This window comes from Amphiprion ocellaris, chromosome 16, assembly GCF_022539595.1.
Source record: "Amphiprion ocellaris isolate individual 3 ecotype Okinawa chromosome 16, ASM2253959v1, whole genome shotgun sequence".
Classification (NCBI taxonomy): domain Eukaryota; kingdom Metazoa; phylum Chordata; class Actinopteri; family Pomacentridae; genus Amphiprion; species Amphiprion ocellaris.
In genome coordinates this window covers 25,142,355-25,214,443 of record NC_072781.1, presented here as the reverse complement: position 1 = coordinate 25,214,443, position 72,089 = coordinate 25,142,355, and the positions used below count along the sequence as shown (strand labels likewise).

General features: G+C 41.4%; 1 long non-coding RNA gene across 3 annotated transcripts; it reads left to right on the top strand.

Moving 5' to 3' along the window:
• Positions 1-14,884: 14,884 nt before the first annotated feature.
• On the top strand, positions 14,885-65,337 carry LOC111574690 (uncharacterized). 3 transcript variants are annotated; one of them, XR_008604276.1, is made up of 4 exons: positions 14,885-15,184; positions 15,256-15,344; positions 16,470-16,609; positions 64,127-65,337. It is a non-coding gene; the product is annotated as an uncharacterized LOC111574690 (long non-coding RNA). The 3 variants fall into 3 exon arrangements; XR_004848132.2 differs by lacking the exon at positions 64,127-65,337 and adding an exon at positions 60,767-62,532; XR_008604277.1 differs by lacking the exon at positions 64,127-65,337 and adding an exon at positions 42,362-43,198.
• The last annotated feature ends 6,752 nt before the right edge of the window (positions 65,338-72,089 follow it).

Here is a 72,089-nt window from a genome sequence, read left to right as displayed (position 1 = left end):
TTAGAATCAAGAAGCAGAGAGAGGAAAACAGAAAGAGAATGGCAGACAGGAAAAATCAGAAAAACATGTCCATGTGCAGCTGTCTGGCATTATCTATTACGGACTTAAGTACTTATTTCTCATGAAACTATACAAATGCTAACAGGAATGACCTAATTCTATTTGTTGTCAATAAATTTTTGGTAAATAACTTGACTCACGGGTATGTACTCATGCCTCTACTTTGCTAAATAATGAAAAACACACTTCTTTGATGGAGGATTGTGTAACAGGTTTAAAGAAAGTGGACATGAGTCACATAAAGATGACTGCTGGGATTAGCTGCCTCTGCTATTGTGCCATGATCATCTGTCACTCATAGCAAGAGGTAGTTTATATGATGTGTATATGACTGACCTGTCCCAGGATGGGGTCCTGAGGAAAAAGACCAGAAGGGCCTCCTGATGACCCGAGGTCTACAGATCAACCCTGACCTCTGACCTCCTACACTGGACAAAGTGCCCATCGATGGACTCCTCTGATGAAACACTGAGCCTGCGTTTCTGTTTATCTAGCAGCTATCTGTCAAGTAATAATACATGAAATTACTAACACTGGGGATCTTATTTCAATACTTACAATATTTGAGAATAGTCTCAATTTTTGTCAAAAACAAACTCTTCAATCTCCTCTTGCTTCCACATTTTCCACACTTCAAAATAAATGTATGCATCAAAACCTTAACACACCACTTCTTTATCACACAATATGTCACATTTAAGCTGCATGAAATTTGGCCTTCAGAACACAGAAGAGTCATTCACTTGCACACTTTAACCAACACTTCAACAGCTTTCACAATGCAACTGCTTTCAGTGATTACTTACCACTTGACATCTTCTGCACCTCCAGTGAAATTTGGAACTTCTTTCACTCCCTAAGGCCAATTCATGGGTTGCACGTCTCAAATGTGCTGACCAATGAGGACCTGAACACAGATAATGGTAACACATGCATCAATTAATGCTACAGTTTTTTGCTATGCAGATGGTCGCATTGCCCTTCATACTAAAACACAGAAAAACATACAGGGCTCCTGTACAGTGGCTGTTTGAGAAAGGCTTTGACTTTGCACGTTTTCACTTTGCATCAGTGAATATTCCCAAGGTGTGCCAACCATGTTGGGAGGACACAACATATGATTTCTGGAGAATTTAAAACTTCCCACTGTGTTTTGGCTCAGTCTCAATCATGTACATTACACCTAAGTCCTGCAGCAACTACTTTCATCACAACTTTTTAATGATGAATTACAAAGGTGTGGATGATGGAGAATCTTCTCATAACAAACATTTGTTTAAAGAACCATTTGTCCTACTGGTGCATGTGCTCTCAGGCTGCTTGCAGTGTGTGGTCACAAATTTTAGACCACACGTGGATATCTGCAGAGGAGTTGATGTAGTCCCTTGAGCACTGGAGTGAATGTCGAAATGTATGTCACTAGTGCCCTTACAGACCCTTGCAGACATGCAGACACAGACAGCATGAACTGGCCTTTAAACTTACACAAATTCCTCAACTGCTTTCAGTGCTTATATTTAAGCTGCCACTTCAACTGACATCTATTATCTTAGTTTGTATACTATAATATAAACAATATATTTGTTCATGACTTTAACTCAACCTGACCCTTCCAAGTCAATTTATCTGGAAGTTGTCACACTTCAACTGATATTCTGAATCATTTCAGTGTTGAATATCAGTTCATTTTTCTTTCACTTGAAATGATTCTTCAAACGTTTTCAGTTGTAGGTATCTGTGCATGTATACAGACATACAGTATGTGTCTCCACGTGTCTTACACATAATTCTGGGTGATTCAGGGACATTCAGAGGGATGATTAAAGTGTCTGGTGTGGAATAACTTCACTCATCCTTTGTTTTTGTGCTCCTTTTTATGATTATACATGGACAAGAAAGAATTTCAAAATCACCATCAGGAGTTTTACTACTACAATTCTTTGGTCTTGAAACATCTGCTGCAATACTTTGTCATGAATACTTCACTGACAATATTTTGTCATCTGAAATCTCTATGGCAACAGTGTAATCATCATCCCAGCTCTTAAGTCATGGGAATAGTCTGATCCAAGTCTTGGTTTGGCTTTAAAAAGGGCCAGAGTGGCTGTGTTGTCTCTGTTATTTGAGCTGCAAGAGATCTAGTGTGTGTGAATGTGAGTGAGTGTGTGTGTCTGTGAGTGTGTGGTGATCATTGTCCAGTATATCTTTCCATCCTGCACCTGTACCAAGGACTTCTCCTAACCTTGAAAGGACCACACAATCCACACAGTGTAGTCATATCTCTGCATATACATTCTACAAATTCAAACATACTAAACATACACAAGAAATAAGCACATAGATCTTCACTCCACTCGGACATTCGAGGAGCTGGAATCCCCTGAAGGCTGTGAGGGTGAGGTCAGGCTCAGTCATATAGGAGGTCACAGCTGCTGAAACACAGCAAACAAAATTAGTCCTGTTTGTTTTTGAAGGAAGCCTATATTACCCACAGTCAAACAAACCTCATTCAATCCTCACAGCCCCCCTGGACTCTCAATCAACCCACAGCCTTGGTCAGCACATTTCTGCCCCATGCTGAGGCAATCTAAAGCCTGGCCTGTGTCAGTTCTGCTTGGCCTAACACTTGCCTTGCATAAGCCTTGATGCCCCCCTCCCCACTCAGCCTGCCCTTTGGCTCCCCCATCGCTTTAATCAGAAGATGCATTGCTAAACTCAGCTCTTGGTGACTGACAGGCAGCATGGGTAAATGATAAAATAGTTAGCTGAAAGTTTTTTTTTTTGTCATTTAGCAGTTTGGCTAGCTAGAGTTATCTAACTAAACTAGTAGGTGGCAATGCAAGAAACGTAGCCATAGCTAACTGCTTGAGCTCAGCCACATGTATACTTTATGAAGACTATGCTGGGCTAAATTTAGATCTTGGCTGGTTGAATGACGGTTTGTGATACTGGTGAACAATTGTTTCACTGAACACTTAACAGTTGTACTGGTCCTAGTTAATGAGCTGAACTCCCAAGTAACTAAAAGATCGACCGGTTGGCTGACTGGTTTCCCCCTGCTGTTTGGCTGAGCAGCTAACTGGTTGACCAACGGAACATTTTGTTAAAGTGGTTGTCATCTACTCAAATCAATATTGTAACCAGCTGCTTGACTGATTGTTTGACAGGCTGTGACCTCTTCACAGAGAGGCTCCAGCTTCATTTAGTCTCATTAGTACCAAGTCTCTGCCTCCCAGACAGGGACAGCACCACAGTTCCCTGGGGAGAGAGTGTGTATCAGTGTGTGTGAGTATATGTGTGGGTATGAGTGTGAGGACTCCTGGAGCCGGAATATGGCGTGTCTTGTCTGTCATCAAAGCACAGATGTCCAGCGGATTACATCACACTGACCGCACCCTGATCTCCCTCACATCCCTTGACCCCCTCCTCCCACCACCCTATTCTGAACCCTCACCACCCCTTCACATCCACCCAGTCACAACCCCTTCACACACACATTCTCTGACATAGACAATGAGTTCTGATTTATGGCTCCCACCGCTGCTTTCCCATCGCCTTCTCTCTCCTGATGACTTCATCTTCCATCACACCTCACCTCATCTTCATTAAGCCATGAGGCTATGTGGCCCATGATGCACTGGAATGTGAGCTGCTGGGGCTAACTGGGGCAGGTGTCGAGATGGAAGTCTTCAAGCCTTATTTAAGCAGGCAGGTTCACTAAATACACATTCTTGTTCACAGTAGCAGCCAGGAGGGTGAAGGAAAGTTTACAGACATGGAGACACTTCTGTTGGGTATGATCCCCAGTGGAAAGTTGATGGCAAAACTGCTTTAACACCTCTAGTCCCAATCAGACAAAAGTCTGTGAAGTTTGTTATACATTTTTCACTCTTCTTTGGGACTGCCAAAGTCTGGAATGGCAAAGTCCAGCACCTCTTCAGTAGACTACAAAGAAGGCTTTCATTTATCCTTCTCTGTCAGTTTTTTTATGAGCCAGAATGTCAATCTGTAAGGCTCCAGTCACAAATCCATTACACTAACTATGAGTGCACTTCTTCCTTCCCTCTTCATCTGTGACTTGGAGGTCCCAGGAGAACTGAGGGGAAAGAGGAGTAGGTCTTGAAGGAGCTGGATGAGGAAGCAAAGAAAGAGGCCAAGAGCCTTGCTGATGGTCCCTAAGCTGAAGGGTCATTTGGTTACATCGTGCTCTGTTTGTTGTTATGTAGCGAGGTGATGTCATGATTAAAAGTGTCAGGCTGCTGAAATGAGTGCTGAAGGAAACATTGGGATTCCCCACCGGTATTTGAAGGATACAGGAAAATAGTCTGATGTTTCAGTCCTTATGCAGGGTTCCAGTCCTTGCTGTGCATGACCCCAGTTTTCTTTTTTTTTCTGCATGCTTGCACAGAACTGAGCGTCTGTATCCAGGAAGAATTTCAGCAAGTACAACAAATAAGGTAATTTAATTAGTGTAAGCACACAGACAGACTGAAACTTCATCCTGTAGGACAGTGCTGTCTTGTTGAAGCTAGCTGCAGCTTACATCCTGACAACAACAGTTATTGTATTGTAATCTAGTGAATCCTGCTCTGTGGCTCCCTTCTTCAAAAGACCCCTGGAAGGCTTCTCATGTGACATATTCCACAAGTATAAAGGGTGATGTCCCACATCTCCCAAAGGCCTTCTCGTCATATATAAAATACTTGTTTCTGTTGCTTAGCTAATGTTTGAGTAATGGATGTCAGTTTAAAGAGAAGACCTTTTCCCAGGACATGTGCATGATATTTGTTCCAGCTTACAGTGGATGACTAATTGGTGTTAAACCAGCGTGGAGTTCTTTTGCACAACAACACCAATCGCCTGAAAGGTCCAAATGTCTGGCAGCGGACAAAATGTTCTAAAGTTGGTTGGATGTTGAGCTCATTGACCCCCATCCTCTCTCCTCCATGCTGACCTCAGGACCACTCTCGGCCTTTCAGTGTCTCTCCCTCTTTTCTCCCTTTCTCATCCTTGCATTCTAACACAATACAGTCATGTCCGGCCAATGAATCGATGGCTCTGTTCGGGCCATGAATGGATGGGAGCGACAGAGAGTGAATAGAGTGCAGAGGAGAAAAAGAGCAGTTTATGTGCACAGAGTTGTTGCAGCGATGAAATAAATGGACGTAATGGACTTGTGCAGATGGAAGACAGAGGAGGTCAGCGAGAGTTAGGCAGAAAGATGAAGACAATAACCGCAATGCACCCCTCAGGGGCTTCTGGGACAAGGTCAGAGGTTGTCGTGCTTGGGCGAGATTCATATCCGAAGCCCTGTTGGCCCTTAAACTCTGAATGCTGGTACCAGCCTTTATTGCTCCAGACGTGCTCTCTCATAACCCCCTGCATTCTGTCCCTTTCATTCTCCCTCCGTGTAAAGCTCTCCTGCTCTCTGGAGTGTATGCCTGGATGTTGGTGGTATGATAATGTTTATACCTTTTCTTAGCCCAGTGAAGTCCCACTGAGATTACACATTGCGTTACAAGAAAGACGTAGCCATTATGTATGTGTGTACAGTATATGCTTTCTGTGCACGTATGTGACTGCTCTGTTATATCTCCCCATCTGCAACAGGTTTATATTGTCGGTGCAACCAGAGCCCAGCAGACAGAGGGCCCATGTCTACGCCATGCCAGTCAGGCGGAACAGGGAAGTAAACTGGAAGCACTGGGGGGGACGGGGAGACTCTCGGTTGTGGGGATAGCCTATAACTAACACACAGGGGGGCTTTTGAATTACAGCCTTAGTTTTTTGGTGAGGGTCTGTGTTGCGTTAAGTGGCCGTTTGCAGTCTGGCCTGGAAAGGACCATAAAATGAGAGGATGGTTACCTAAAAACCCTAAATTTTCTTTTCAAAAAATCATAAATTGCTTAAATCATGAGTTTGGAGAAGATGAAATTAAATTTTAATAATCTCAGGGGGTAAAACTGAATCCATGCAGTAAATTTTATAAACACAGAGGAAAAATATAATAGCGAAATAAAGAGCAAATTATGGTGCCGTTTCACACAACCATCAATTACAAAAGGAGAACAGAGCAAAGTTATATTTTGTTTAATCTGCAGACTATATCAAATAAAAATGAGTGAAAATTGTGCATGACATGAAAAACTGCCTCAGATGATTTGCTGTTTGCACTGTGGTATTGTTGTGCTGCTCTCCTGAGAGATAACCACTTACTGGTGACTGATCGCAACAATTAACATTTACTGTGTTTTATCTAAATACTTTTATAAGGAACTTGTATTGAATTTGGTAATTGTCATTCTCCAAATGAATATTCTCTGGGCAAAATATGATGAGCTTGTGAAATATTATACGTTGTTTTAAATTAAGATGCAAAAGGTAAAACAAGTCATATGTAGACCAATGACCACAGTTGAATGCTAGATGAAGATTATTATCATGTAAAAGTATGTATGTCTAGTAATATTATGTAAGTATTATGTATAAGAAACCACTGCTTTTATTGTTTTTAAAATTTTTGACATAGTATAATATCAAAACTACTTAAGTAACACATTCAATGCAAAAATTTTACTTGTAATGGAGTATTAATATTCTGTTCTTTAATACTACTGATTGAAGGAAGTACTTAATCTACTGAAATCCCTAAAGATCACTTCTGTCATTTCTTTTCTTTCTTTGTTTTCCTGAGGTTTGGGTTCTGCTTACTTCTAACCACCTAGTTTTTCTTCTCTTTCTTCCTCATATAATGAAAATGTAAAACACTTTCTTATGTACAAACACAAATTTGTCCGGGGAGGACTCAGTATACAGCCTGGACAGATCAGCAGGCCAAACATAAAGAGACAGGCATAATCTTACTCACACCTACGACCACTTAACTCACAAATCACCTATTAACAATTAAACTTCCAGGCATGTCTTTGGACTGTTTGGGGTACCAGAGTCACCCAGAGAAACCCAGTGACTGAGAAACATGCAGCCTTCACACAGAAAGGCCTCAGCCAATCAACAGGTTCAAATCAAGAGTGTTCTTGCTGTTAGCAACAGTGATCTAATCATTGCATTGACACATTTAATGCATTGGTTTGGAATTACAGACATCTCATTTTCTGATATATTGATATTGTGCCATAAAACCAACTCTGGAACTTTGGAACATGATGCTGCCTAAAACAAGTTTTTCAAATCAACATAATGAAAAAACATGTTCATAGAAAACATGCAGTATCTGTTTTCCTTACAGTATCAGCTAGTAGCACAGCATATTTCATGCATACATTAAATACATTTAGGTTGGAGAAAGACTATGACAAAAGTAACAAAAATCACCTTTAAACTTCAAACTAAAATCAAGGTCTTCTCAAAGACCGACTGTGACTTTAATCTAACCAGTCAGACAGTTTCAATGTATTTGTTGTTTCTGTGTGACTCTTCGGCAGAACTAATTTGCTCTGCATGTTTCAAACAAAAACATGGCTGACTGATCAATCGCATCCAACAATCCTTTCAGAAAACATGGGCCTCCTTGGAGACTTTAACAGTTCCAAGAAACACATAAAATTAATCCAGATGGTAACAACACACAAATATGATTTGGAACAAGAAATTGTGAACACAGCCAATTTCCAAAATAACTTTCCTTTCTACTTGCTCCTCAGAAAAACGCAAATTATGAGCTATATTTTCATCCTTGTTTCCAGTTAGTGCCTCTGAGTGTTTCCATAAAAACATGCATAAGGTTTAAGTAAGAAAGAATCTTTGGATTAAATGACTAATGCTTTAAGCTTAAAATAGTGTTCATATTTATTTTTGTGAAACTGCCTACCTTGCATTAGACTGATCTAAGAGAAAGTTTTAGACTGGTCTGACACTAGAGATCCATGAAATGTCTTTAAAATGTCTAAAACAGGACCATAACCACCAGCACCAAACAGATAATTCATGAATGCGATTTGTGTGTAATACAAAAAAATACTTCTTTTCACTCAGAAATCATGATCTGTAATCTAATGATTACGTTTCCCCAAAAATGCATTTGGGAATACAAATTAATAGTATACAAAAATTAAGTGCGTTTGAAACACTTTGCACATGTATCTAGACCACATTCCATCTAACAGAATGACCAGATGAAAATATAGCTGGGTGTGAGGAGGGCAGGCTGGAGTTAAAGGCCACGGTGAACTCTAGAGCTGTGTGACCCAGACATGGACCTCTGGGTATTGCTGAGGTGTATCAGTGCTGGTGGTGTTTGGCTGTAACTGAGCCAGACTGACAGCTGCTGTCTGCCTGCTCGCTTTCTGTCATCAGCTCCAGTCATGTACCAACACTTTATGTATGCCCCACCTACAGCCAGGTGGCTGGTCCTCAGTAGACACAAAGAAATATATATGCATATATATAAATAGCCTGGTCTCAACAACGTCTGGAATGTGTGTGTCTGGGTGTAAAGAGTATAAAAATGCACCCTTCAAAGGAAGTTGTGTAGTTGCTGGAATTCAATGATTGTTTGAATAATCGATTGCTTCACCACCTGGTATCCAGAAGTTCCTGCAGCAGCCATTAATGTGTCTCAATAATCACAATGTATTAACCCGTTCTAAAGTATGTTGCAGCTTTGTCTTCGTGTTTGCCAATGACCACTGACACGGTGTGTGTGTGTGTTTGTGTTGCCATTTGCTGAAAAGACGTTACAATAGAAGGTCATTTACAGTGGTATTAACATGTCTAATCATGTGCCACACATGTCCAGTCTATATTTAAGCATACCATGGGTGTTTTGGGTGGTGCAAAGGTCAGCTTGACATACAGTATGTACTGTACATGTGCCCATGTGGCGAAAGACCCCACTGACCGTTTTGGGCTAAAAATAATGGGGTCACATCTGTGACCAGCACTGTCTGTCCCGCTGTGCTCACTGTAGTAGGGAGTGAAATATTATTGGAATAAGGTTTGTCACATAAGGTATTGAAGCTTGGGACAGACCTTAAGACTGAACCCAAAAACTAGACAAACCACAAGTGAAGATTATTTCCGCCAATTTCCACAGCTTGATTTTGTCTGACTGTCAGGAAGGAGCATCAGTCTTACAACTGATTAGATACACTAGGCACCGCATTAAGTATTGGTCACTAACAACTGGAGTACCACCGGTGGAATGTGTACTTATACTAAAGGAAACGTAGAAGGGAACCAGCAGCTGTCACTGCAGGGCAGTGTGTTAAGAAGGTCAAGACCAGAGAAAAATGGCACAGAGTTTTGGTGGGGTGAGATGACGATCAAAAAGTGAGCTTGTGTTCAGACCAACTTCAACTCTGCATGATAAATGGATAGTAGGAGGTTTGACTAAAACACTATAGAGTTCTCTGCAAAAACATGGCTCAACTTTTGCTGTAATGCAACACAACAAATCTGGCAAGCCAGTCATACACGTAAGTGCACTTCCTTGGTGGATCAGTTTGTAATGTGAACATTGTCCCTCCTTTTCCACTAAAGCAACCTGAGAACAGGTACAGAGAAATTGTGTAATGTTGAACTAGTTCTTTATATTTAAACAGCAAATGAACCAGCTATCAGCCAGGAATAATGGTTCAAGAGTGGCAAGGTTTTATTGAGCTAGAACTGAGAATGTCAGGGGCTGGGGGAAGATTTGATGACCAACAAGAAACAAGAACAAAAATTTATAAAAAATTTGAAGAATCAGAGCTTCATCTTGGATGTGAATTCGCTAGTGTTGCAAGGAAAGCTGAGACATACATAGCTGTATACAGTTACACAATGACATTGCCCTGTGTTGATTGTCTAGCCTGTGAAAAGTCAAAGAAACTACAGAAGAAGGTTCGAAGGTTCCCAAAAGGAGCCAACCCCATGCCTGGCACTAACCCCAACCCTAAACTAATGCGTGCTGTTACTGGTGGAATGTTCAGTGTGACAAATTATTAAATATAATAATACAGTTGATCTTCCAACATCCAAGTACTCTCCCTGGCCATTTTTTAGGAACACTTATACAGTCTAATGTAATGCAGTACAACAGTACTGTCCAATAGTTCATGTTTACAAAGCCTAATGGCCAGTTTTTGCTTAAACATTTTTAAAACTTTTTGCCAACTACATTTTTGTAACCAATGTTGTAGTTGGTGGTGATGCTGCATCCTGCTGATTTCTGTTAATCTTCCCTCTTCATTCCAGTAAATGTGGTGGGCAAAGCAGTAGAGGCAGCTCTCAGTATAATACAGTCCACTTCAATACCACTGCAATCTGCAACCTCAATAATAAACAGTTTGTTAAATTAATACTTTTCTAACACTGTCCATCACAATAGAACATTATTATCTTTTAAAAGATTTAATTTATGACTGAGCTGTTAATTGCATTACATTATGCAAATGTATCTAATAACATGGCCACTGAGTCTGTTTCATATTGCAGAAAGTCTATTGTCACTCAGTTGTATAATCATTTGAAAATGATTAATAATATTATGGATCACATCATATGTGAACATCAGTGATTGCTAATCCCCTTCACTGCCACCTCTCCAGCACTCTTTAGATGCATGTAAATCAGTGCTGGTTGGGAGTTGGTGAGGTCAAGGGCTCTGGGGTTGTGGGAGTATCCATTTCCACACACAAACCACTCAGTCTGGTCTAATCCCCATGTCGCCTCTCCCCTCAGCAACAACTCCAGCCCTGTCCTCTGGTTAGGGTGCAGGGCCGACCCCAGGGTCAGGGGCCAAGGGTCAGGGCAGCTCCTTGAGCTGGACAATAGCCAAAGCGCCACCTGGAGTAAATCAGTGGCTGGCTCAGGCGATTGGCTGTGACAGCCACCATTACCGAGGCCAAATAAACAGAGAGGAGGCAAAGAATTGTGGGTAAATCTTCAGGGATGTGTACATGCGCACACACACACATGCACACACGCACACACACACTCAACAGCTCTGTCTCTGTGACTGTCTGAAGGACCACAACTCACTGTTGCTCCAGTGTCACCTCGAACTCACCTTCCCCCAAACCCCATGCGCGTGATTAACTGTTGGAAGTGGAGAAGGTGAAGGGTCTACTGAGTGTATCATCAGGGAATTAACACTGAGGTGTGTATGTGTGTGTTTGTGCCGAGATTGGGGGGTTTCGCTGAAGGGAGAGCTTTGTTTTTGGATTCCTATTTCATAAAGCAGAGTCTTGTTTGTTGGTTCCAACCCATTCCACGTGTTGATATGAGAGAAGGATGGAGCGTGAGCTGGAAATAGCCTCTCTGTCCTTCTGTTTAAATGTTTGGACAAACCAATGGATGGATGGATGGATGGACAAATGTGGCTGTTTGTGTAGTGGATGCGTTCAATCTACAGACAGTACCTTTTCATATTCATTTGTTTTTATTACCCTTTTTACCTGGAGATAAAACACAAACCAACAGACTCTTACCATTCAGAATGGTTGTTGTATTCTACTTTTCATTTTGGATAGATGAAATAAATGACCCTAAAGTAGTATCATTTAAGAGAGAACTGAGAATGAAATGAACAGTAGATAATGTGAAAAATCAACATATCACTGGTTTTACATGTTATGAGAAAATTTATTTGAATGCTGAGGTATAACTCATCCTTGCATGTTAATGTGGGGACGGATTCAACATGAACATCACATGTGGTTTTTGCCTTTCTGTTCTGAAAGTATAATTCCGGATTATTTTAACCTGGCATAATTCCAAATACAACCAGTTTGGGATTTGTCGTCCATAAGGGTCCATGTAACATTTTGTCACGTATGAGGGTCTGCGAGGGTCTGTGTAAACTGCTATGCAGAGGTCTGCATGTTGTCCAAAATTTGCAACTGCACAGACTACACCGAATGTGCATCCATCCATCCATTACCTACACACTGCTTAATCCTCACAAAGGTCACGGGGAACTGGACTCTATCCCAGCTGACTTAGGGTGAAGGCAGGGGACATCTGGACAGGTGACCAGTCTATCGCAGGGCTACACATAGAGAAAAACAATCACACTCACATTCACACGTATGGCCAATTTAGAATCACCGATTAACCTCAGCATGTTTTTGGACTGTGGGAGGAAGCCGGAGAACCCAGAGAAAACCCACACATGCACAGGGAGAACATGCAAACTCCATGTAGAAAGATCCCAGGCCCAGGCCGGGATGCACACCAGGGATCTTCTAGCTGCAAGGCAACAGTGCTAACCACCGAGTCACTGTGCAGTCCCGAATGCACATGTGGCAAGAAAATAATTGGTGCTTAAAACAAATACTTGCTATGAGGAGAGGCTGTGCGAGGGGAGTCTCCGTCATTCACACTTTAAGAATTCATTATTGTTACGTTACACAACCTACCTTATCTACTCAACACAGAATGTAACAATTATGAAAAGAGTTGTAACTGAAATAGTTGCTGCAGGACTTTGGAGGTGCACGTGTTTTCTATCAAACAATCCCAAAGACAGTGCGATAAGTTCTATATTCTCCAAAAATCCTGTGCTTCATCAACCGAATGTATTCTGCACACCTCAGTGCTGTAGTCCAATCTATAACCAGCTGATACATCTTGTGAAAAGCATAAAATCACTGTGAGCCTTTCAGAAGCAAAAGGAGCCCTGTGTATTTTTCTGTGTGTGAGAGGCAATGCTACTGTCTGCATAGCATACCTACTGAAGTGTGAATAGAACTATGTGTGTGACCACTGCCCCCTTTTCAAGTCCACATTGGTTGGTGTCCAGAGATGCAGAAACCATGAACTGGCCTAATGGATCTATGGGTCATTATAAGTTCTAAGTTCAGACCTTTGAACTAGTGCACACACCCTGCAAATTTCCAAAAATAGACTGAAAAATTATTTTTACATAAATCATTTGGCTTAGAGACCATGACCGGCAATACAAATTCTAGATGTTTACCCTTACATAAAGGGGAGGCATAAAGCTGAGTAAGAGAAAAGAAGAATCTGACATGTGCTTATTGGCTTTTGAATGAATGTATAAATACATGTTGTGAATGCTGGAAGTCCTTCCATATTATTATTGTAAGGAGATGCTGGTAGAAATAAAATGAGATGATGTTAAGGATTGTGTGGTCGAGTGTTCTGAGCAAAGCAGTACTCATGCGGAAAAAACAGATCTGAGACACTTTAGAAATGCATTCATTCAAGATTTTTATTTTATTTTATAGGACTTTACCATTATTTGATACAGATAGGAAATATTTTAATTTTGTATGTATTAGAGGTCCAATTATGGAGGAATTCCATTTGTTTTCTTATTGCAATATATTTAATGTAAAAGTGGTTGTTTGAACCTAACAGGGTAAAAGTGCAATTTTAACTGAAGGTAGTAGAGCAGCCATATTGGGAAATGTACATAACATAATTAAATATTTCATGTCCACCTTTACCTTACAGGAGGTCAGAAACACAAGTGAATGGTAATTTGCTTAAAATATTTTGAAATCAGCTTGAATGGTGATGGTATAGACACATTTTGTGGCCAAAAAGTTATCGAAGGTTTAAAAAATAAGTATAGGCTACTTATCATAATGTAGAAGCCACATTTTATTGTTGTAGCTACTTGGATCAGGTCACATACACACAAATATTTCATGTTTCTAACACTGATGTTTGCAGATCCTGTCATTGAAATTTCAACTGTATTTCATTCCCATAAATACAACATTTTTTCAAGGACCAAATTTCATCCTTAAATGTTTATTGCAACTTTGTTTGTCTCAGTACACTTTGTAGTCTCTATTCATGTATGGTGGTCTTTGTATTTCGAACTTCATGTTTGTGTTTTCACTTGGACACAGAAAAAGATTATTTCTGGTCATGCTGCAGTTGTTTATTCATCTATAAACATATGTTTATTTGTATGAGAATTAGCCATATATGTGCGTACTGGTGAATCCATATGTCTGTATTTATTTGCACTAAAGGGTCTGTACTTGTTTTCCTATCTGTCTGTGTGTGTCTGTGGCTTTGTATGTGCAGCCACAGTTTTATTTGTCTCATGCGGCCGGGGATCCAGAGAGTTCTGAGCACTGGGGGAGAAAAGGGGGTGGTTGGTGGTGGGTGGATGGATGTCGGTGGTGGGGAATCCACTGGGACTGTTTGGTGGATGATGGTCAGAGGTTTCAGCAGCCCACCTCCCCTCCTTTTCCCCAGCCCTCAGCCACCCTGTCATTAGGGTGACAGTCAGGTCCTGTTTAGCCCCAATTGGCCATGCTAATAACAGTTTTAATAACCCGGGCCCATGTAATATTTCACTGCTGTTTGAACCGCCATGTCACGCTAAGAGCCAAGCAATGGAAAAACAGCTTCACCACCACAAGGATGGAATGACTGGGTGAACTCTGTCCGGGGATGTTTGTGTATGCGTGTGCGTGTCTCTGTGTGTGTATAGGTTTTTGTATATGACAGACTGAACATAGTATAAATTCTACTCTGCGTTTCGGCTTAGATTTGTTTGTCCTTGTGTGTCCTTTTTTTTATGTGTACATGTATGTTTGCATGTATGTACCTTTGCACAAATGCACGTCTGTTTTGACTCAGCTCAGTCCTCAGTGTAGATTTGTGTGTATGCTTGTGTGCACACCTGTTTCTGTGTCTGTTTGTGCAATAGATTAACTCGGTGACTGCATGTTAATCTTTTACTGTGTGTAATATGTTGTATAAGGCTTTGCCTGTTTCAACAGCGAGGCAGGGAGCAGTCAGAGCAGTTGTTGAGTGGCTGTGAACACTAACATGTACATACATTAGTCCACATGCGTGCTCAGACGCATTCACAACTGTCATTTGGTTACATCAGAGAAAGGTCAGACTTAAGCATAAAGTGCAGCCAGAAGCTTGCTCAAGCTACTGACAGTTGAGTCTGAGCAGATTTTCATATTGCAAACGTGTTTTCAGACTGACGAGTTGAGAAAGTTAGAAAAATAACATGAAACAAAAAGAGAAAAAATTGCAGTGTATTTGATGAAGATGTGACGGCTGATTAGCCCTCAAGCCATACAGCTGTGGGGGAACTAATGATTGGTTTGGCCGTTGCAGCAGGGGGTTCAAATTGATTGATGGACGTAGCTCCAGTATACTCCTGAACACTCCTGGACAGGTACGCGCTGTGCAGCACGCGAAACACTGTTAAGCTTTAGATTTTGTATTAATATTGTTTCTTCTTTTAAGACCAGTCTTCTGTGGCTGCAGGGCAGAGTCTGCTGACGGTGTCTCTGCTTATCGGCGGCGTCATGCGCGTGTAGCGTCGGACAGCCGAGGTAACCAGAATGTTTGTTTATGTTTATTGTTATCGTTCTGTTGCTTGATTGTGGTTAAACATTTCTTTGTTTCATTACAGTGTTGCCTCTGTTGCCTTGTCTTTTTGCTTGTTTATTTTGTTGTTTCTTTCCTTTAGTTTGTAGTTGTTTTGCCTAGTTTTGTATCAGTTTGCTTGGTTCGAGTTTAGTTTTGTTTTCTCCCCGTGTGTGTTTATCCTTAGGTTGTCGTGGCTGTGTTCTCTGGCTCAGTAATCAGGTTTCTCCCCTCCATAGCTGCGTAGGGCCTGTGTGACTTCCAGTTTTAATAACTGCATTTATATTAACATTAGTGTGTGTGTGCTGACAATATTTTTGTACCAGAATAAAAATTGTATTTATGTTTTTCTGTACACGCCTCTGTATTCATTTGTGCACGTACCTGTGTTTAGTAGGGGAAACCCTCTGTTGAGAGGCAGGATTGTTAACATTCTTAGGGTGAAAGTCCCTAGGTGGTGTTGTCGGTTCCATGTTAAAAGAAACCAGAAGACTCTCACCAGTCCTAACTTGGTTACAAAGAGTTAGAGTATTAGTAGTGGTAATTGTTTTTGCATGCAACTTCCATTTATAGACTGTACTAGGCCAAGTGTCCTTGAAACATATTCATGTTAAAGAAAACAATTCCACAGGTCACAATTTTCATTTCACTTCCCATTACTGACTTGCAATAACATCTCTTTTTATAACTACAGTCTTCCCTTACTCATAACCTACACTATGCAGTCTGAAATTTCTATGCAAACAAACCAACAAACAAAGGTTATATATTTTTTTTTTTAGTGTTCCTCATCTAAATGCATTGCCTCTACCCTTAAGATGTGCATTTTCACATAAAACATTTGCAAAGACAATTTTTCTTAAAAGGTCTGTGTTGAGCATTTAGAACCAACATCTCAGGTCAAAACAAACTGGTATTCACCCCACACCTTCCCACTCCCTTCATTTTCATTCATCACTAGAAAAGTCTTGTAAATGAAATCCAGTGAAGAACAATATGGTCACAACCATCAGCCCAAGTTGTTGTTAACTCGAGTAATGTTATCATTGCTTGACGTGTCTGTTCCCTGCTGTGTGTGTCTCTTTACGCAGTTTTGGACCAGAGGAGGGAAAACAGACACACAAAGACTGGAGTGGAAAAGACATCAGTGGCGATCGAGTAACACATGAGGACAACCAAACAGCAGAGACTCTCACACTAAGCTGAAATGAAAGAAGTGCACATAAATGAGGTAAATGGTTTTAATAAAAAAATGCAATTATTTTAATTTTACAGTATCTCATGAATGCTTAACTGTACTTTTGCTTTTTTTGGTTTGTTGTTGGAGGTTATTCTCAAACTGTTTATAAGAATAGAGAAGGTGAACAACTTCAAAGGGAGAGACTCGTATGTACATTTTGTTGGACCGGCTGCCAAAACATAGAAGGAAAAAGCTTGGATCATTCTGAGAATGTGACTTCATTCTCTGCTAAAGATGCCATTGCTTCACTATATCTTTATATGGCAGGTAATTGTTTGCTGCTATATTGATTCTATATTTATGTTCAAAATCATTCATATTGCAGCTTTGAAAGGATAGTGGTGGCATTGTTTACATTCTTCTGCGCTTGTTAGCAGTCCTCTTTTTCCCACCTTGGCTGCTACATTTCTGCACTGTGTGGTAAGAATGTGTATTGGATTATCTGCCTCTCATAAGATCATTCCACAGGTAGTGGTCAATAATTACGCAGGGTGGCTTGGACTATGGTTCACTCAGCATCACCAAATATCCTGTCATGACATAGACACCATAGGTGCATACCAACATGGAAAAAATAACTTTGCAGAATCACCCAGTTTCAACAGTCTATATATCTCTTTCCATAAAACATTTCAGCATAAGTTTTCACACCTAGAATTTGTAAAACCATTTCTACATGAGGTCAGGTTACAGGATGTGTTTGTACAGTTTTTCAGGCCTATCTTAACTCGGCACTCATGTATTATATTTGCTGTACAATGAAAGAAATACAGCACTGTCCTGAGTTAAGTCTCAAGCCCTGCTTCTTGATTAACGCTTTTTAAAGTTAAGCCAAAACAAACCCAGACTACTAATCCAACCATGATTTTGAGCCAAACAGCTGGTTTCTTCAACCTTGCAGTCATGTGAGGGTTTCATGCAAGTGTTGTATCCCAGCAACAAATCCTGATGCAACTCTGTAGCAGCTCAAGATGACAAAGCTGTTTAGGGAAACAAAAATGGAAATATAATGTTTAAAAATATTTTAACCTTTGAAAATACCTACTGTATTTTTGAATAACTCGGCTTGACAAAGCACTTAATATTAGCTTTGGCTAAACTATTGAATGCAGTGCACTGTGGATTCTGTCTCCAAACTCCCGACAATGTCTTAGTTTTTCACTTACTAGTCAGTATGGATCCATATCTCTCTAAACTTACATCTGACACAAAAGTGGTGTATTAAGACAGACCCTGAATCTGTCCTTAAAAAACTATTTTGAGATTAAAAAAAAGGAACTGTTTTGTATATTAACAATTTCCAATCAGTCTCTCCGAATGAATGGAAAATGCTGAGATGGAGACACAACAACACCACTGTAGCTGCTTAAGCTCCTTCCACCCTTTGGTTTGGTTTGGAGACAATGTGAGCCTGGTGAAACCTAATTCTCTGGCAACCCTTCACCCTCCGCCAACGCTGTGAAAGATAAAGACTCAGAGGGAAACTGGGCCTGGGAATCCAGCTAGCGTCTGCTTTTATTGGACAGCCCACATCACAGAGGGGACCTTGAGCAGGTCTTAGCCCACCACGGAGGGCTGGAGACGGAGGCCCACAGAGAGAGTCGGCTGGACAGCGGCTGGGGAGCATCAGGGATGAACCAGGGAGCGCTTTCATTCCCTGCCAGCCAGCAGATTGCTTCCAACTGGACCCACAGACAAGACACAACTTCAAAAAAGAAAAACGGAGACAGGCAAACCCAGTCAGACAGAGAAATAAATTATACAGTATCAACAAACTAAAGATAAGGACTTAAAGGACCAGTGCTTACAGTTTTTCTTAAAGTTTTAACCTTGGTAGTCCAACTATTTGTAAATTATTTCACATCAGCTGAATTTTCTTTTTGCTAGCCATGTCCTGCATTTTAAAAATGTGCACAAAGGCCTATTTGATCATACTGGATAGCCACTGATTTATAGTCATTTCTATACAATATAAAAATCTATTCGAAAACCACTAAAACCCCTTTTGATTACATCATCCATTTACATGAACATCAGATCTGCACTATTTTAACTAAAGTTGCAGATACTTCTCAAATTAACCTGCCCTTCAAATGCCTCATACTTCCACAAAAACAGGGCAGAATAGTCAAAGCAGTAGTAGCAGAGGCCAAGACATTTAAATTTTTAGGCCCCATTTATGCCTGGTTTTAACATGGAATATGTATCCGACTACATTATGTGGATAATGATATCCAGTTCATAGGTCTTTGCATTTACATCTGAATTTAAAATATGATTTTGTCATCTTGACTGTACTCGTGGTTTGATTCAATTACAAAATGAAAATCCATGTCAGGCTGACTTGTCAGCAAACACATCACCCCAGGGTTGAGAAAGCAATGCTGGATGGATGTAGGGAAACAAGACAGAAGCTGCCTAGATTTACAGGAAAATTTTAAGCTGGCTGCACACAACTTTAAAAAGTCACATTATGAGCAACAATGTGCTACAATCTATTTATCTTTAAGCAGATGATGATAGTAATGGTGATGGAAACAAAAACACACACACAAAAAAAAGAAACAAAAGGATATACCCAACTCTTCCACAGGACAATAATACATAAGAGGAGAAGTGAAGGGAATGAAAAGAATTTATAGGGGGCACCACAGAAGGAGAAATGAAGGAGGGGCTTTAAACTTAAACTCGAACTTTGTCAATATGAACAGTGGTTTTGGAGGTTCTGACAGACGGGTGTAAAAAATACTTTGGTAGTAAAACAGAGTTTGTGTAATTACAACAAAAGTGCATGATCTGCCTACACTTGCTCATGTTATTTTTCAGAGCACACCCACAAAGAATGTTACCTTCAGTTATCTGTAAACCTAATGGCGAGATGGCAGATACTAAACCCCAAGTTTAGCAGCTGTGCCTCTAGAGGTGTTTGAATGAGTGAATGAGAAACATTATGAAGTATTTGGAGTACCAGTAAGATAGAAAGTGTTACATACATGCAAAATCTGGGAGGTATGGAGTTAGAAAGATGATCTTATCTGTTACGGTACTGGTTCAGAGACTCAAGCACAGCATAGAGACACAACAGTAAAACATAATTTATTTGCAAATCACCACAGAAACTACAACATGAAGTATTACTCATAACCCACAGGACTCAGTTGTGGTGAATGAAACAAATGGAGAACCCTATGGGACTGGCAGGGAAGGAACTGAAACATCCAACTCTTAGTCTCAAAACAAAGAAAAGAGAACAACTAACTGCACAACTAACCATATAACCGAGCTGGTAAAGTTACAAAGGAAAATACTAATTACAGGGAGTATTACTAGATGCCAAACTGGTGAAACAGGACACTAAATTTAAAGTCAGCTTCTTGGATTCCAGGACTGGGCAGGGGTGTAAGTGGCGACTGGCCTGTAGCTCCATCCTCTGTGTGGAGTGCAGGTTAGATCCTTGGGCTCGTCTTCAGGTCCTTTCACATCTCTTGATGAAGGACTGAACTGACGGAATACTTATCTCTTGCTCTTGGGAAGGAAACAGGGGTGGTTGATATCCCAAGGAACACTGAAAGGGAGACGGTCCAGATGATGCTTTGGATAAGAAATTGTGTGTGTACTCAACAAATGGGAGAAGGCTGCTCCAGGCAAAGAGGTTTTCCGAGGACAAGGAGTGCAGGGATGCCTCCAGGGATTGGTTTGCCCCTTCTGACTAGCCATTAGACTGTGGGTGGCAACCAGAGGTTAGACTGATGGTTGCCCCGGGGGCAGCACAGAAAGCTCTTCATACCTCCCATGTAAACTAGGACCCACCAATAGAGACAATATCAGCAGGGATGTAACGCAGTCTGAAGACTTGATGGATCATGATCTCTGTAGTCTCTTTAGCAGAAGGCAGTTTAGGAAAAGCTTCAAAGTGGGCAGCTTTGGAGAAACTGTCAACAGTGGTGAGGATGGTGGTGTTACCTTGAGACGGAGGCAGTCCAGTATTATCGGTATTATCTTTTTGCTTGGCGTCATGGTTTGGTCAGACCTTTGGTACAGAGAAAAACTCACTAAACCAAATAGTGAGATGGTCCAGTCGCCTGATTGGTGAGTCACAATCTTGTCTTGCCTCCCTGTACACTAAACAGTTACAGAGGAAAGCTTCATCAATTCTGAATAATGGCTCCCATCCTATACAAGGTGACTTTCAGCCTCTTCTCTCTGGCTGGAGGTTTTTAGTCCCAAGGTGCAGGACAAAGCGTTATAAAGGCAGCTTTGTTCCCGTTGCTGTCACTGAGCTCAATAAGTAGTAGGGACGTTTTTGCTTTATTTTATTTTGTTCTATTTATCTGTCCTTTTTCTTAGCTCTATTTATCATTGTGACTTTTAAATTGTATGTTCTTAGTCTGGTTTTTATCCCAGAATGCTTTTATTTCCCTAAGGCTTTTTATTGTGTTTTATTTTTTATCTTGATCTTTTTTTTTTTTATCTTATCTTTTTACTTCCTTGCTGCTATATTGGTGAATGGTGGAACACTGACCATTTTTATATTGTTGTTTTTTTCTTTTGTCTTGTCACTTGATCAAGTACCTGCCTGTCAGGTTCAATGTGTATTTTGTTATGGAATACCAAATGCTATCATTTATTTCAGCAAAACAAATCTACCCACAGGTATTAATAAAGTAACCTTGAACAAAATCCACCACCATGTAGGAACAGGGTCATCTTGGGATGGGTAATGGCTGAAGGAGGCCAGAACTGGGTCAGTTGGAGGTCTTGTTGCAGGCACAGACGGAACAGGCAGTAACAAACTCCCGGGTGTCAGCCTCCATGAATAACCACCAGAACTTGGTGACGGGTCACTCGAGAGGCGTGGCCCCACTGCAGAACCTGGGATTGAACAGAATCTGGAACAAACAATTGGTTATGAGGTCCGTTACCTGGATTGGGATGTTGTTCCAGTGCACATTGGACTTGGGACCCCACCTCCCACGTAAGGGAGGCAACAAGGCATGTTTTAGGCAGTATTGGTTCAGGGTCACAAGTCAATTCCAAGGCTGAGAACTGTTGTGATAAGGCATCAGACTTGACATTATGGGATCAGGGTCTGTACATCAGGGAAAAGTTGAAGCATCTGGAGAACAAGGTCCAGTAAACTTAGCCAGGACTTAGTCTCTTTGTCGATCACACATACTCCAGATTTCTATGGTCCATCCAAATGATAAGGTTGTTCTGCACCCTCTAACCAATGCCACCACTCCCCCAACGCCAGTCTTACTGCCAGCAGCTCCCAGTTACCGACATCATAGTTTCTCTCAGCAGGAGAGACACAGCGAGAAAAGAAGGCACATGTGTGTAGTTTGTGGTCAGCTGGAGAATGTTGAGACAGGACAGCACCCATTCCAGTGTCCGAAGCATCCACCACCACGATAAACTGCAGGTTAGGATCAGGTTGGATCAGGATGAGGGCAGAAATAAACCGATGCTTGAGGTCTTGGAAGGCTTGGTCTTCTTCTGGGGTCCAGAGAAAGGATCTGGAGGTGGAGGGCTGTGAGTGGGGCAGCTACCTTGCTGGAGTCCTTGATGAAACAGCAATTGAAGTTGACGAACTCCAGGAATTTCTGTAGCTATTTGCGGTTCTCTGCAACTTATCCATCGTCTACATCCTGCTCCTGTTGCATTGTGGGTTATGTAGGCACCAGGTTTAGTAAGAAGACAGCAGGGAATACAAAAGACAATATCTCTGTAGCACTGTTTTTGATTGGAGTCTGACAGTGTCATAGGAGTCCAGTGTGTAACTGGTAGAATGCTTTTTTAATCTAACACCAGTGGCCTGATCCACGTTGCTGATGAAATTTGGCACAGAGATCATTATGAGTGGGAATCGGACTACGTTGGCAGAGTTCAAGTGATTTTTTTAAGTGTTCGTGGAAATGTTGTTCTTTTATAATATTATGAGCGAAGATCATAGATCTACCACTTCAGTGTGGCTTTCAAAGCTGGACCACCATACTCACTAAACATACATGGCGTAACAAAGCATTTTAAAGCTCAGTGGTCTGTAGAAAGCTTCTGAAGCTGGTCACGAATCAGTTGCCTCTCTGTGGAGTCTTTTCAAGAGAGCATTTTTACTTAGGCTTGCATAACAGAACCCAACACTCTGTTAAAAAGCAGCCTGGATGCCTCTTTAAGGATTTGGTGGGTGAAGTTGTGTAAGAACCGGAGCTGAATCAATTAGCTTTAGTGTGTGATTTATGGCTGAGATTAGTGACTGAACCTGCCTTTTCTCTGTGGAAACACACACCTGCTACAGCCAGCAGAGGAGATGGAAGCCTGAAGCCTGAGCATACTAGATTAACCATGCCATCACACTCGGACATTAATCAGTGCCTGACAGACACACAAGAATGTATACGACTGTGTCCGTGCACACTCTGAGCTCATTTTATTTACTTTTGCCGTTAAATATATAACAGTTTACTGCTATTTTAAAGCTGGAGGAAACTTCTGTTGACTATATATTATGCAACATCAGTGGCCAAGCATTCACCTTCAGCATGTCCACAGCCGCTGTTCTGCAGCTCTGCAACTACCCAGCAGACGTGGGTGAGTTTTTATGTCCACCCTCTGGTATGTGCAGTGTTTTCCACTCTCCATGTGCTGTAGATTAGTCTCTTTGTTCTCTGCGGTGCGGCCATAACACTCGCTCATTAATCACACTCTTACAGTAGTGTGCTCTTCCACCGTCGTCACCCCTCCCTCCATAGCTGCCAGCTATTCCCAGGGTGTGAACTCTCGCTGCTGCTAAACCGCAGTGTTATCCAGGCAACAGACAGGAGGGGAAAGTGGGTCAACAGAAACCATGCTGGACCCACCTGAAAGCAGCTGGAATGCGCAACCAAATGCTGTTCCTCTGGCTTTGTGGGTCCCTCCTAGGACTCAGTGTACGTCAGTCTCAGTTGTCTTCATTTTAAAGGAGAGCAAAAACTATGAGAGAAGGTGTTTGTAAGCCTCCATGAGGTCAGTATGTAAGATTTAAGCTTTATTGATAGTTCAGATTGGACTTGTGTTTATGATGTCCTGGTAACATTTCATGGTGATCTTGAGTTTAAAATTGAGATCTTATATGTTTGACCGAAAGCACGTGTTATAAAGTGGTTACATGGAATTTGAAAGATGTATTTCCCAGGCAGGACTGGTCAGTGAAAAATGCTGGAATTGTAAGATCCAGTGTTTTGGAGTTTGAGTCACAGTAAATGCAAAAGTTTCGGAGATCTTGGCCTCTGATGCCCTGTAATCTACCTCTCACAATTCCAGCATCTTTATGTAAGTTCAGTACCAAACTACTAATGTACCATGTGAAAGTCAGTAAACTGGTGCTTGTGTGTGGTTGAGTCATTACAACAAACTGTTTCATCCCGACCATTAGTTCACCTCCAGCATTGTGTTTTGTTGCAGACATACTTTTGTACTGGTCAACATGTTCCCACTGATGCCACAACTACCTGCACAATTACATCTTTGAGGATTAGACCAGAACTCTGTGTGCACCTCTAATTAGGAAACAATGAATTATGAAACAGTCTGCAGCTGTGCCAACTGCAAACGCTTCCACATTATTGGATTTGTGGTGAACCAAGCTTGTCCCCTTTTCTTTTCCCTCTTTCCACAACACAAAAGAACACCAGCAGGTTTAAGGGACACTGAAACTTAATATCTTTGATGGAAGTAGAAATAAAGACGTGCAACTTTTCTTAGTTTTGTTAGCTTCCAAAGTGGCTTTACATTGGCCTAGTTGTGACTTTGTCCACAGTGGAGAACAACTGCACCTTCCCCAAGGACATAGATGCAACAAAGATTGTTGACAGTGTGCAAAGAGATGGAAACCAAGCTGGACTACCAATAAGGACTGGTGGTCCTGGGCTGGAGAGGGACCTAGTTCTTAGACCAAAATTGTCTTAGTTCATGTTCAGCTCACGTAAAACCTCAGACATGAGCTACTATTTAATAACTCCTGTAAACATGTGAAATAGTGAAACTCATAATAACCTCAATTGATGTTGATGCTCATTCTTGAAATTGTCCAAATAAAAAAAGCAAAAAAGTACATATTCAAATAGCTGTTTTGTCTGAAAATTTTTAGAGTTGTTTTCTGTTTTGTTTTTTTGTTTTTTAGCTAAGAAAATTGTGCAACTACTAAATATTCACATCAGAGAAGCTGGTACCAATGAATTTGCGGCAATCTTGCATAAAATTAATCAAACACCAAATTGTTGCAAATTATTTTACTGTCAGTTAAATTGTTACATAATTTACAGATGGTGACAGTTGAGGTTGGTTTCTGAGCGCCTGCACAAATAATTAAACTTTCCTTTACAGTGTCAATATGAACCTATCAACACATTTTTTCTCCCACCTTTGTCAGAAAGTTAATCTGACCATGACTACGACAAACCATGTGTTAGGTTACATTGCACAGCAGAACACAAGGACAGGAACTCGATCATTGGAAAATTATCAAGGCAAACAATGTTTGAATTCAAGAGGTTTCTGGAAAACCCAGCTGGTCTATATTATTAGCATCACTATCTAGTTCTGCCTGTCACAGGGATGCATGTGTGCTGTATTTAGTTGAGAATATAATGAACAAAACTGTTTCCTGGGACTTTATTAGCAAAAGTGTATCATCATTAATAACACAGCTCACACTGTGCATTAGTGTCCATGCACATGTAAACCTGCAGCGCTACTTTCTCCTGGAACACTCACAATGATGATAATAATAATAAATGCACAAAACTTCATTTGGGAACAAATCCCTGTTAGGCAAAGTCAGTATTGTGGAGTTTTTAACATGGGGCCCTGTGCTGCACTTACATACTGGACCTTTTAGTGTTTATGTGTTTATGTCACTGTCCAACAGTCTCAGGGTTAAATCCATCCTGAGCTCTCAGAGTTGAAATCAGAGCAGTATGCAACAGGGGGTTGAGTTTCTCTGTGCAGGAGGCCCCGTAGTCCAAGGCTTCGCTCACTGCCTTTGTCTGTAGCTTTCAGCCATGCCCACACTCCAATACACACACACACACACACACACACACACACACACACACACACACACACACACACACACTCTCTCTCTAAGCCCCCTTCCCAAAAATATCTCTCGCACGCTACACTCTTGCCTTTCGTTCCACCTCCACCCCTGCCTTTTTGTCATTGCCCCCTCTCCTGCTCCCCTACCCCACCACCATCACCCTTTTCCGAGCCAATGGTGAATTAGCATTTTTCCACAGCTTTACTTTTGTCTTAGTTACCCCCCCCCCCCACTACACCGCACTGCCCCCCACTCTCCCCCTTTTTATCCGCTGGTATGCGGCCCATCATTAATGTGCAGCGCAGCCCGGAATGACCCCCCAAAAAAACTAGTGCACGGGGGCCACTGCTGGGAAAGGGGGGGGCCCTTCACTTCTCATTAAGAGCCAATAGACGCAACCCTCTCATACCCCAACTCCCCCTCCCCACCCTTGCTATTGCTAGCTCACTCTGTCGCACTAATCGCATGCGCTCATTAGCATGGCGCCCCCATTTGGGTCCTGCTGTGCATTATCGGGTCACACAGGGGAACGGACGCCTCTCTTTTTGTCAGAGCTGGCTTTTAGAGATGCAAAATATGATACCCATTCAGTCCCTTCACCTACCTTTGCTACCTCTTTAATCCCCCACCCCCCAATCCCATGCAAGAGTCCTGCTATGAAGCTGCCTAAAAGGCCCAGCTCCCATCCTGCCCTCCACCAGCCATAGTTTAAGGAAGTTCAACCCTGATCCAGCGACCCGTGCCAAGTCTGAGCGAGTGCTGTGCCAGTCTACAAATCCCCAGCCCTCTCAATCAGACAGGTTGATGAGACTTGAATCCGTCCGAGCCTGGGCACACTGCACAAGTCACAAGGCTCTCAGCTGAGTCAGTCTCAGACCTCAGTCTGCCACCCAGACTGCGGTGGACTCAGTCTAACACCTAACAAAGCCAACACAGCTTTACTTCACTTTGGTTTTCAAAGGTTTAGCTAAACTCATGATGATCAGCAAAGGATGAGGCATGGGAAAAACTTGCTAAGAGTGGCAGCACATATGGACACGCACACCCATATGCACACACAATATACATGTGTGCACACACAGATTTTCCTCCAGAGCCAGTCAACAATAATCAAACATGATGTAACCAAAATATTACTTTATAATTAAGTTAAATACCTTGCCAATGACGCCCTGGATTAAACTCTAAATCCAAATCATATTATGGAAAGTGTAGCGTGACGGTTGAGGCCTGTAAGTATTTCACAGTGTCAGATAATGACAGACAGGCAACACACTGGTCCAGCTGTGTGCAGATACACTGACTACCTTCATAACACTGAAGTATTCAATTTTATATGCCATCCCAGGATTTTATGCAGCTCTTTATGATAGGGTTGTGCTTTCATTATAATCATTCTGGTTAACTTTAATGCCTACAAAACATTTTCACGAGTGTATTTATGAAATATGATCAGCGGCAAAGAATGCAGAGCAACCATCACTCCTTTGTTCTAATGCTACATTATCTTAGCTAATCGTGTTGAAAGGCTAATTGATGATTAGAAAGCCCTTGTGCAGTTAGCACATGCATAAAAGTGTGAGTTTTCATGGAAAATATGAAGTTGCTTGAGGGACCCCAAACTTTTGAACGGTAGTGTGTATATATATATTTACATAACATAAGGCTCTGAGAAAAGTACCTGACTTTCACATGAATATTTACCTCAGTAAACATTTTTCCTACAGAATTCAGGCTCTCAAAAGCTAGTTTCACAAATTTTTGACTGCAGCATAATGTTCATTGTGTAAATTGTATTACTATTTAGAGTAAAGTCTGATCAAAAAGCAGGTTATGTATTAGTGTTAGGTTTGAGTTTAGCAGTGAATATCTAAGATGTTAATATGCTTATGTACCAGCTCATCTCCCAGCACATCATACTTCAATATGTTTGCACTTGTCATCAACAAAAGGACCTCCCAAAACTCCCTGCTAGTGAAAACAGTGGATCTCAGAAAACTGTGACAAACTGGTCATTCATTTGGGCCTCTTGGCCATGCATCTTTTCTCTTCAGGTGTCAGGGAAACCTATTGTCCAAACCCAAACAACCCTTGAGAACCACCAACCCTCCCACCCTCAGGCCCAGATCTGACATGGCTGACCTTGGTGTCAACCCCCTTCACCCCACCCTGCGACCCCTTTGCCAGAGCTGTCGGGTTGGGGTCCCATTTTTCTCTGACTGCTGCATTATGGGAAACAGAGTGAGCAGAGTGAAAGAAAGAAGTAGTGTGTGTGCATGTATATATACATATATATATATGTGTGTGTGAGAGAGTGTCGGGGGGGGGGGGGGGGGTCACATCTCCAATCAGTGATGTAAAACAGAACCATTGTGAGGGTGGCAGGGAAAAAAAGTCCTGATTAATGCAACGGGGTGTTTGTTTGAGAGATGAAAGGGGAGAAAAAGGCGGGGTGGGGTTTGGAGGGGAAGGGGGGGAATGTGGAAAGAGAGAGAGAAGAATCAGGGCATGAGAAGGTTCTCGACGCATTCGAGAGTCTGTTCAGTGTCCAGCCAAAAAGATCTGGGGGAGAAATATTTCACAGCTGACAAGTGTGTGTGTGTGTGTGTGAGAGAGAGAAGAGGTGAGGGAGGGGGTGAGGGACAGGAACTGATGAAGTGTAGCAGGAGTGTGTATGCTGGTGGGGGTTGCTGGAAATATGTTATGTAACCTCCTCTCTGGGGAAATTGAGAGACGAGGGTCAGACCAAGGCAGGAGAAGAAGAAGAGAGGAGGAATGTCATGAGTGAGGGGAAAGATGACTTTCCTGTGATTTTTTTATTTTTTTTTCTCTGAGGTATGTGTGAGTATAGCTTTCAGAGGCCTAGCTTTTCTGGCCGACCTCATTCACAGTTTCCTTCTCTCCTGCTCCCCCCGTGCTTCTTATAAACACCCTAACACATACTATTTCCATGCGTAAATACATCTCTGCCCCTCTTTTGTACTGTCCACCTGCTGTCTTTTATTCCTGGATGGGGCTGCACCAGCTATTCCTTGATTTACTAAATCAGGCTGCATCATTAAAACTCATCACACATCATAACTTTTTAAGTGAAGCAGTCTTTCACTTTATTTTCTCTGACAATTCTATCAATCCTACATAACATTTTTTTAGAATAAATAGGAAATAAAGAAACAATATGTACAATGTGATAGACACAACAATTATCTGGAAATGATAAAAGCAATTGTTAATACTAATAGTCACTAATCAAGCTAATCATCCAAAGGTAGTAAGCATAATATTCAGAGGCTAACAGGACAACAGGCTCAGTCTACTGTCCAACTCTGATATGGGAACAAATCTGGTGAGCCAATCTGAAAAATACAATTCTTCAGTGTAGAAGATAAAGTTCAACATTCTGAATGATCTCATCCACAAGCATATCATGTGTCCAGAAGTCATCACCTGCACTGCTCTAGACAAGATTATGCTGTGTATGGTAACATATAGAAGCAGAATAGGTGGGAGGGAGGAGAGCTTCAGTCATGTAGCATCTAAGCATGCAAACATGTGGCTATTTCCTGGGGGCAGTACGAAGTCCAGACATGGTCCGAATTAATCTACCAACAGAGGCAATTTGTTCTTTAATTTTTGGCCATAATTATTAGTAATTAAGAGTACCTGCTGCAAAACTATTGCCGTGCGAGGATTATTAAATTTTTTTCTGATTCCAGTTCTGTAAAATAAACACTTAGATATAACTCGGCTAAATTTGACCTGTCTAACTCCAGGTCCTTAAACGCATCACTTCAGGCGTAAAACTCATATCTACTCTCTAAATACAACATGACAGCATTTCGAAAACAAACCCCAGCTCAGCCTGGGCCTCATAAATTGCCAGGCACACACTCATGACTTGCTCTGAAGCCCATATGGTTGAATGCGATACACATTTGGCCTTCAGCTTTACACATCCTGCCCAAACCAATTCATTCAGATTTGTGCTCTGGAAACCCCTTTTCACAGTGTTTCATTTGCTCTGATTTAGCCCTCGTGCGTGCTACTATGCAGCTCTTTTATGATGTGAACGTGTAAAAGTTGCTATGAAAAAATGAATCAAACTCCAGGGGTCTAGCTGTGGTCTAGAGTTTGGCTACAGTTAGACCACCGGTTATTGTCCAAATCAAAATGTAGTTTTGTATTGAGCAACTGTTCTTGGGTGGTGCCGCATTATTGAGGGATGTGTAATGTAATGTGTCGTCCCCAGGGTTGAGCGAACAGTACACTGTAATAATGAAACCAGATGATGTCATTTTGGTTTTATTATGTAAAATCTTCTTATATGTCTTTTTTTTAATTTGATTTCTTTATTCTTGTGAAATCTTTGGCCATTTCATGTGTTCAAAATTGAAAGTTATTGTACTGTGATCTCTATAATGTTGTTAAAATATATGCATTTTGGTTCCAGTTCACTAACTTTACTGTGGGCTTTTTCCCAATATATGAACTGCGTATAAGATATTTATGTCAGCCAAACCGTTGAACTGTTGTTTCTTGGTGCTTTTGTAAGTATCCGTACTAAGACATGTTTTCCGTATGAGGTGTGACCAAAAAGTCTGTTCTCTTCTGTTCCTGGTGCACACAAACATTGCATGGTACAGTCATGAGTCACTCATAAGTGGTGCACATTTGCGATTTCATCAGTTGTATATTTATTTGCATACTACTGTAGGCCTTTGTGATCTGACTCAACTTCTTGGTGACTTTATGGAATCTTGGATTTCTTTGACTTTTTTGTCAATTATGCTGACGATTATCTGATGACTGAAATGTTCACCTTGTGACATGAAGCATCTCGGGCCGATCATCGTTATACATAGAAAATGAAAGTGGTCGTATTTTTAACGTGCGCTGTTTGGTGGGGATGTATTTTGGTGTAAACAGGATTCCAACCCTCCAACCAATCTGAAACAGCAATTTGGCATAGCTATAAAGACTTTGACTCCAAATCTGGGCAGACGACAGGTTGTATAACTAGCTTGTTTCCAGCAAACTCCTGCCCCAAGGCCCTGAGAATCTTAAAAAAAACATGTCGTAAAAGAAAAAGAAATTTTGCTGCTGCGCAAATGCAACTGCTGCTTGCACGCTCATGTTTGTCCACTTGTATCACGTCCAACATCGGTTGTTGAACAAGGAGAATAAAAGTAACGGTGTAAAGGGGGAGCAGTGGACACTCATACAAAAGCCATCATGATCTCAAATCCCCAAGTGAAGTCTGAAGGAACAAAGGAAAACAGAAGGAAAACACCTTTGATTTCCTTTTCTCTTTCTCCCCTGCAGAGTAGATTCCTGAAAAAGAAAAAAAAAAATCTGCTGGAGCTGAACTGGCTCTCTGCTCGGCACTCAGCTTTGCTTCATTAAAAGAGCCAGCAGAGATGAGAGGGAGGGGGTGCTGGAGGGATGGAGGGGGGAGGAGCTGGTTCTGTTAAACCCCATCAGTGTGTTTATGCTGTAACTGAGGGGACGGGGGGTGGGGGGAGCTAGTTCTGTGTGTTTTTGGAAGGGGAGTTTGGACTTGATCTGACTCAGAGCCGTGCTCCGCGGCCCATAATTAATGGTCCCTGATGGAGGTGGGGCCGGACAATAGGAGCCTTTCAGCGGGGCTGTGGGGCCCCTGTCCTGGACCCGTTCTGGCCCGTCCTGCAGGCGCATTGTTGCCCTGCTGTAACTTCTGCCAGCTGGGCAGAGACAAACTTCAACATAGCAGGGGCCAGAGACACTACGGCCCAGGATGCTGTGCGTTTGTTCGTGTGCATGTATGTGTGTGTATGCACTGGTGCTTCTCACCAAATTGGATTATGGAGCTAAAAACACAAGTCGAGTGAAGAAAGAGATAGAGAAAGCGAAGAGTGAGTAAAAAGATGAAAAAGAATCATTATAGTACAGTGTCTTTGAGTGATAGCTTTTTAATTATTTTTGATTACATAATACAATGCATACAGATTAGATAAACAAATAAATGAGTAAGGGGGAAAATCATGACAAACGAATAATTACATATTTTGTCCATAGTGCAACACAACTTTTAGGATCATTTCACCACATGCTACTAATAGCTAATCATATTTTCTGGCTATTTATTTAAAATTTTACACAATAGTTACATAAACATCTACTAAGTTTAAAGTCTGATTTTAAAAAATCTAAAAGTTTGCTGCTAACACTAGGGGTCAGTGTTCCTACGAGTAACAAGAGTAACAGCTCCACCATCTCTCATCATCCTGAGTCAGCTCTGTCAGTTCAGGCCAATCCAGCAGCCATGGCCTGGCAGAAGCATTTTCCCCTGTCTTGTCTGTAGTAGCCTGTCAAATGATGACCAGTTACATAACACCACTCTCTTCTTTGATTTTGGATTTTACTGTTCACTGTTTTTAATCTTGTATCCTGAGCTTATAATGGAATGAATCACAAAAACAACTAGGCATAACCAAACTGACTGCATCTCTTAACTTAGCTTTTGACTGTGAGAAACTGAATCATTGTATGGAAACATACATGTGATTGTCTGAGTGTGTGTGTTTGTACATTTAAGCCTGCACGTACGTTATGTTATGCTATGTCATGGTGTGTTACGGTAGAGACTATGTAAATGCTGGATGAAGTCACTGTGACATCACCCACCCGTTTGCTGCCTGCCATTCTGTAAACCTAAGTTTGGAATTTTGTCGTCACTTTGTTTTTTGAAACTGAATGTGACGAGTGAGGGATGGCTCTAACTAAGAACCCAAGGATGCTATGCACAGCAATATGATATCAAACTGTCAGCCATAAGGTAACCCTATTGTAAAATTTACTAAAATGAACATGTTTCAAAATTAACATCATGCTGTATTGAAGGAGATTTGACAAAGATGGTTTAGACCATAAACTCAGTAGGACAATGTTTGTTGAGGTAACAAATCAAGTGAGAAGCAGTGTCATTTTCTCATAGACTTCTATGGAATTAGAAAGCTTTTTCCAGCCAGAGGAGTTCCCCACCTGCTGGCCATCAGAAAGAATGCAGGTTTAAGGAACATGGCTTCATTCTTCAGACCCAGAAGCTACATTTATCTTTTGTATACAGAATGTGTAGGCCATGTCCTCTCATGCTGTATTATAAAGTGTTACAGAATGTCAGGTGTCATGTCAGGTTATGTCATGTCAGATTATGTCATTTTACAAGATGCTTAGTCTGTTGCTGTGTCATGTTATGTCATGCCATGTCATGGCAGATTATTGTATATATTATGGTATTTCTATGTCATGTCATGTTATGGTAATTCATCTTATGTCACGTTTACAGTATGTAGAGTCTTATTTCAAAAAGATGTGATGTAATTAATATTGTGTTGTTGAATTACAATATGCCATATTATGTCATGTACAGGTGTTATGTCATAGTACGTTGTGGTATGCCGATGTTATATCATGGCATATCATGTTACAGTATATTATATTAAGGTATGCTATGTTAAAGTTTATCAAGTCATATAGATTGAAAGCATTCCTATTCTGTCACCGCCAATAAATCTGGATGCAGCGGAAGGGAATTACGTAGACCAGCAGGGAAAACAGGGTGGGACCTGGAGCCCCTTAATCTGTCTTGTGGAAGCCTTAATCCCATTACTGTGCGAAGGAGCAGGAGCCCCAGGACGCTCTAGCTCACTGCCCACAGCCCAGCGACAAAGCTCACTGTTGCCCTTTGAAGTGGGAGTTAACCTAAGCGGACCCTCGTCTGGTTTCCTGCAGGCGTGACAGCAGCAGTAGCACCAGCAGTAGTCATAGAACAGCAGCTATCACAATGTGCAGAGAGAAGAGGTTCCACAGAAAACTCCAGTTGGATCTAATACGAGTGATACATGAACAATTATAGATTCCACTGTCAAAAAATCAGCAAAAACAAAATGTGATTCACGGCACACATGCCTCCTATTAAAGCCACTTGGTCTACATTTGAGTTTCAAAGCTGCGTTATTCATGAGGCAATTTAAACCTGGCAGACTAAAATATTTCCATATTTTTTCAATGAAAATCAAATTTATTCAAGAATGCCTTGAATCAAATGACGTTTTCATCATATCACTGCAGCTATTCCTGTTTTTCAAAGACAGTAGTCATTCAGAAGAAGCAAAAACATTAAAACCACTATTTTGAGTCATCATCAAATTAACCTGTTTGAAAACAGTTTTTTCCTTTGGATGTGAGGTCAGTCTTGCCAAAATACTTCACTGTTTTTTATAGGAAATAATAGTCATAACTTTTCCTGGATCCAGTCCCTTCTATTGTTTCTGTTTCCACTTTTATTCACTCTGCAGCCACACTGCCGTTTGAATTTCCTGTGCCACAGCGCTACTGTTTTTGGGTCTGCTTTCTTAGAATCTGGTGTCATGTTGGCTTTTGATGTGCCTATGAATTCCATGCCTCTATGTTTAACTCACAAAAATCATGTAATTAAAAAAAAAAAAAAAACTATCATTACTCTCAACAGGGGCTGCACAGTAGTTTGGCGGCTAGCACCGTCGCCTTCCAGCTCAAAGGTTCCCAGTTCGCATCCTGACCTTCCCAGGATCTTTGCATGGAGTTTTCATGTTCTCCCTGTGCATGTGTGGGTTTTGTCCGGGTTCTCCAGCTTCCTCCCACAGTCCAAAAACATGCTGAGGTTAATTGGTAACTCTAAATTTTCCGTAGGTGTGAATGTGAGTGTGATTGTTTGTCTATATGTAGCCCTGTGATAGACTGATGACTAGTCCAGAGTGTCCCCTGCCTTCACCCCAAGTCAGTTGAGATAGATTCCAGCCCCCCAAAACCCTAGTGAGGATTAATAGATAATGGATGGATTGATGGATGATCCCAACAGCTTGCTAACATCTTCTATTTCTGCTGTTGCTGATCTGCATGTTTCATTGTGAGTTCTTGGATAGACTCATGTATCTAAAGGTTTGCTGGCATGCACCAGCCTGTCAGTCTCTACTGCACTTGGAGGTGTGTGGCAATGTGCAGTATGTGCGGCTACACGCCTGCCTTGCAGTATCCTTAATGTGAGCGTGTGCCAGCACACAGACCTGTTTACGTGAGGATGTGTTGGCTGATCTGCCAAAGGGGAAGGCAGACCGTCTTGTGCTAGACACGTCTTAACCTGTCTTTGTGTGTGTTTGTGACTAGAGGCCTGTGACTGGAGGGAACTGAGGGATTAGTGAGCATGGAGTGTATGTGTACAGTACACAACAGTAGTAAGTAAACCCCAGTGCAATATCACTGAACTGTACAATGAAAAAAGGATCAAGAGATCAAATCTTTAATTTTTTTTTTCGGTATCTGGTGTTCGATCTTTCTCAGCATGGAGGAGACCAGTGCTTCAGAAATTTCTGAAGAGATGTTCTACCATTCTTGGGACTATTTTGTTTTCAGCTGTTCTTTGCTGGTGGGGTTGTTTTGCTCTAACTTTCTCTTTAAAATAGTCAAAAGGTGTTCAAGTCAGGGGAAATTTGGCATTGTGCTTTTGGATGGTTATCACGCTGGAATATTCCTCTTCTGTCAAGCCTCTGCAGGCTGGGAGTCAAATTGTCAGTGTTTTGGTATATCCACAGGTATTCATAGTGACATCTATAAATGTCATCTCCCAACACCTTTTGTAGTCATGCATATCATCACACACCCACCTTCGTGTTTCACTGTCAAGACTATACATTCACTGTGGTAGTTGTGGCCAGGTTCACGCAAAACATGCTGGATCCCATCTAAGCCTAGCAAATTTATCTTGGTCTCATCTGACCAAAAAATGTGCACTCAAAATATAACAGGCTTACTTTCATGCTCTTTGGCAAAGTTTAATCTTGCAGATTTGTGCCAAAAAAAAAGCAAGCGAGGGTTTTTCTCTTGGAGGCTGTTATCCTTTGCACTGTCACAGAAACTCTGATTTTCCTCAGGTAACTCTTGTGCCATGTAGGAAGCTCTCACACATCTGTTTTTCACATCCAGATTGTGTAAGTAGTGTACTGTTGCCGCTGCCATTTTAGAAAGGCGGCTACTTTGACTCCAGTTAGTGGTACTATGGATCCTTCGACACATCCTGATCAATGCTGCAACTGTGTTCCACTGATTTTTATTTGTCACTGTCGGTCATCTTTCTGTGTCCTTCTCCATTTTTGTGAAGTGTCACAATGACACTTCTGGAAACCCTTTTCCATGTGGAGCCATGATGCAGACATGCTGATTAACACAACCATTAAAGCATGGTGTTTTAAGCATTTTTAACCATTGTCATGCATTTAGGCTGATTGAAAATTACTGATGTAGTAAACTGTGTTTCAGTGACTACAGGTTTTTTTTAACTTGTGTGTTAGTGATGCCAGATGTATTTAATATTATTGCATTGAGTTTCTACTTTGGACTCTGTATTTTCAATATAGTATTTATGAAGTATTAGTTTCTGATTGCCCATAAGAGGAAAGACTCCCCTGTTGTATGCAGAAATACTTAAATTATCAAGATGTTATTCAATTTGAAATCGTTTTACATTTTAGTGATATTGCAAAGAGGTGTACTCACTTCTCTTGTATTCTGTACTGATTCATTTATTTATGAATCTGGAATAATCTCAACATATCTTAACATGTTTATTTACAGTCATTTTGGGGCCAAAAGAAGTAAACTTCTTGCAACTATCCTTTGCATTCTCCTCCAGGTCCCACAGAAGATGCTGTCACATTGTGCACTTGCATGGATGTATGTGGCTAAATGTATCTGGGTCTGTGGTTGCAGAGATCTGGCTGTGTCAAACACTCAGGCGGATGGTAACTTTAGCATAGTGTGTACATGCGCTGCTTGTATTTGAAACCACAAATGCACAGACTGGAGTTTTTCTTCAGTTCCAACCAGGGCCAAGCAGAGAAAGACTTGCAATGAGGATACATTTATGTATATGGACGCCTAAATTATCGTGAGACTGTCTCTGCATCATTCAAGGTCATACACTTTGTTTACATATGTATTTAAGTTTTTTTTTTGTGTTTTTCTGTGGCTTTCACTTCCCTCCTATTCTTACATAATCCTCCAAGTAGGTCACAGTATGTCAACCAGCATGAACTAAAAACAAATTTCCGGAAATCTTGACAAGGATGCAAAGACTGACAAATTCACCAGGAGAATATTGTGTTCTTTCTGTTCACTTTTAGTGACAAGATTTTTTTCCCGTACTTACTTGTGATGGTTCCCTTTTTCCACTCCCTAAAGTTGGTCTGTAAATATTAGTAATGTTGGTGTTTCAGTGCGTTCGCCTGCCAGGCTCATTGTAGTACAATCACATTAGGACCAAGACCGAGACCATTATGAACTCCTGAGATCTAGGTCACAATCTTGTGGCCGACTTAAAATCTGGGGCCTGATGAGTAAGCAGTTAAGGAGCTACTGATATGGGTTCCTGACCTTCATGAGATTTGTGCTTGTGTGTACATATTAGTGTGCCAGTCTGCACATTTGAGGCAGAGATGCTGTCTTGTTTTGTAAACGTATTAATTTTTGAAGCATCTTTCCGTGCGTCCTTTCTTAGGCTCACGCACACTTGCATGCAGCGTGTGCTCGGTTCTAATTGTCCGTCCTGTCTGCCCACATTAGCGGCCTGTTTGTTCTGCAGGCCTGAGGTTTGTCCAGGGCCCCCATCAGGACAAGCCCAAGATGGGAAGGATATGAGGGGACAGCAAGGGAGGGTGAGTGGGGGTGTTGAAAGTGTGTATGTGTGTGTGGTGGGGGGTGGGGGTGTCCTGCCATGGTGCCTGGCCCCTAATGGGATCAGAGGGGAGCAGGGGGACAAGGTCAAGCTGAGGTGCTGCCAACTCTGGTTAACCACAAGTGAACCTGATTCCAGTGGGACAGGTGCCCTCTCACGCCATCGCTCCAGCTCTCCTCTTACCCCACTTTCTCTCTCTACCCGCCCCCTCTATCTTGAAGTCATTTTTCTCTCATTTTTTAGTCCTTTCTCCTCCTTCTCACTTCCCGCCTCCTGAACACTCCTCCTGCCTCGCTGTCAGCACTCCATGGAGTGGCAACGACGGCTACACTTTCAAGGTTAATTTCAATTCATTCCAGCCCTAACAGAAACATACTTGTACTGAAGTTGCTGTCTCACACGTAACTGCGACGCAACATAAAACTCAGTAACAGAACTGTGAAGGAGTTTGCAGTGTGCTAGGTAGGGCAGTCTTGTTAGCCCAGTTAGTCCTCCTGAATTTCTGTGCATTTCATGTCTAATTATAGTTCCATAACTGTCGATGAAGGTTGTCTTTAATTTAAAAATCTTATGGAAAGTTGTTTGCAAGCAACTTTTGAGAGCTGTAATGGAGAGCAATGTCTTTGACACATGTCCCTAAACAGACATGGCTCCCTTTAGGGCACATTATCAGTGCAGAAACAAGAAATTCAAGAAAACAAGGGTGGTCTAATCATTTTTTCCATGACTGTATATATGGACAATCTCCACCTGTGAAACCTGGAGAACCAGTGGTCATTGATTTAACCCCTAAAAACTCATCTCTGTGTCAAATTTACAAATGCAAAAGTCTTTTCCATTAAAATAATCCCTTCCTGCCTGATCTATGATATCTCTGCCTCTCTTTTAACCCACCCTACACTGTTTGCTCTGACTCAAGCACACCAGCTTACCTATAATTCTGTTCAAACACTATAAAACCACTCACCACTACACAATGGTAAGTAAGTAATAGAGGAACACAGTTATACATGTTTAAACTAGAAACTGATTCTGAAAAAGGATAATTATACAAAAAGCCCAACCCTGCAAGTTAACAGGATTGGTTATTTAGGCTTGTTCTGTATGAAACCCTGGAAATCTGAACCCAAATCGTCAGTTCTGTTGTCATGCCACATGTGTCTTAAGGATCTGTAGAATTTCTTTAAACTAGAAAACTGTAGCATGATTCTGATTATTTTAAACTTTGACTCCGCAATTACAAAAGGCCCTACAGATTTTCCATATCGCTTCAGTATTTGTTCTTTCACACAGGTATTGTGTCAAAGTTGACACCAAATAGACTATAACACAGCTGGCGTTACCATCACAGAAGTATTAATCCCAAACAGATCCACACTCTATTGCCTAAATTTGCTTTTATTTTACAGCTTTTACCAAAAAAGTCTTTTTGTTTGTAACTGTGAGGCATTAACTGGTTTATAAAGTGTCCTAATGTTTTCTTAGGATTATAGGAAGTGCAATAAGAAGCTTGAGTTTCCTATCTGATACCACAGTAATTTTAGAAAAGGCCAGCTTTCTCCATGCCAACTACTAAAAACATGTGAAGCAGCATTTGGGACTAGCTTGTAATTGTTAATCAACTCTGAAATCTAGTCTTCTCTGCAGAGGAACACAGCGAGCTTCTGTAAAAAGCAGGAAACGAGTATGCAGAGTTGGTTAGAGCTGACGCTGTCTTGCTGCTGGTACATGGGAGGAGATGCCTGTCAATCACCGGTGCACACGTTTTGCTTTAGGCCCAACATTCAATTCTGCTGTAGCTTTTCCCATGTCAGACAGCAGAGTGATGTGGGCAGTTGTGTAAGAGGATTCCTGACATGCATGTTTCTCACTGCGAGTGTTTGCTTCCTGGAGTATGTCAGAGTGCTTGTTAGTGCATGCATGCAACCTGTGTCAGTGTGTGAATGCCTGCAGATGCTTGTGGCTCGTGGGTGTGCTAGAACACCCCCATCATCAGGCTTTTGCACATTGTGATCTATTCTCACACAGGAAAGATCAGCACAAGACTCAAAGAGCAGCAGCTCAATACAACAGATGCGAGGCTAAAACATTTTTTCAACAGCATCAACATAAGAAAAAAGGAGTGAGAGAGAGGGACTGTGTTTGTATGCTGAAGAGGAAGCCACCGTGGTGAGATAAACAGCCCTAATCTGTGGCTGCAAGCGTACTGCAGAGCTGGTTGAGAAACCACAGCGTACGTAAGTGAGCAGACAGGTACACAGAGTGTGCTGATGTGAGGGAGATGAGAGGCTTTGGTTAGCACAGAGTCGTCTTATACACACAGTCACATGCAACCACATGGGTGCTCTTCACAAATAAAAATATGCATGAAAGCATGATGACACATCTTGCAGAGTACGTCACCTAAAATTCACTTAATGACAATGTGTAAGGCATTTATGCTTTTTACTATTTCCATGCTTCCTAGTCTGCAAACTTGTGTGTGTTTTTGCTTGTTCGTCATCCTTTCTTGTGTATTTTTTTTCCCTGTGCTTTTGCTAACAGGAAGTACTTGATACATGTTTTTCAGTTTTTTTTACATGAACACATGGTTTCACACTAGGTGTCTGTGCTGCCTGTGAACAGTATAGTGCTATCACTATTTGTATTTTTAAACCTATCATAGTGCTCTGATGTTTTTCCTGCACTGATGCTGCTGTGAGAACAGTATGTTCAGCACTATCATATCTGTTATCTTATAGCTACGTAATCCAATATTTTTATATCAGCAGTAGATCAAGTAACTCGATGCAACATATAAGAAACATGTAGTAGCCATAAACCCACAGAGGTTATCAGCCAAAGTCCCCCACCTGTACAAAGCATTATGGTGTCTTTTAGTTCATTGTGTTGGTTTTACAGCACTCAGTTTTACTGTTTTTGGATCACTAATGCTCTCACCAGCACCATTTCACAAATGTCACCAATGAGATTTGAGTGTTTACATTTTTAATTTGTTTCTGTACTTGTCTCTGGTCTGCTCTGTGTAAACACAGCTTGCAGTTCTGAATAGTCTCTGGCTTTTTGTCATGTGGTGTCAGCTTAGCCAAACATGGTTTCTTTGCTGTGCTGAGGAGCACAGAAACTGATTTATTCTGTCAAATGTTTAAATGAGACATACAGAACACAGTGATTTTCAAGAAATATCATGTAAGCTTAGGTTTGGTTCAAAACTTAAAATCTGGCAAGTCTTTCTGATAAATGATTTATTTGTTTTCAAACTGTTAAAGATAACATGCCTTTCAAACCCATGGCTGATGTTAGGATTCAAAAGCAAAAATATTTCTCATGTAATTACTGGATTAATCTTTGTTGTATGTGCAAATAAGCACCTGTTTGTTCCCACATTTGTCACAGCACCTTCATAAGGTTAACATTTAAGTCAATTAAGCAAGTAAATCAATTATTGCAGGTTTAAGTTTTCTGACATAAAGTTTAGCATTCTCTCAGGAATTATTTCCATAATGCAGGTTATATCTGCATATAATCTGCATTATGTGCAAATAATTTTTCTAGCTGCTGCATGTCAAAACAACAGTGTGTTCGTGTGTGAATCCCACCTACATCACAGCTTTGTGCTTCAGAGCGTCTCACATCTCATCTGTATACTCCCAGCTGGGCTCAGGCTCAGTACGGACTGTTCTCATTCACAAACAATGTCTTACTTCAGCATCCAACCAGGGGTCGTAATGCTGCTGAGGCTTTAGTGAGCGTCCAATAACTAGGAGGAGCACAGCATCACTGTGTTTTCCCAGGGGGCAAAGGGCAATTTGATGGGTGTTTGAGGTGGGGAAGCACGTATGTGTTTCTCATTCATCTGTCTAGCTGTGTTTGCCCACGCTAAGCTAGCAAACCAGCAGACTGACAGCAAGCACCCACACGCTGAACACACACAGTGATGTTGGTTCAATAGGATGTGTGCATTTACAGACGCAGGCACATCATGTACACATAACCAAAACACGGTGACGCAGAAAACCAGCACACACACATGCACATCCACAGATAGGAAAAAAAACACCTGGGACGCACACGCAGTGTCTCACAGTCTGCACATAAACAAACACTTATTCAAAGTGTTCCCTCTGCCCCACATTTGCCAGTGCAGGTACAGGAAGTGTGCTTGCATTTGCAGTGTTTTGTGCTTACATTGTGGTTTTGTATGTGGTGTATTATCGGCGCAATCTCTGCTCATATGGGTCCTTGTGTGTGCTTGTGTCTATGCTTGTGCCAGCTCTGTTCTTTTCCACATCTCCTGTCAAGCAAACAGCACATGTGCAGCAGTGTGGTGTTTGTGAATGCTCTGTTAAGGACGTGTGCACACTGTTCCACCACATCACTGAGATACGGGCGTTCCTGTGCATGTGTCTGTTTGTATGTGATGTGGTTTCAACCCAGCAGCATCACAGAGGTTTCCAGTCAGTCTGCTCAGCAACCAGACTCACCAACAGAAAAACGAACTTGGTGTTCTGATGTTATCGCAACCCATCTTCATCTCTTTCTGGTTCTCTCTCTTGATTTCGCTTTCCTCTTCAACAAAAAAAATCTCGACAATGTTGATTCAAGTTTCCATAAGGAACAAACAAATGTAGATACTGCACTCTACACTTGTGTGTTGTGGAACCATTATGATATTCCTATGTGGGCAGGTTCCGTGTGCCTCTCAGTATTAAGTTATTAACATCATTGTATGGGAATATTTGTGATTGCCATCATATTCTCATTAGCATTAAGAGATTTGATTTGAGATTTACTCTTAAGATTGTGTAAATTCATCATTATTAGGATGCAGAGAATATTTTTTCAGTTTCTTTTTCCCTCTCTGTTTCTTTATCCGTAACTCTTCTCGTCTTCTCTCCCACTACCTGTTCTGTGCATACAGCAGAGCGTGCTGCAGAGCCACCACCACCGCTGCTGCTGCAACCTATCATATGGTGAGGTTTCCTCTAGTGATGAGAAGACAAACACCACAAGTAACCTGCACGAGTTGTGTGGTGCCAGTGACTGGAGAGCACACGAGTTACATCTTTTTTTTTCTTCATATTTCACATAAACGCCTCGTATTGTAGTTAATCGAGGTGCTGCTTGACTCGAGGGAAAACCACTATTTTGAATATCTCCTACACGCTGCAAACATCCTGCACAGACTCCCTCACTTACAGTAATTCATTAATAGGAACAGCCATTTGACTCACTCATTAATGGGAAATTATCAGGGTTTCATATCAGAGATGAAAATATGGTGGTTTCTAGCAGCACATGTGCTATGAGCTCAACTAATTGTTTCCAGAGATCAGCTAAATTCATGTAAACTCAGACTTTTCCTCAAACAGTTTCACCAAGTTGTGTTGTTGTGGAGCAGTCAAACCTTGTTTTAACTCAGTTTTATCCAGTGATATCAGAGGAATGACATCAACTCTTTTCAGTCTGACCATCAACATGTGATGAAGCAGTATATAAGTCCAGGTTTGGTTAATAACATTAATGATGGCTTATTCTATTTAGATGTTGCACTTCCACTTACATGCTATTAATAAACAGGAAAAGCACAGGTGTAAATAATTACAATGACCATGGCTCCATTTCCTTTAGTTTCTCAATAAGACTGTTACTGGCTCACTCCACAGTTGGATCATTAAATGCACCTCAGGGCAAAATGTCTGCCAGGCATTATGTTATGTCAAGTAACAGGTTTTAATGTTACTAGATTAGTTTTGTTATACAAGAAACATTCACCAACCACTTTATTAAAGACACTAACAATAAAATTGCTCTGCCAAAAATTATACCTTTACAAAGCGTGTACATTTTCAGTTTTCAAATGTAATATGATTGATCCAGTAAACCACCAACACCCACTGCCAGCCCAATGTGCATGTGATGGTCTACTTTATATCTATTTCTTTTCATGATTTCAGATTTCTGAACCTGTGAGCCTTTTCCAGTATCTCCAATAATTCTGGCAAAGAACAACCATTACTGTGCACATTCCTTCATAAAGCTATCATTCCCTTACGCTAGTCTTAGCTTTTCTCCCTTATTCCCTGTATAGTAAAATGAAAGATTCAGCACTGCATCCAGGGTGAAGCTGTATTGATTTTTACTCCACCACCACCACCTTCCCTGTCCTACAGTAGACCCCTGAGTAGAGCCCTTTATGAACTTGCCAAGCTTCTTTTTTTTTTTTACAGTCTCCTAAATGAATAGAATAGGGGGGGAAAGAGTGAAGGAGGGAGGGGAGGAAAGAAAAAGTGACACAACAAAAGAGGTGAGCAGGGGGCCTGAGATGGAGGCTGGAGGAGGAAGAGGAGGAGGTTCTCCCCTAAACCCTCCTTCAACAAGGCCGTTTCTCCTCATTCTGCCTTTGATGTGCAGCGGTAGACCGACACTCTGTCAAGTGCACTGGTGGGGAAGTGTGTGTGTGTGTGTGTGTGTGTGTGTGTGTGTGTGTGTGTGTGTGTGTGTGTGTGTCTGTGGACAGGGTTGGGAGGGAGCATGAAAAAGCAAACTTGATGGGCTTCGGAAGTGCGGATAAAAAGAAGCACAGCTGGACTGATGGGAATGATAATAGCCTCCTCCTCTCTCCTGCAACATACACACACAATAAATATTCACACACATGCAGGTGCACACCCACACACACACACACACACACACAAAGCTCCCTGGTGTTGTTGTCAGTCACAGTGGACTTGTAAAAAAGCCCCTCTGGTCAGTGTCCACCCCTCATTCTCTTCTAATGGTCAGGTGCTCCTGTTCTTAGCCGCTGAAATCAATCAGCAGTCTGCTAGTTGTCTAACTGTTTCAATGGTGTACGTGTGTGTGTGCGTGTACGTGTGTGTGTGTGTACATGTGTGTCTCTGTTTTCTCCCTTTGACTCTACAACTGTAGGTGAGTTATTGCAAAGCCGATAACTCTTAGAAAAGAAAGTGCCGTCTGATGTAGCGGGGATAGAAATGACTCACTGTCGCTTAAACAGTTTCTCACTCGGCTCATTGTCCCTCACATATTAAAAAAAACCTGCATCAGACAGCTGTGTGAGTCATCACTCATTACCCACAGATTGGTTCCCTTTTAATCAAATCTTGAATTTGTCGATTTCATTCTTGGTAGAGCAAAGCTAACCACTGAGAAATGGGGTAAAAGATTTTCATCGTTGCTTTAATTCAAAGAAAGTTAACCATTGCAAATAGCAATGAGATGAGCAGATAACTGAGAGACACGTTTTTATATGTTGGCCCATGTGCAAAAGTAGCAAAAGTTATTAAGTAGCTATTTGATCTATCTGTGACTGAAAGACATTTATGCTATAAAATCAGACTGCTGTGTGAAGTTTTGACTTATTGAGTCACATAAGTGGTCATTCAAAACTTATTAAAAAGAAAATGTAAGTTTTACCAATTTTTCTGCAGTGACAACACTGTCACTTCCAGTAGTCTGATTGATCCAATATCTGTCTGGCCAGCCACTTGCAGTAGGTTCAGCAAAGACATTTAACTAGTCAAAGGGTGTACTGAGCCCAATGTGTAGCCATTTTTCCAAATAACTGCTGAGGGAATTTGAAGCAAATTTTTGAAATGTCACAAACGGCAAATTAGGTTTTTTTTTTTCGAGCAACTGTTTTGAAGCAATTATTAGGCTGTGTAGTGTGACCAGAAGGCGAAGGTACAACCTACATTATGCATGGCAGTAATGAACAGAGCAGAATTCATATACAAAACCAGGTGTTTGCCAACTGTCGAAAGCAATTTTCACGAATTGTTTTCAATTGGGAAAGTTGTGATTATACTTTAATATCAGCTGCTACTGATCATGTTTCATACTGTCCAGACGTAAAGACAAAGATGAAAGAGGCAGAATCAGCTGATTAGTCGTGGGAGTTAAATGTTCAGAAAATACTAGCAAACAGTGTTTCCAACCCCCATTATGCTCATTAGCACTTTTTAAAAGATCTTATTTTGTGAAATTGGGGAAACTGTATGTTAATGCATATGTTAATTATGCTTAATGCATGTTGTTAGTGTGTATGTTGGTATTGTGAGTCGGTATGTTCAGTACTTCTCACTGTGAGACCATCAGTGTCATTGCGAGTTCTTGCATTATTTCTCATTGTGACTCCATTACTTAATTGTTTTTTAGTCACTAGTCCTAAAGTTCTTTCTCATCATGAGTCCAAATTTCAATTGCTTCTGGTCATAGATCCATAAATCAGTTACTTCTTGTCTTGATTTGAATCCTACACAATTATTTGCAACTGTTAGACAATCTGGTCATTTGCCATCACTCCAGCTGGGTCCATGAAAGAGAGATGGCTAACGCTAGCTAACACTTAAGTAAGGGCCGTGGTTTGTTGCAAAAGAGGAGAAAAACACCTTTCAAAAGACTTCATATGATGTAAGATTATAAATCAGTCAGTATCACACTGACTGGTAGGGATGGTTCTCAAATGTCAGTTAGTTCCATCTGAAACATTTATCCAGTCTTGAAGCTATTTTCACAGAGGCCCAGAAATTTCGTCCTGTTTACAAGTGAAAAACTACCACACCATCATCATTGTTTATATTTCCTCACACCAACAGTGAGGAAAATGGTGTGAAGAAAATTCACCATCATGTGGGGTGTCTATGATTCTGGAGAAAGACTGCTGATGTTTAGCTAGTTAGTATATGTAGATATTTAGCATGTGCCAGATTTAGAATCCCCCCTCACTCCCACTGCCCTCTACCCCCTCATCTGTCTTCCCGGTCCCCTGATTGAGCACAAATGTGACCAACATACACACGAACAACAAGAACTAAGCATAATTAACATATGCATGACCATACAGTTTCTTCAATTTCACAAAATAAGATCATTTAAAAAGTGCTAATGAGCATAATGGGGGATGGATGCAGATATAAACGACACGATGGAATAGAGTGTTTCAGTGTGCACATAGAACGACTACCTGATCGTGGGGAGATTTTCACCGAATTTGAATTGGAATGACTTCAAAATCTTGCATGAGTCATTTGCTTTGACATTAAAATCAAACCCGTGATGTTATGACTAAGCGTATAACTAGTTAAGTTCAAAACAAATGGCATAATCCCTCCCTAACCTCTCTGAAGAAAATTTTTTTAAAAAAAGATTTTTTTAGACTAAATGAGCTGGTCAGATGGACGTCTTTGGCCTGGTGTCTGAGCTGGCACATGAACACTACCAGGTGCTCAGTGTTCAGGGCCAGACAGCACTCTTAAGCCTTGCCACCTTTCACTCACTTTAATAGGTGGCAGTGTGAAAGCCTGATGGCACCAACACCAGCCCTTGGCGGGCAGCAGGCCTGGACGAACAGAACCTCTTATAAAACTGAGAGAAAGGATAGAGAGAGAGTTATAAAATGAAAGGCTGACACCGTAAAACACAGCTCTAACAAGAACACAGAGGGAAGGCAGAGAATCCCCAAAACAAGCTACCCACCCTCACGCACACATAACACACTTACTCACTCTGCAGCCTGCCAGCCCCCGACATTTACATTAGAAGAGGAAGGACACAGTGGGCCTGTGGAGGAATAGAGGGATGGGGAGGAGAGGTCGGACACGCTATTGGGAGGTTGTAAACACTGTAAGACAGTATCTCCATGGAAGCCCGCGCACTGCTCTGAGGCATCTAACCCCCCCTTCCATCCAGCCGACAGCCCCCCGAGTCTTTCCAAAGCCAAGTACCCTGACCGCCGGGCCCCAAATCGGCCCCTCGCCTCGCCTGCCAGCCTGGCTGTCCAGCACAGCAGATGTGCACAGAGGAGTGGCCTTGGATGACTGGATCCCCTGGGCTTTACAGGGAGCGAGGGAGGAGGAAAGATGATGAGAGTGGCCTTGACAGAGGGCTTGTGTGACCAGGGTGCTGTGTTCGAGGACAGCTTATGTTAACCGTAGGTGTCAGAGTGTCGGTTTAGACACGTGTGTCCATGTAGTTTTTTCCATGTGATATCATTTCCTCATGCAGTTCAAGTGGAACACATTTATACCTGCATGTGTGTCCAGGACAAATAACTGCATTGCATTAATAAAAAATAAATAAATAATAAAACAAGCCTAAAGCGAGAGTGAATATTAGATGTACATTCTATTAGGCCACTGTTTGCTAAACATTAGCTATATCGACTAAATGAGATCCTTTGATGTTCTGCTGGGCAACTTTGGGTGCTGGTATTCATGTAGAACTTACTTCAACATGTATCACCCACTTAAACATTGTTGCAGACAAAGCACACCTCCTCATGGCAACTGCACTCTGAAAATGCTAGTGACCTCCCCAGACAGGACAGTGCCCCCCACCAAAACCAAAAAACTACTCAGGAATGACTTGTAGAGCACGACTGGGAGCCCAGGGTGATGGTCCTGCCTCTGCACTGTCCAGATCCTAATCTGATTGAGTATCCTCAGAATGTGCTGCAGCAAGTCCAATTCATTGCAGGACCCACTGCCAGTACCCCAGGACACCACCTGATGTCCCATGTTCGACTGGTCGGACTGGTCAGAAGTTGAAGTAGAAGTTGCCAGGTTGTATTCCTTATTTTGAAACTGTATATTTTAAGTTGGTTAATATGGTGGCCTCATGTAGCCTTTCTTGTAACCTCATAGTCTGGGTATATTTATGTGAATGACACATGATAAAAAAAAAATTGAATCAGCATCTTGAAAATCAACTTTGGAGCAATCTCACATTCCAAGCTGCTGGATCTTAATGTGAACAACTTCCTATACGCTGGCCATAGGTCAGCTTTGATGTTACCCTGTGTGTGTGTGTGTGTGTGTGTGCGTGCGTGCGTGCGTGCGTGCGTGCGAGCGAGCGAGCGAGCGAGCGAGACCAGAGGCCACACAGTGCCTAAACTGCACCCTGCTCCTCTCTGGAGGAAGGATGTGAGGATGAAGAGGAGGAGGAAAACAGGTGGGTTTAAATGGTGTTCTGGATTGAATGAGCCTCCTTTGAGCCTGCGGTCCCATTATACAGCCGCTATTATGTGACATGGAAGTTCCTTTAGACCAACAGGAAGACGGCAAACTGATTCATTCTCCCGCCTGCATTTTTGTGATTTTTCAGATTTCTGGAAGTCGAATGAAAGACTTCCAGTGTGGTAAAATTGTAGTGCTGCCCCTTGATTCTCTTCCTTGGTCTCTTATCTGTATTTATCTCACGGGTTAGAAAAGGACATGGCATGGGGCTGTTGATAGCTGGGTGGATGCGCTGTAAAACAGATTCCCATTCAGCAGCTCTTTTATTGGGAACTCTGTTCGTTAGCCCTCTCACCTCCTGTGTTCGCCACTTCACTCCTGGAGAGAGAGTGGGAAGCAGTTGAAAGATACACGAGGAGGGAGCGGGAAAGAAGTAAAAAGGTAGTCTCGGAAAAAACAGGGCTTTTTGTACACAAAAGACAGAGTTAGGTCGCAAGGGAGGGAGACTGAATGCTCAGGGAGAGAGAAGGGAGAGTACAAGAGAAAAGCCCAGAAATCCAGAGAGGGTTTACAGAGCTGGAGCGGGCAGCGGCTGCCAGGCGCTGAGGAATTCATGGTCGATTTGTCCTTGTTCGCGGCCGGTTTGCAATAAAAAAGGAGCTGAAGGGGAGAAGGGGCTGGACCGGGCTGCGGGGCAAGCAACAGATTGCAGATGCCTCTATTGGAGAGGGCTCCTTGTGAAAAAGTAGGTCCCCCTCTCTGAGTCCCGAGCCACCCTTTAGAGAAAAGAGCCCTTCTCTACTGTAAAGGAGCGCCTGGGACATTGTGGAGCTTGTCAATGGCTCTCGGCTGGGGCACCGGGAGAATACAAGGAGGCCCAGTGTTCAGCACTGCAGCTCCTTCTATAGAGGCCAGAACCGTAATGGGGCCCCGGGGGCTCTACAGGGAGTTTAGAGGGCCCAGTTTCAATGGAGACCAAGTCTTTTTAACTGGTACATTGTGCGACTCTTTCTCCCTCTGTCCTGGAGATGGGAGAGAGGGAAATTCCTATGCAGATCAAACAGAATGTCTTCATTTCAAATGAACTTCGAATGGAGGAAATTTTGAGGGACACAGTTTGAGACATTTGGGGTGGGGTGGTATTGTTAACGCCAAGAGGCAGGGGGTTAGATAGGTGTGTGTATGAGCGTATGCACGACTGAATCTGTGTGTATGTGTATCAAGTGTTGTTACCGCAGGCAGTGGCCAATAACCAGTCCATCTCAGGTGAGATTAGAGCCAATCAGGGCCTGTTAAAGCACCTGTCAATCAACACAGCAGACCAGTGCACTTGGGGCAACCTCCAGCTGTTTTCCAGTGTGTGTGTACAACTGTGTGCGCTGATTCTGCGTGACTGTGTTAGGTAAGATCAGTCATGAGTTGTTACCACACTGCTTTGTTTTCCCATGAAGTCATTATTAAAAAGCATATTTAACCTTTTAAAGTAGACTATAATCACTTATGGCATTGGGACAGACGCACAAACACAGAAAGCTGGCAGTATGGGACTTGGTTACCCGCAACTTAGAGAAGACAAACTTTACACAGTCACCATGACCGCTGCAGAATGCTGCAGAAAATGTAGCCGATAAACAAAGTGCTGTCCAATGAAGTGGCCGTAGGATTTCCCCTAACCTCACCCAGTGGTCTGAATACACAGTGGGACCTCAGCTCTTTTTATATCTCTGTTTGTCTAACTCCTCTATCTGTCTGCGATTGTCACACAAGAAATGCTGCAGGATGATTTCAGTTTAGATTTCCAGTATGGGTTTAATTTTCATAGCTGTGGCCGGTCTTCTATATTGGTTATAACATTGTACTCACAAAAGTAACAGCTAAGGTCTGGGAAAATGGCAGCATCACTACAAAGCAGTGAACCATGGCAGAAGACACAAGTCAAAAGTCAGATTGCACACAAGTGGGCAGGATAGACAGAATATCAGAGGCATTTCATTTCAGGGGTAAAATGAAGATTTGGTGCACTCACACTGTCTGACTTGCAAGAGAAGGTGGGGTGCTTGGACCGAAAAACGGGAATCCCATGAAAGTAGATTTTTCCCAGTTAGTGGAAGAATGACATCCAGTCTTGTGGCAACTTTCACAACACATTGTTGCCATTAGGCCTGGAAAATAAAACAATAGCAATACATACTGGTCATGGTGATGACACTTCATCATAGCAATAAGCAAGCTGTTCGATAGAATGTTTGATGCTTTCAGTTGACTGCCTCAGGTGCTAATTGGCCAAGTTTGCAAGCACATAATGAAAACACAAAGTCCGGTTTCATGAACAAACTCCTTCCTGCTGCCTCATTGGCTTAAAAACAACCTATCATAGCTCAATAATGGAGCCTCGTCACCAGTTTCTCAAAACTACACCACCATATTTCTGTCACAGCTTTTAAAAAACTGAACGGAAAAGCTGTTAGGAAAAAGCAACTTTTATTTTGAAAGGAACTAAGTGAAAAGAATATCCAAGACTCTGGACACGAAACAGAGATATCAAACCATCTTGTCCCCAACTCAGAGAAAGAAATACTGTATTACTATATTTTATGATAAAGGATCACTGGTACAGACACAATACAAATGCTCCCCCTCATTATTACTGTCTTTTTTAGTCATTGCATTTTTAATACTAAACAACTACTTTGGGAAGGAAAATAAGAACATAAACTAAAAATTCTACTCAGAAAAAATCCAAGATGAAATACCACTGAACTGTTCTTTATCTTTCTGAAAGCCCATAAACAACCATGTTGCCGCGACAATGAACTCTTTGCACTGGAGTCACGTGATGCACGACTGTACATTTGAAGTTTTTGTAAACTTTTTGAAGCTAAACAAACTGGACGGACACACCAACACTGAACATCCAGTTGATGCAGTCATCATCTATGAACTCCTGAACAGGAACCAGCTCTTCCTGCAGAATTCCCTCATCTCTCCAGCTGTGAGTGTGTGTGTGTGTCTGTGTGCTATCTGTGCATGCGACAGAGATACAGCGGGATGAGAGAGCGTGACACCTCTGACTGCCGGGTTCCTTCAATTGTTAGGCAGGAAGCCCGCTCAGACTCGAGATAAAAGAAAACGAGAAGGAAAATACCAAAGAAAGAAAGAGCGAGAGGGAGGGCAGAGATTCTCGCTCACTCCGGGGAGAAAGTAGTGCAAAGGTGAGGGTCGCGGAACAACAGAGAGCCTATGAACAACAACAAGAGTAACATCGGGGTGGTGAGTCAGTCCTGTGGTTTAGAGGCTGCACTCAGCTGGTTGAGTGTACGTACCGAGGAGAGAGACCCCACAATGACGCACAGTCTCATGACACCTGCACTCTATCAGTACGGTTCACACGCACATACACCACTGTTCAAAAGTTAGGGGCCACTTAGAAATTGTCCTTATTTTTGAAAGAAAAGCATTTTTTCAGTGAAGATAACATTAAATGAATCAGAAATTCAATCTAGACATTGTTAATGTGGTTAATGACTATTCTAGCTGGAAACAGCTGATTTTTAATGGAATATCTACATAGAGGTACAGAGGAACATTTCCAGCAACCATCACTCCTGTGTTCTAATGCTACATAGTGTTAGATAATGGTGTTGAAAGGCTAATTGATGATTAGAAAACCCCTGACACTTTTGTTTCCAAGCTACATTTAGCGCTTGTTTTGAAATTAATCTTAGTAGGTTTTCTTCTTACAGTTACCCCACATTTTAACCTTACCAAAGCGATGATATAAGTATTGAAACTGAGAGCAATGACGAACATTTACCTCCTGTCCCTCAAAGTATTGCTATTGTGCAGAAGTATTGATTGTACATGCAGTATGTAGAGCATGCATATGTATCTATTAGCAAGTGCACCCACACACAGGAGTCTCCCTCCTAATCATGAAAGCTTTTGTCAGAGTAATTTGAATCTTATCTTAACATCTCAACATGTAGATTTGCAGGCTGTGCCTCTTTTAATGTGTTGACTTAGAAGCAGATGAAAGAGAGAATTTTATTGATTACATCTCAACTGTAGGGACTTTTACACACTGATAAGAAAATATTCAGGGAAAATAACAAATCAAACCATCATGTTTTTCACATTATTAGGCAGTTTTCCAGTGCAGAAACTTACAGGCCTGAATCTTTGTGAGTTCCTACCGCAAAAACCACCCATATAGAAGCTCTTTCAGAGCCATTTCCAGAAAAGAAAAAATTACCAACTTCTGGGTAGATATTTGTGAGTGCCTGGAAAAAAGTGCTGGCCTCAATGCTAATTGGATAAACCTAGACAAGACAAATGCTGATTTGTTCAAATAGGACAAGAAAAATGCCGAACTGTTAAACTCAGAGATGACAAGTGCTATTTTTTTCTGAGACAAAACATTTCTGTAAACATTTGCACCATTTTGCACCTTCCCTTATGTTCTTGCAGTGGAAAGGCAAGATCAGTGCAGTCAGTCACCATCAACCACTGCTTGAAAGGACAAGACACTAACTGGCCTGTTTGTAATTTGAATTTCCAAAGAAGACAAAAAACACACTCTGTTTCCAAAAAAACTTTTTTGTTCCATGCTGAAAGTATGATTATTTCTGCTATAAAGCTGGGCATTCTGACGTGGGGGTCTACAAGGATTGTCTTGCTTTTATAGCCAGCCTCAAGTGGTCATTTTAGGAACTATGGTTTTTGGGACTTTGCGGGTTGCTGCTTTTACCAGAGGTCCTGAAAAAGTCCCAGAGACAGATTAGTTGATGTAGCTCTTAGATACATGCATGCAGCCAGAGTGGAGCTCACAGCCCACAATCTCTGTTTTTCTGTTCTAAAGTTGCTTTAAGTGTGGAATCAGGAGAGGATTAGATTCACTAAGCAATTTGTAAACTGGAAACAACACCTACTAGGACCTCTGAAGTTCACTTCTTGACACATTAATATGACAATTTAGTCTTTACAGGGATTTATGTGCAGGGCAATTTCTTGTCAGTGACTTTTTTCCTTTTAGTGCTAAGCTAAGCTAATGCTAAGCTAACTGGCTGCTGGCTATTGCTTCATGCTGAATGGACAGGTATGAGAGTGTATCATCAGTGTTCTCTTCTAACGCTTGACAAGAAAGTAAATGTTTCCCAGAACTATTTCTCTGATGACGTAGTATTTATCAATCATGCCAGACATTTTTACCCTGTAAACCTTGCTGGTTGATATGAAAAAAATGTTATACTGGAAGCTGATTTGGCTTTAAAGATGTTGGGTGATCCACTGTTCTTGCTGCTTCCTCTTATTGTCTGCTTTACACTCACAAACAGCCGAGACGTGTACACGCACCCTCACTGCACATTTACAGTAGATGAGCACACATAAAAGATATGGTCACATGCTTCACACAGGCCTCGCTGCTGTCCATCTGTTCCACAGGTCTCGTAGACGTGATCAGTGTCACACCGAGCATGCTAAGTGCTTGTGCGCCACTCTCCCGTCGTCGTGGTTACCCATCAATGGCCACACATCGTCACGGTGACGGTTTAAGGGGATGAACCAGGACTCGCAAAGTGTGTTTCATCAAGGCATGGTGTTCTACCCTGAAGTACCAGCTGGGTGGAGTCAGTGGCAGCAGGATAATGAAGCTATTGTCAATGAAGCTGCAACTGCAAAATAAATACCAACAGACAGTCTGTGGTTATCTCAGCTCTGTGGCACAGAGCAGTAAAGCCCCATGTGTCTGACTTCCTGGGCAGGGTTACACAGAGAGCATGAACAAACACTGTATGACTCATGCTTGTTTATAAGTCTCCCTGTTTCGTTGTTAGGGTTGGACCAGTTTCATTTTAAATGCAAAAATTTAAATCATCATCATCATCCACCATAAACATAATGGATGTTCTTCCTTTATCTATATGGAACTAAATCTAATTCTCAATATTTATTATAATTGCTAGTTTGAGTTCAGGTGGGGTGACATAGTAGCCCATGATGCAATTCTGTGGATGAATGTTAGATATTACAATTTTTAAAATGTGTTGTTGGTGTAATAAGATCAGTGTAAAGACTGCTGACAGCTTTTATCTCCAAATTCTGGAATCGGCCTTCGGAAAGCCCAGATCAGTCAGTGGCTTCTCCAATGAAAAACATATTGAAGGATATAGTGGGTAAAATTGTTTTCTTTTCTGCCAATAAATCACATGAAAAGACTGAAACCAACAATGGTTCTTTTGTTGTGCCACTGAATATCTTTGGATGATGGACTGTTGGTCAGACAAAACAAGATATCTGGAGACTTTGGGATGGGGGAAATTATAACATAGTTTTCACTATTTTATAGATAAAACACTTTTTAGAATTTGGTACAGCCCTAAATGAAACTTACTAACAAGTACTGCGTGTAGCCAACACCTGATTTTATTTTCTTCTGTGCTTTAGAGCTCCATTGTTGTTCCATGACTGGACTGAGTGGTTTGTTCCTTTATGATCATGAACATGCTTGTTTCGATCGACTCCACATATGCTATTCTGCTGTCTGAAATAGTCACAAATATGTATTCATTTACTTATGAAAATAATCCCCAACAAATACACAGTTTATTCATGTTTGAGTAAAATGAGCTAAAAACTAAAACTGCCAGGCGTTGTAGGAACTTTTTCTTTCAAAGAGACAGAATGTGAGCAATATTGTGGAGCAGCAATGCTACATTTAGAACAGTACAAATTGAACAACATTTCAGAGCAGTTTTCAGGTAGCATAGCTACTTTGAAACTCATATCATCATCTTTCCATGAGCAACCTATTTGTACCAATTAGGGGTTTACATGTAACTTGTTTTCTTTGAAGATGACAGAAGTTCCTAAATGACTGAAATGATGTTCTGACTAGGTGCTCAGCAGCAGATGTTTCTTGTGATATGACTTGAAATAGCTTGAATGTGTTCAGCATTGTAGTGGCACTGTTTAACCAAAAACATGTTTGATGCTCATTCATGTTTAAACGTGTTTCTAATACTAGAAAAAACATTGTTGAAAACTAAGATTAATTGAAGAACTGAAACATGATCAAACCCAGCACACATTTTTGATTTAAAAAGAACTAAACCTAAATCAAGATGAGTTGCCAAAATTAACACTGGCATCAAATGCAAAGTTCAACCTCACATGTAAAAATATAGTTAAATTACTACTTTCTGACAGGGCTCATCAATACTGAGGATCACATTTGACAGTTGTAGATAAAAAATGTTCAGTGAGTGTACATATATGTTCATGAGGACAAGATTTATTGGATTTATTATTTACTGTTGCAATAGGCTGTTTTGTTTTTTTTACTAGGTGTCCATATAAAAATTGCTAACTGAGTGTATATACAGTATGTGTGTGTTGCCTGTGAGCATAAACCTGCTCGTCTGGATGACAAATAAAAGCAACACAATAGCAAGTTGCAAGGCAGTTGTGCACAATCTGACCTAGTCACTTATCTGAAAAAATGAGTCACGTCAGTAAAAGATGCAGCAGAACAATGGAAAGTCTATCTGTGGCCTTGAGACAGGTTTTACTGTAAGACTTGGATCACTGCAGTCACCTGTTTCACAGCCATTTGTTATCTCTGTAACACCCCGTGGGCGCACCTGTGTGTGTGTGTGTGTGCGTGTGTGTGTGTGTGTGTGTGTGTGTGTGTGTGTGTGTGAGAGAGAGAGCTGTGGGTGACAGACTGACAGCTACCTGCAGGGAAGTGTCTCAGTATGTGGGTCGTGTCCGTCAGCCTCTAATCCTCTATGATGCCGACCTGTTTGAACAGCCAGCAGGTTCTCACCAACGCAGTTACGTAAGAGCTGAGTGGAGGCCAAGCAAAGACAAACAGTGAAAGAGACAGGCAGGGAGAGCGAGAGACAGAGAGATTGGTTTGCACTTGTCATACTTAATTTACCTGAGCTCTACAATTAGACAGGAATTTCTTGACACCTCAGAGTTTTTGTTGTTGGAGTGAGTGTGTTGAGAAAAAGGCGGGCATGCATTAGTGTGTGTTTGTGTGCGGTAATGAGCAGGTGTTTGACTAGAAGGTTTAACTAAACAAAGTCGGGCAGCTGGAGATTCCCCCATGCTGCTCCAAGACTAACATTAGACTCGTACCACAAGTTAATCAGATGCCACATCTCAGTAAGTGGATGGAAAATAACCAGTGAAACACCTACAGTCCTGAATGCACATAACTCTGTCTCTGCCAGCTAATGCTTCTGACGGAAACTCGTGACAGATTATAACTTGCGCTGATCATTATCAATTGGTAAATACACTGTGTTTAAGATTCAGTTCAGTCTTCATGGCTCTGACATCATGTTATCTTTAGTTATTCCATCTATTGTGGACAGTTTTGAACCAAGACAATGTGCATACAGTATAATTAGGTTTCTGACAGAGTTGTAGTTAACCTTTGCCAATGTTGCCACAAATGCAGCAGAGCCATATTTTCACATGCAAATTAATTTCAGGGCAAACTTGTGATGGACTTCTGAATAATTTTGTGGCAAACTTAAGGCAAACATTTGATTTTTGATACTATTTTTGCTGTATGTTTGCTGGGATGTTTACAGTTTGCAGCAAGTTTGCTACAAATTCAGATGAACTAGATCCAAAATGACAAATGTGGGATTCATCACAAATTTTTGGAGTTCTTCCTCTACATAACTCTGAAGAAATTTTTTTCAATCCATCAAATAGTTAACATAAACTGAACAAAAAATGATGGGCTGACTGCCATCATTGATACCACACTGTTAACGTGCACAGATCACCCAACTGCATTTATTCTGATGTAAATTATAATAAATTAAATGACAAGATTGTATCACGAAAACCTCAGCAGGTCATTAACTGCTGTAGGATTTTTATTCTATAATTGCAACACATTTCTTTTTTTTTCAGATGATCAATCCTTTTCTGTTGAGCTCTAAAAATGACAGCATTGTTTTGACAAGGTTTTAAACAACATTCCTGTTCTTGATATTTTTCTAGGCTGGGCAATGAGAGTGTTGACACTGTGAACTTGTCAAGCCTTGTTCTCCTTGAGAATGATTTATCTTTTTAGGGAGAGGTGAGTAGGATCCTGGTATAATTTACTGTGAGACTCAGAATGGGATTTCTGACATTTTCCACGCAGCTCTAAAAGCTTAATCCAAATGTTTGGCTTGTGCAGAGGCTGGTGTGCGGTTACATGCTACAAGTGCACGTACAAAAATGACCTCTACGGCTATCTGGGCCAAAATAACTGCACGCTGAAGTATGACTAAATATTAAGGAACATGATTTCCCTCCCCATCTAAAGTAAACCAGACATCCAGCAGCCCTAGACTCACACATACAGAGAAACACACACACCTGGAAATGACATCATTGTGTACAGAGGCCTGATAAGGTCATTAGTCAACAAAAGCAATGGCCTGTTGCATAAGAAAACCTAGAGGGGCCCAGTGATTGACTGAGACAACCATGCATGCACAGAAATGCACACACACACTCAAAGTGAGCTACAAGTAGTTAATGATTACGGGTGTAACGTGATAGGCTTTGCTATTGCACCTGTCATACCAAGGATAGGTTGACTCCCGCCTGTATCTCACAAACCGTCATTGTTTTCACTGGCATGCAACACTGGCCACAAACAAAGTCTATGTGTGTGTGTGTGTGTGTGTGTGTGTGTGTGTGTGTGTGTGTGTGTGTGTGCGTGCAGGTCTGAATGTGTGTCGGGTTTAGTGCCAGTTTGCCAGCGTATATAAGGTTGGGTTTGAGAGTAGCTATTCGTTTGAACGGTGGCAAACAGACAAATTAATTAAAAATCACCACAGATGAGCTCACTAAAGCATCACACATTCCAAAAGAAACGTTAGAGAAAGTTTATCAGATTCCTTTCTCTTTCTAGTGGCTCTTAAAGCCCTTCATACAATATACACTACAGTATTAAAAATCTGCCGTTTCCATCTAGAATAATCATTTACCACATTAACAATGTCTAGACTGGATTTCTGAATCATTTAATGTTATTTTCTTTGAAAAAAATACTTCTTTCCAAAATAAAGACATTTCTAAGTGACCCCAAACGTTTTAAAAGTAGTGTATCTCATTTCATTGTCATTTTCAGGATCAATAAATATCTAAACAATGAACCTGTTAGTGACTCATGAGAAATTCATCATCCCCATATATTCCACCACTAGACATCTCTGCAGTCTTGATTTGATATTGTATAAAGCAGTTTGTACGGTTCAGTGTAGCTATCATTGGTTTAAAATGAATGTAATAAGTCGAAGTTCCTCTAAAGTCCCTCTCTGGTCACTCTCTATACATATAAAGAAATTTTTGTATGAAAATAATCGTATCTGAAGTTGTAATGGAGTAATATAGCTGCCATGGCACTGACTGCTTATTTTGCTACTGATATCTTCAAGTGTACAAAAACCCCCTATGGACTTTTTTTTTTTTTTTTTTTTTTTTAATGGATGCTTTGCTTTTACTTTAACTACTTTAAAGTAACTGCTGAGATCTCAGAACACAGAAATGTCAATCACAATTTGAGTAGAAACTGAGGTTCCTAATGTGGCTTCAAAAAGGGAGTCAAATCCCAAAGATCCCCATGTTAGAATGTCCAACTTAATAGCAAAAATAAGTGTGGTGGAATAAAGCCGGCTTTTGACTGCTAGATCTTTTTTTCCCTGTACATGACAACTGTACAGGGGTTTACTTATCATTTAACTGGCCCATTGAATTTGTATTAAGGCTTTAAGCTTTGCAGAGTTAAGGGTCTGGCCACACGTAGTGAAAGTGTTAGTAATATCATGGAGGGTCTTGGCTCCACTCATGCTCCACCTCTTTACTCATTTTTGGATTAGCTGAGAGTTAGGAGGAGTCAGACACTGAAAGAGCAAAAACACAGCTTTACAATCACTGTTCAGTAAACCTGTGGGTGACATTATAGAGGATTCGTGCATCTTTTTGAGAGAAACAAACAATCACACTCACATTCACACCTACCAACAATTTACAGTTATCAATTAACCTCAGCATATTTTTGGACTGTGGGAGGAAGCCGGAGAACCCGGAGAAAACCCATGCATGCACAGGGAGAACATGCAAACTCCATGCAGAAAGATCCCAAGCCGGGACACGAACAGACAATTTTCTAGCTGCAAGGCAACAGTGCTAACCACCGAGCCACTGTGCAACCCATTTGGAAGTTATATATACTGAATTATTGATGGAGTAGTTTGTGAGCATCACTGATGTTGCAGCTGGTATTGGTGGAGCTTGAAGTGACTACTTCATAGACTGCTAGGTAGCTTATTCTGTAAAAAATACACCAACATTTAGGAGTAAGTATATTCTGTAATAATAATCTAAATCTAAAAAGTAACAAGATACAACAGCTGTCAAATGTAGAGGAATGAAAACAGTGTCTCTGTGTGGAATGTAGCAGACAAAAAGAAGGAAGCATCTTGAAATGGAAATACTACCATACACACTAAATTTAAGTATTGTACTCAAGTAAATGTACTTATAATAATGTTGTATTCTACTACTCTAAAATCACTCACGTTGTTTAAGGTGATTTGTTCCATACCCTGAGATACTCAGTTGAATTGCCATCTTAGACTACGTGTGTACAAAAACACCCAAAACACCACTCTGAAAGCCAAGTGCAGGAAAATGAGATGACTCCCAGTATTAACATAACAGGGTATCCTTTTCATTTCTGTTATCAGGCCAACTTAATAACCACAGGGCTCTCTCACACTGAGGAACCTTAATAGGGACATACCTGTAGCTGCTCGTATTTCATCCCAATGACAAAATCCAAAGTCTCTACTTAACTGAGACCTGGAATCTATAAGATACGGCATGGAGCAGACAGCAGTGTCTGAACAGGAACTACTGAAATACACAAAACTGGTGTGTCGCAAGGCACACGCATCAACTTGAAGTTGGCTGACTGGTATTATGTGTCTTTATCATATACAAGGCTTGTGTCTGTCATGTGGTAGGTGTCACTCAGTCATAAATCAGGGAGAACATGTGATCTGGATCCATAGTCAAGACTTTTTGAAAAACGGCCATTGAAACTGACGGGACATTCAGAATGGACAACAGGAAGGAAGAATTGTCTATGATTCTCTAAAATAATACACTAAAGAAAAACAGCCTGAGGTGAAGCTGTAACTTTTGGTTTTGACCTCAGTGCCTGGGCCACAGGGGTTAATTAAAGGGGCGGAGCTTGAGTTTGCTTCACGCCCAGAGAAACAGGTACAGTGACTCAGTTGACTGACACTCAGTCATTTCTGTCATTCCAGGCATAGCAGAGACAGCAGAGAGGCCCGGGCCTGTGGTGTTTTTCCAAGCTGCAGAAATGAAAACAAGATGAAGAGAGGTGTAACAGTGGGCTGGTGAGGGGAGGGCAGGTGTTCCTGCTCATGTTGCTGTTAATTATTAGCTTCAAGTACAAGTAGAATCTGAGCAATCATCAGACAGAAGTTGCTAAGGCAGCTTAGAAAGATTGTGGGAGAAAACTGTTGGTGTATTGCCACTAAAACCAGTATCTAATCTGGGAATAAAGACTGGTTTCTGCTAATGGTACCTAAGCCACAAACATTGGCACTGCAAATCATTAGGACTGTGCAGCAGACTAATACAAAAACAAGGCATTGGTGCATTCTGGCACTTGTATTGTGAATGATGGCTCACTAGCAGAGCTTACTGGGACTGATAGACTGATTTTTATTTTCGTACCTGGTATGACAAGTCAAAATGTCTCCTGTTTTTACAGTTTTTTAGTAACACCAATCTCCTTTTTGAAGACATTATCACCCTTAAGCAGAGATATGACACAAGCCAGCATGCTGTTAAGTACAACTCTGTTCCAATACTGAATGATACTTACTAGTGTTGGTAGAAATCTTAATGAGATAATGAGTATTTCCTACTAAACAGAGCGTCAAAAACATACCCTGCTATTTTACTCAAAATTGACGGTGCAAGAAATGCCCTTGTTTCCCGTCCAGAACAAAACCGAAAAAGATAAAACTTTGCTAAAGAACATGAAAAAAAAATCCGCTGAATGTTGGTAGCACCTTCCTTGGTCAGATGACATTAAGATAAATTTGTTTGGCCCAGATGGTGTCCAGCTTGTTTGGCTTGAACCTGTCCAGAAATACCAAGTTGAATGCTTAGTCCTGACAGTGAAGCACTGAGGTGGAGGTGTGAGGTTAACAGGCTGTGTGAGTGCAAAACATGTTGGGGAGATGACATTTATAGATGTCACTATGAATGTCTGAGGAAATACCAAACTACTGGTTGACAATATCACTCCCAGTCTACAGAAGACTGGCCGAAGAAGAATATTCCGGCATGATAGGAGTTTCTACAGACGAAAAAAATAACAAATATGACTGGGCCAAGTATGTCACCTGAGTTGAATCCACTAGAACACCTTTGGGTTATATAAAGAGAAAGGTGAAGCAACATCTCCAGCAAAGTGCAGCTGAGAAGAATGTTTTTAAAGAATGGACTATTTCTGTTTGAAAAAATAAAGATGGACATTAAAAAAAGCATGAATCTCAGTCTTGCAGGATGTATAGACCTCTGTTGCATTATTTTCCTACTGTGGAACCTGTGATGTTACATATTAGTAATATGATACATTGCTGTAAGGTGATACAATTTTGAATCATATGACATTTAAGTGATGTTGCACAGGGGTATACTCACAATTTAGCTTCCACACCACATAAAGCTTGACGACACCGTTAGATATAAAGCAGATTAGCATACCCAGCTTAATGAGCTAAACAGCTGACAGGTCCCCTATGTAAACTACAGCATATCCTACCACAGCGGACATATGGACACAGTAAAAAAAAAATAAAAAAACAAAAAGACAGTGATGGATTTGTTTCCCAAGCAAGTGCAATGAGTGTGTGAAATGCAGGTCAGGTGAGTCATCTTCTCTTCCCTGACAGTGCTGTCTGTTTTTTCACACTTGAATGGAAAAATACTCTTGTGTGTGTGTGTGTGTGTGTGTGTGTGTGTGTGTGTGTGTGTGTGTGTGTGTGTGTGTGTGTGTGTGTGTGTGTGTGTGTGTGTGTGTGAGCGTGTGTGTGTGAGAGCGTGTGTGTGTACGAGCAAAGACACACACAGGCTGATTCATGCTCTTTTATGACTGCCCTGACAGCAGGGCACAAAGCTGTGCTGAAAGGCCCAAGGACATGCAGGAGCATACATGCTTTCACACACACATGCACACACACATGCAAACGCACACACACAACTGCTATTTTTCCCTCCCAGCTTTCTCACCATCACAGAACTGATGGTATCGCAAGCGTCGTTCTACACAAACACAACTCCTTTTTCTCAACCACTAAGTTTCTCGCTGCGCAACACATGCATAAACACATACAGACTGGCTGAATTGCCGGTGCTATAAAAAGAGAGCGGCGTTTAACCCGTCCTTGAAACTGAACAAACGACACACACACAGTCTATATTACATGCTGCAAAGTTTATGTTTAGAAATGACAACTCTTGTCTGGCAGCAGTGTTCTATATGCATGTGGTGGGGATGTAAAGTGCCAGCGTGTCGACTAAAATCATCACTCGGGTAAACCATACACACACACACACACACACACACACACACACACACACACGCAAGGCATTGCTTTTCCCCCATAATCCTCTTCTATGAGTACAGCTTCCCATGATACGTTTAAGTCTTCAGCTGCAGTTTTCACTTCTGTGTTTGTGTTTGGTTTGTTTTAAAGGAGAGGCAATCGTGTTTCTATCTGTCAAACATCGACCTGTATACACATGCATTCACACACAAGTGGGCACTGTGTGTGTGCGTTTGTGCATGTGTGCACCCATCTGGTTTCTACACTGTGAGGCCATTTGCTATTTCTAGAGCAGCGCTGCACTTTTACTCAGCTCTTTCCTTTTGCTGTTGTTTAGTTAGCTGCTGTGTCTGTTGCTTTCTCTCCCTCTCTGTCTCACACACACACACACACACACACACACACACACACACACACACACACACACACACACACTCACACACTCACACTAATACAAGCAGGAGTGTCGCTCAGCGGCGTCAGCGAAGTGTGTCGTCCTTCTCTGTTTCTCTCGTTTACCTCCTCAGTCCTAACTCTGTGTAGACATTCTGTTCTTCTCATCTTCCTCCTCCTCCTCCTCCTCCTCCTCTCAGCCTCTCCGTGTTGTCCTGACCCTTAATGTGTCACTGACCCTCACTGGTTTCACTGGTGGCATTCCAGTCATGGCTGCTGTCTGAAGGAAGTCTGGATGTAAACGCAGGTTGCTGTGCAAAAAAACTAATGGGAATTTAAATTTGCGTTTTTATTTTCATTTATTTTTATCTATTTTTAAGACCAGGCTTAAAACCTTCCTTTTTGACAAAGCTTATAGTTAGGGCTGACTCGGGTGACCCTGGGGGGGTCAGCTGGAGTCTTCATTTGCACAACTGACTTCCCCTTTTGATGTCCCCTAGTTTTGCCCCTAGTTCTGCTGCTATAGGCCTAGGCTGCTGGGGGACCTCTCTGGATGCACTGAGCCCTTCTCTAACTACCTATGTATTTAATGTATATACCATTATTGCATTGCATTCACTCTATTTCTCCCTGTGTCCTTTCTCTCAGTGTCCCTGGTCCCAGAGCTGGATGCTTCAGATCTGTGGTTGTTCTCCCACCAACTGGCCTAGTCTCCATCTGTGGGATGCTGGTCCTGGTGTTGTTTTGGCTCTCTGGTTCAGGGTCCAGTAGACAGACTGAGGCAGGATGTCAATAAATCTTCTACACTGTTGTAGTTTATGCCTTGTTCAGACCAAAGCTAAGTCAGTGTTAAACTTTAGGCATACGCAAAAGTTTGCTAGGGTCAGAGTGATGTAAATTTCATCATCCGACCAAGTAGTCCTCAGGGACCCCCTACAGATATCTGCGTAGAGCCCAAAATGTGCATCTGCTCAGTGAGTATGCTCAGCAGTAGTTGGCATGTGACTCAGTTTGGCACATGCTGCTGATTTGTCAGGACACCTTCACTGGGTATCCTTACATGGCATTTTTCAGTTTGCAGAGCAGTCTGATCAACATTAAATAATCTGTGAATGTCAGACAAAGGCCATGAGTCCATACTCGCATGTACTCTGCTGGTGACATCACTGTTGCTCCTTTTCAGGTTACAGTTACTTTGCCTTGTCACAAGTGGTTAATGTTGTGAAAGGGTGTTTTTAACCCAAACAATGATGCTTTTCTAAGCCCAGCAAAGTAAATGCTGCCTAAACGTAACCAAACAAAACTAAAACTAAGTGGAGAAATAATAGTCCAATACAGGACACAAACCTCAGTCTCCTGAGTGAAAGTTCTGTGACTTACATCACCACCACCCATCCAACTTCCTTATGAGAGACTTTCAATCTCCAACAGATTCTTTACATCTGTCTGTAGCGGATATAGTGGCAGCTGGTGCCTACGCCAGAGGACACCTTGCCTGTATTTCTGAGAAGATAGTGGCTTTGATATGTGGCTCGAGCCTCGCTGAAATCTATCCAGTCTAGAGTTTCAGCTTGGAGGCCAGAGACCAGAGGTGTGCAGTTCTCAGAAGGAAAAAAAAAGTGAAAAGATCTGTTGATAGTCATACTGACATCTCAGCAGCAGCATTACATAACCAGTACATTTCACTCTAATTTCAGTGTCTGGGATATATTTGAAAAAAACAACAACAACTAAACAGTCTCACTAGTTGGTTATAATTACATTATGTCAGTAAGTTAACAGAATATTAGATTAAATGGAATATTAAAAAAAAGATGCAGATGGATCTGCAGTAGCAGCTCCACAGCAGCAACACTGTTGGTGTGGACATACATGCATGCAATGCTGATGCACTCAGCCATCACACACAGCAGAGGTAAACAGTGCAGCACTAGCATAAAGAATATAAGTACTTCTTCCACATCTGTTCATATCCAATACATATGATCTTTATAGTGTTGTCATTATTATATTTCAGTGAACAAGTCAATACATTATGTGTCTCTAAATGCCATTAAAAAGTCAACATTTACACTCGCCTCAGTGCTATTGGTGGTCTGCAAAGATGTGTATACCTGCCTTTGTGTGTGTATAGGCAACTATGTATTTAAGTCTACTACCTACGTGTGTATGTGCATGTGTTTACCCCTGTGCGAAGGATGTGTGTGCATGTATGTGCCTGCGTGTGACTTGTGTATATTACTTAATGTCTGATTTGTGTTCCCCGAGTCCTTATGAGCGACAACTGATCTCTGTGTGTGTGTGTGTGTGTGTGTGTGTGTGTGTGTGTGTGTGTGTGTGTGTGTGTGTGTTAGATTCCAGCAGGCTGTAAATCATTTGCAGGTATTGCAGGTCAATCTTCAATCCAGATGGCCTCCCAGACTCCTGGGCTGCATTCCAAACAGAAACACTCTGCGCTACAAAGTCACCTCACTCACTGCCTACATCTGAGCCAGTAAACCTAACAGTCAGGTTAAACCTCGTGCTTTTTCACTCAAGAACTCTTTCACATACAAGTAAATAATGTCATTGTCTAAGATTTTGAAATGGGACAGAGCACCTCACAAATAGCAACTACCAGCCCGGGATCCATAAATAAAATAAAAACACAGGTGGAGTTTATTTGACACCAACATGGATTTTACCACATACTAAGCTGGGTTAAGTTTCCCTAAGCGGTACTATGACCTCTTTCAAACAACACCACCCAGTATCTCTGCTGAGATAGCCTCACCAGGGCAGCACAGTTAGTGTGTGTTAGTGCCCAAGTGTTTATTATAGCAGGCAGCCCTTGGCCACAGTGCCCTACTTCACTATAATTAGGATATTTCTTATCACAGAGTCTGGGTTAAGATCTCCAAGGGCAGGAGTGAGGAAGTGAGAGATAGAAATGTGAAAGAAAGCTAAACAGTGAAAAAACAGAAAGGGATAACAAGGAGAACTTTAGCAGAGCAATGGCCTTGCTGTGACTCTCACTGGGAGAAGAAGCACTGAAGTGTGATGAATGACAAAGGAATGGACGGAAATATGGAAACACGATTAAAAGAGAGGAGCAGTGGCAAAGACTTAAAGCTGACTTTCTAAATCAGAGGCAAATGTCAGATTTGGCTCTCATGAGTCAGGTTCTCAACATGTGTCATAAACCTCAGCCTCGGTTCTCTTTTTTCCATCCTTCTGCTCCATCGCTGACTCCAGGACAGTTGTGGATGACAGCAGGCAATGACAGCCCTCTCAAGCCTTGATTAATCTCCCTTGTGGATGCAGGCAGCTGTGGAAGCACACAGATGCATATTTGTTGCTATTTTACTATTTTCTAGTCTGCAGGAGTTTGCTTGGAGGACTGCTTCATACAGGCACAGTGGGTTGTATCAGCATATTCCATATATACATGTCATCAGGCGGACCGTCCACACAGACTCAAACATTGTGCTGCACACAGAAATCCACAGAGGGGTTTGCATACACTGTCCAGGATTTGGTGAGATAGCAGAGTTCATGTCATGTGAACCCTAGCAGACCCTAGCATACTCTCTGACATGGTTTAATATTAAACCACATATTTTACTTTTTAATATCTATGTGCCAATACAGTTACATTTAAATGGTTTTTATATAAATAACTACAATAAAAATCAAGGTCAGTCTTTTCTTTCAGGTTGTATGTATATATGCTGCACGTACACTACTGCCCTTGTAGCACAGTCATCGCGTACTCCATTTGTGTGGACACAACTTCCGGACTGCAGGTGGACATGTGCAGAGGTGTCTGCATGAACTGTCATGGATTTGGTGGGATGTCAAAATGAACTTCACGTATAGAAACTATAACACCATTCTCACAGGAGAAGACCTAAATGTCACAAGCAAACATGCTGTACCTCTGTACCCAGCTGCAGCTGTACACTGAGAAGTGAGCATTATGTTACGTCAGCATATGAACAAGCACCAAAGATGGAGCAATTAGTGTGTGGAAATGCTGGAAAATGGGCTGTCGTTTTGGTACAACGTGCAAATACGCGTGTTTAAACTTCGTCATGCACAGTCTAGGTTCTATTTTGTGTGTGTTCCTTGTCGCTGTTCCTCCTCATAACAGGATATGATATATAGGGAAAGACTGTAGGCCCTCTCATAGTACACTGACACACACACTCAGGTCATTCAGGCTACCACTGAGATCAGATGTCCACTTCCTCCGTGTAAACGTCCCTTCACATTTGTTTTTTCCATGAGAAAGAAAACCCTGCTCTGCTCACAGAAGGCGTCTGCACATCCATTAATAAGGTTCGAGTTCCCTTTTATCCCCACACAGCCTCCACAGTAAAGCTGGAGACCACTTTGACATTTACATCTGACAACCTTCAGTGAAACATAAACATGACAGGCAGGACAAAGGCCAATATGCATCCAGGTTGACAGGGCAGGATACGTTGGATAACAATAGCACAAATGTGGATGCTGAACCTTCGACTGATTTAGTAGTTTGCAGCAGTAGAAATGTTTATTAAACATAGTCTCAGCCATCATTTACATCTGATATGATGCAGGCTCCCCCTCTTCTGCTGCTGCATTCAGATAGATATCACATGAGAATGCATCTATACATCAGATGCCTGACCCTCTCAGGGCAGTGTGGGAAGATTTTAACCAACAATCTGGGAAACCTGCAATGGAATAAAATGTTCCCAGCTGTGAATATGAGTCAGAAGAATGGAGATCATTCAAGTGAAGCTTGCCTGGAGATTTCAAAAGTTAAGAAATTTAATTTGAGAAGATGTTGGAAAAATCTGTTGACACTCAGCCTAAAGGTTCTTAAAGGATAGTTCATTTAAACCTGGTGTATCTCCTGTTAATGTGGCTTTTATAGCTCCATACTAACATGTACACTTCTTACTTTCCAAGTCCACTGTAGAGATTCAGGGAAACCTAAAGTGGAACTTTAGGTTTCCCTAAAGCAACAGATGATGTATATCAAGGCACAAAGTACAATTTCTCTCTAGCTCTTTAAAAAATACATTATTTTAACATGATTGATATTAAAACACCACAATAGCTACACTGCTGGTAAACATGCCAGATTAAAACAAAGTGCGAATAACCTTTTAATATGTTAATATGGAATGGTGCTGCAGTTTGTGGTGATTTTGGCTGTGACCAAACATTACAGCCTTCCTATACACAATCACTGAAAAAGAGCAGCTGTAAATAGTCAATACATTTTTCAAACAATACACCAGAATGATACCCTCAAAATGACTCTTTTCATTATCAGAACGAATGTATCCACAAGATGCTAATGACATGCTCTACTGACCCTGAAACATGGAAGGGCACAGAAATTCTGACTTCTGGCATATGGCAAATGAACATTTGTAAATGGGAATGAATGGGATGTCATCTCTGAAATGACATTGTTAAAATATCGGTATGTGATGACCAGTCAAACGGACTGAAAACAAAACCTTATGTCAGTGAAACTAATTTGGAAGGCCAAACCTAAAAAAAAAAACAAATAAAAAAAACAACTCTGAGTCGTATACATCGGACCTACTTCCTGGTCAACTTGTTTGTCGTTCTCACAATATTCCCCATTGAATAAAGTGGGAAAAGGTCTCTGGCCCTTTTGATCTTTCTTGGTGATATCTCCACAAGCCCAGATCTTCTTCACAACCTCTGACGCCAATACCCAGAATTATATTAGTATAATTCAAAGAGACAGTAACATCTAGAAACAAGATACCAGACAGTGTAAAGTCATTCACACAGCTGCAGGAGGTTGTGGTTAAGGAAAAGGTAACTTATAGGACTGAAGAAATGGGCACTGCTGTTGTTTTTCTGGTAAGGACCACAGGCAGCTAGTCAGGCTTTTTGTTTGTGCTGTTTCAGCAGCTTCTCAAACCAGTTTGTGATGTACCACATAATTATCGCCATGTTTCTCTAAGTAAAAGAAGTTAAATGCAATATATATATATATATATATATATATATATATATATATATATATATATATATATATATATATATATATATATATATATATATATATATATATATATAAATAGCTACTGGTCATTAAAATAATAATTTCTGTCTACTGTGTTTTATTTCCCCACAAATAAATGTAGTTAATTAGTTAAAGAATGCCTCCTCTTCTCCCTCACTGAGGTCAAGTGAATTTTATTTATGTCGCCTAATATCACAAATTAAAACTTGCCTCATGAGAATGTACTATCTGTACAGTACACATTCCCCTCCTGGGTATACATTTTCATTTCAAAAGTTTAACTGCTGCTGGAAGATGTTTTCTAATTCACCGTGAAGTCCATCAAAGCCTTCAAACTGTATCACGGACACATTTTTGTCTTTTAGCAATCCTATATTTGCCCTGTTTTAGCTCAGGTTTTGGTCTCCACCAACTCCTGAAGAAACTACCTGGCCTTTAAGCTCCTACATGTTGCAGTGGCTATTTGCTGAAAATGTCTCTAACTGTGTAGTTGTGAACAGGTAGGTTGTAGTGGGTTTGTCAGGACTACTTATCCTGAAAACTTCACTGTGAAGGTTGAGACCAAAACATAACAGTCAAAATATGGTCTTAAAAGCCAAAAACTTGAGGTGAAAGATTCTTTATCCTTTGTTATTGCAATGTTACTGATCAGTGCAGCTTTAAACTTGACATTCAACAACAAAAATAAATTGTGCTCCAGTGCAAAAATATGAAAACACATACTTTCCAAATACCATTAGAGGTTAAGCAGTGAAGAGGTGAGGCCAGTATATTTAACCAACGGACCAGGCCACAGTGGGGACAGAGGGGGACAGAGGGGGAGAGTATGTGCCCCGACCTGCCCCGACTCCCCCCAGCAGGACCGTGAAACAACAGCGGCCTGTCAGCACCTTCAGCCGTCCACATCACAGCCAGGACACTGCTGTCAGCAGGACGCTACACACACACACTGACACACACACACACACACACACACTCATTCACATACCACAGTCAAACACACATAGAGAGGGGCGCACACACACACACACAGAAAACATCAATTGTATGTTTAGTTTATCCTGTCTGTGGCCTGTCAATCACTTGTTTCTGTCCCTCACTTACACGCTGCCATGCTTGGAGTCAGTCATGGCTAAGTGACAAACAGGTGTGAAACATTTGTCTCCACTGCTGTCATTTCTTTCCTTCCTTCAGTCCTTTGCTCATTTAAGTCACTTCTCGACTTATTACTTCGCCAGGGAACGCAGTCGAGTTATGTGACGATCAGCGCTGGTTTATCTGTCTGTCTGTGCGCAACATTACTCAAACACAGACTAATGGATTTGGATGAAATTTTGAGAGAATGTCAGAAATGACACAAGGACCAAGTGATTACATTTTGGCAGTGATCCAGCTTACAGTCTGGATCCACTGATTTGTTAAAGATTTCTGTATCATTGCAAGATAGCGGCACGGCGTCACTGTAACAATGACTACAAGTGAACACTACATCAGCTGCCTGCTGACGATCACATGATTGCGATCCTACTACAAATCGACCGCTGCGGACTTCTCAGGACTTATCCATCAGAAATGATACAAGGAACAGTTCATTAAATCGTGGGGGTGTTTCCGAGTCCCATCAATTTCCGCAGAGTGCTTTTCTAGTTTTATCTGTATCTGACCTTTTCCCCCTACAACTGCAGTGCTGAGCAGTTACACGATCAGATGCTGCAGTCTAAACCCAGAGGAACCTTTAATTAATAAACACGACTAATTCACTTTTTCCAGCACAGATTATTCCATCAGTGTCCTTCTTGCCCTCACTCTCTATGCTCATACATGCACCTACATATTAATCATTGTGAGCTCTGCCTACAGTCTGGTCCTGCAGTGGCAGCAGAGCACAGATGGTGATGAATATTGGACGGGGTGGCGGTGCTGCGTCATGGAGGCCGGCTGGACGAGGTTAGATCAGGTTAGGTTTGCTGTCCATGACCCCATTCAGCACTCCTGATAATGTGGGCATTAGAAGTTATGTTTGGTTTAATCCAACTTTTTGTTTTTCATGTCGTTCCTCTTGGCATCATCTTTGTTGCCATGGGTACCTATGACACAGTTCTTAGTGGCGTGATGTCGGTGTGCTAAATAAACTGCAATAAAGATAAATTATCAATGATAAAATAGTGTGTGTGTTCAAAACAAGTTCTTTATAAGGATATGGATTGAAGTGCTGTTGCATAATGCAGCATGGCTAAGCAAGACTAGATCTAATTCATCTTGACATTAATGTACGTTGAGGCTGCAACCATTTACATCCAGAGGGCAGTTTACAGCAACACTTACTGAGATCCTGTGTCTCTGTCAGAGCCTGTGCTGCTTTTGAATGAGTTTCTTCTCACAGTTTACAGCAATGTGACAGATAGAAGCTGGCATTGCAAAGCTTGTAGGTTAGATTTTAACCAAAACTGCTACATACACGTCTGTGCACTCAAGCCTGTGAGACTGCAAAGAGCTAACTTTTATATGCATGTGACTAAGTACTGAGCTTGGAACTATATTACTATAAAGTCTTTTTTTTCTTTTGTTAAA